The sequence below is a fragment of the Aphelocoma coerulescens genome, unplaced genomic scaffold (assembly GCF_041296385.1).
Source record: "Aphelocoma coerulescens isolate FSJ_1873_10779 unplaced genomic scaffold, UR_Acoe_1.0 HiC_scaffold_75, whole genome shotgun sequence".
NCBI classification, from domain to species: Eukaryota; Metazoa; Chordata; class Aves; order Passeriformes; family Corvidae; genus Aphelocoma; species Aphelocoma coerulescens.
The window spans coordinates 1,646,696-1,715,355 of record NW_027184061.1 but is presented as its reverse complement, the minus strand read 5'-3'; the positions used below and the strand labels follow the sequence as shown (position 1 = coordinate 1,715,355).

General features: G+C 55.4%; 3 protein-coding genes across 3 annotated transcripts; 2 read left to right on the top strand and 1 right to left on the bottom strand.

The window, feature by feature from the left end:
- Nucleotides 1–26,518: 26,518 nt before the first annotated feature.
- Nucleotides 26,519–37,280, bottom strand: LOC138102429 (serine/threonine-protein kinase PAK 3-like). Its single transcript, XM_069000140.1, has 10 exons — nt 37,221–37,280; nt 32,510–32,960; nt 32,107–32,170; nt 31,228–31,276; nt 30,096–30,205; nt 29,213–29,330; nt 28,723–28,822; nt 28,110–28,306; nt 27,059–27,196; nt 26,519–26,608 (listed from the first exon to the last, which is right to left on the bottom strand). The coding sequence occupies exons 1-10, from the start codon at nt 37,278–37,280 to the stop codon at nt 26,519–26,521; spliced, it is 1,377 nt and encodes a 458-aa protein (XP_068856241.1).
- Nucleotides 34,659–44,735, top strand: LOC138102443 (zinc finger protein 436-like). The gene is made up of 2 exons (XM_069000155.1): nt 34,659–34,778; nt 42,369–44,735. Exon 2 carries the CDS (start codon nt 42,487–42,489, stop codon nt 43,225–43,227), a length of 741 nt encoding a protein of 246 aa, XP_068856256.1. The 5' UTR covers nt 34,659–34,778; nt 42,369–42,486; the 3' UTR covers nt 43,228–44,735.
- Nucleotides 44,736–50,298: 5,563 nt separating this feature from the next.
- On the top strand, nt 50,299–63,739 carry LOC138102428 (serine/threonine-protein kinase PAK 3-like). Its single transcript, XM_069000139.1, has 11 exons — nt 50,299–50,339; nt 50,928–51,058; nt 57,287–57,887; nt 58,084–58,143; nt 58,974–59,022; nt 60,046–60,155; nt 60,921–61,038; nt 61,429–61,528; nt 61,950–62,146; nt 63,060–63,197; nt 63,650–63,739. The coding sequence occupies exons 1-11, from the start codon at nt 50,299–50,301 to the stop codon at nt 63,737–63,739; spliced, it is 1,635 nt and encodes a 544-aa protein (XP_068856240.1).
- Nucleotides 63,740–68,660: the final 4,921 nt, after the last annotated feature.

Below are 68,660 nucleotides of genomic sequence, written 5' to 3'. Positions count from 1 at the left end.
CAATTTCGATGATCGTCTCTCCCTTCTCAGACACCTCCGATGCCGTGTTCCCCCACACAATGATGTCATCAATGTACTGCAGATGTTCTGGAGCCTCACCCTCTTCCAGTGCAGCCTGGATCAGTCCATGGCAGATGGTGGGACTGCGCTTCCACCCCTGGGGCAGTCAGTTCCAGGTGTATTGCACGCCCCTCCAGGTGAAGGCAAACTGAGGCCTGCACTCTGCTGCCAGAGGAATGGAGAAAAAAGCATTGGCAATGTCAATAGTGGCATACCACTTCGCTGCTTTGGACTCCAGCTCGTACTGGAGCTCCAAAATGTCCGGCACAGCAGCGCTCAATGGTGGAGTCACTTCATTCAAGCCACGATAGTCCACAATCTCCATTCCCCATCAGACTTGCGCACAGGCCAGATGGGGCTGTTGAAGGGTGAGTGGGTCTTGCTGGCCACCCCTTGGCTCTCCAGCTCATGGATCATCTTGTGGATGGGAATCACAGCATCTCAATTTGTCCGATACTGCCGGCGGTGCACTGTCGAGGTGGCAATTGGCACTCGTTGCTCTTCCACTTTCAGGAGACGAACTGCAGAGGGATTTTCTGATAGTCCAGGCAGGGTGTTCAATTGCCTAATGCCCTCTGCCTCCACAGCAGCAATCCCAAATGCCCACCTGAGTCCTTTCGGGTCTTTGTAACAGCCATTCCAGAGGAAGTCTATGCTCAGAATACACGGGGCCTCTGGGCCAGTCACAATCGGATGCTTTTGCCACTCCTTCCCAGTCAGGCTCACCTCAGCTTCCAAAAGGGTCAACTGCTGTGATCCCCCGGTCACCCCAGCGATGGATACAGGTTCTGCCCCCACATGTCCCGATGGCATTAAAGTACACTGTGCTCCAGTATCAACCAATGCATCATATTTTTGTTGCTCTGATGTGCCAGGCCATGGGATCTACACCGTCCAGAAAACGCGGCTTTCCCGTACCTCCTCCTGGCTAGAGGCAGGGCCCCTCTAGCCCTGGTTATCATTCCTTTCCTGGGCATACATGCTAGAGGTCCCTTCAAGGGGATCCAACATATCATCCTCCCTTCTGTAGTTCCTGGCAGCTCGGTCACGGGAGGCTGTGGCTACTTTCACCTTAGCAGAATCCCCTCGGTTAGTGCCTCCCTCCTTGAGTTCACGCACCTGCACTGACAGGACAGAAGTGGGTTTCCCATCCCACTTTCTCATGTCTTCCCCATGCACGCAGAGAAAAAAACACAGCTCAGCTCGTGGGGTGTACCCTCTCTCTCTAGCAGGGGAACGACGGGCTCTGACTTGGGGGCCTGTGACTCACACTGGTGCCACACTGACCTTCCTCATCTCCTCCCTCATCTCCTCCCTCAATTCCTTAATCTCCTCTTTGAGGTCCTGGACCACAGCAGAGACATGAGCTTTCAGCGGACCATTGACCATACTGTCATAATTCCTGTGCTTGTTGGCGACAGAGCCCACTGTTTCTCAGTTATTGTCAGCATCAGTCGTTGCAATGAAGATGGTGTATTGCGGTGGCCCTAGCTTTGCCAGGTTCCACATCATCTGTCCTGTGCACCTGACCTTATCGGGGTCATTATCATGCTGACCATCCCTCCCACAGAGTACCTCTAATACTGCCCCCTCTCTTAGCTGCTGGATCCCTTCCTCGAGTGTCTTCCACTGCATTCTATGATGGTACTTCTGCATTCTTTCTTTGTGAATGAACCTTTCTCTCACACTCATTAAGAGCCACTCCCAGAGAGAAAGGGGTCCTGGCTCCCTCACAAATACCTGGTCCATGCCTGGGTCCTGGGTCAGCGATCCCAGATACCTTGCCTCACCACTATCCAGTTGCACACCTGTGCCCATAAGGTCCCAAACCCGAAGCAGCCAGGTTGTATAAGGCTCACGCCCCCTTTGCACAATGTCTTTTCGCATATTACAGAGACTATCGTATGACAGGGACTCATTGATGATTTCTGGCTCGGGCTCTCCTGCTGGTTGTGAGGGCCCTGGTTCCCCATCATCATTAACTGGTCGTACTGATTTGGTCTTCTACTTCCTCCTCTGCACAGGGGCGACTGCTGCTGGCTGTGATTGTCCTTGTGATTCAGCTGGAGCCTGGAGGAGGTGTATTCCGTTAGCATCTGGCATATTTCCTGGCACATCTCCTACATCCCCTTCACCAGTACCCTCACCCAGTTTGGGTAGTCCATTTCTGAGGTGGGCTATTGGGCAGTATGAGTCTGTGGGGCTGGGTCAGGCTCTGGGGCTGGATCTCTAGTGTCTGGGGCTGTGTCAGGTTCTGGGGCAGGATCAGTCCCTGGGGTAGGATCTCTAGTCTCTGAGGCCAGTGTCTGGGTAGTTATCCAAGCAAATCTCAACTTACCTCTGAGGGCTAAATAGAGTAGGCCTATCAGCACCAGTTGGTTAGTACCCAGAGGAAATCTAAACCCTTTGAAAATTGGTGGGGTGGGCCCAAAGAACTGGTTGAGGGGTTGGGGAAAAACTTCCCCCGGTGTCATTTCCTCACAGAAGGTACCATTTTTAACACAACCCCAAAAACATGCACTCAGTGTGTGATAGCCCTTTATCCATGTGCCCACATTCCGGAGGAAGTTAAAAGCCCATGAATCCCTCACCTTCTCAACCCTTAGGGCAAACTGGGTAACAGCAATGGTAGCCTTAGTCAGAGGACCCATGTTTAGGTAAGGAGCTGCAAAGGGGAAGAACGACCACCTGCCACCTGAACCAGGGTAAACTAGACCACATAGTGCTGCCTAACAAGGTTCCTATATCCAGCACACAAAATTAAGTTACCCAGGAACTGTTATTGCTTTTTCACCCCTTTCTCTTAATGCCCTCAGGCAGCATGTTGGATGCCAAGATCTGTTTCGGTTTGAAAGGCAGGTGTCTGCTAAGGAAGGCAGAAGCCTCCCTCGGAATGGCAGATGCAACCCCCTTCCCTCTGAGTTATTATAATTTGGAAATCAAGGGGCTTTCTGGCAAAGATGTGGGAAATAGGAATAATAGTTCTTTACTATTATATATCTATACGTGTGTATAACCAGTCAAACAAACAGCAATAACTATGGCAGTAACAGCAAACAATCCCAAACCCAGTCCCAGCCTTCTCGGCTGTCAGGCCCTTTCCCCTCGGGTGCAGTTCCGCTCGCAGCCGGCAGGGGCGCTGGCGGCTCCCGGTGAGCAGGGCAGGTGCGATGGTTCCCCCACGGCTGCAGGGGGCGCTCCGGAGCGAGCTCGGGGAGCACGCGGCACTGGTGGCCTGGGATCCCGGGAAGGGATGGAACAAAGATTTCAAAAACCCCCTGGACAGCCAATCCCGGTGTCTGGCTGGAGCCTCGGGAACAGCAGGCTGGAAAGGCAGGCTGGAATGGCAGGGATGAGCACAAATCCCGCATGGCAGACAAGATGTATCAAAATTCTGGAGCTGCGGTGGGAACCCCCAGAGGTCTCAGCAGGCAGGGAGAGCGGGCCTACAGGGTAGCAAAGGCTTGAAGCAATGGCAGGGGCAGGGTGGCCACAACTTGGCTCCCAGCGGGGCAGGGAAGGCGGGCTTGGGAATCCCGGGGTCTCTCCGGTAGAAGGAAAGCAGCCAGAGAAGCAGCCTCTCTCTCCGTCATCCAAAATGCCAGGGACTGACTGCCCACACAGCCAGGTGAAAAAAAGAGTAGCAAGATGCACCCCTCAGTCTATGGCCAGGTCTGTTGTTTTTCTTAAGCACCCAGTAATTTGTCCCCGTGGCAACATGTATGGGGAAAATTCCTTTAACAGAAAAAAACCCCAGGAGAACTCCTAAAACACCAACATTCTGTTACGAGCTTCCTGCAGATTGTTCCATCTCTGCTCACCATATGGAAAGATACAAAGATCCCTTTTGGTTCACACAGTTAAATGTCTGATGGGTCACACGGTGGTGCCTGTACAGATACACGTCTGGAGAGAAAGCCAAACATCCATCGCACTCTCTCAACACCCACAGAGCCTCAACCAAACTCTACAAGGCCACGCAGCTTTACACAGAAATTCATACATCGATAAAACTGTACAACGGGATGCAGGTTTACACAGAAACTGATACACAGGAAAACACAACAATCTGTGCTGTGTGAATACACTGACTTCTGTATAAAAATGGCTCCACACGGCGGGAACCGATCCAGAACTGTGCGATTACCAAAGGACCCATCGACACTTCCATACCCTTGGAACTAAAGACACAGGACTGTAGAGCTCTCCCACTCCGTACATTCCTGTCTGGGGGTGACTTTATGATGTGTATCCCCTATCGCTGCTCTCTGCCCAGAAATCAATCCTGTGCCTTTCTGTGCCTTTAAACTGAGCCCGACGGGGGAGAGAGAAAACACCGAGCGAACTTTTCAAAGCGGTTGTTCAAGGACACAGACACACACTCCTCTGCGTTCTGCTGCGGCAGCGAGAAGAGCGGAGGGAGCGCCCTGCTTGCTTTCCAGCGCGCTTTCGGCTCCTTTTCTCCGGAGGGAGACGGAGAGTTGAAGTTTGTTTTCCTGGGACTTGGGCTTTTTCCCTTCTTCTCTTCTGGACTGTTTCAACATCAGAACACACCGGGAGAATTTTCCACCAAGGCCCTGGAGGACACCAACCCAGCTCCAAGGAGGAGGAGAGAGAGCACACCTACAGAAGGACTCTGAAATCTTCCCAGGTTTCTCTCCACAGTGAGAGGTTTTAGTATTCAGCATTATTATCCTTTTGCTGTGTGTTTCTTAAATAAATAGGTTCTTTTTCACTTTCCTCAGAGGAAAATATTTTTTCCCAGACCTGGTGGGAGAGGGCTGGTTGTAACCTGCCTTCTGTCAGAGGATATTTTCCTCCAAATTTGTCCAAAGCAGCACACTAAAATAAGTCAGTATTTATTTTGAGGGAAAATGATTTCTAGTGGCATTTGAGGGTCAACAAATACAAAGATAATAATAAGGATAAATACAAAGAAATAAATACAAAGAAATACAAAGAAAATACAAAGAGGTGAAAGAGGACAGGAGCTCACTGGACTGGTCCTTGGCAGTGCCCGGGCAGACCCTGCATGAATTTGGCTGCCTGAATGCAGCTCTTGCCCGGGCCCCAGGGGTGGCCCCCTCTGGGTGTCTCTCCCAGCACCACAGGGATGCTCCTGCCCCTTCCCTGCGGCCCCAGGGTTCTGCAAGCGCCTTCTGGGGCCATTCAGACACCTCCCTGGGCCTCTGGAGGCCCCATGGCATGGTGCAGACAGGGACTGAATTGTGAGGAATGAGACAACTCTTAGTTAAAATTAAAATAATTTATTAAAAATGGAAAAATTGAAAAATTACAAAAATTAACAAAATATAAAAATTTGGGATCCTATGGCTCGGTAGATGGTATGCCCCAGGAGTGCAGGGATTTTAGATCTTCTAGCTGCAACAGCACTAGACCTCAGGTAGAGAAAAAGGGCTTGCCATGCTAGGCTGGCTTCTGGCTGGTCCAAAAGCCAAAACAAAATTACTAAAAGTTCCTTGATAGGAGTACACCTTCCCAGCACTCAACTCCACCTCAAGGCTGGAGAGAAGGGGCGTGCCTTTCTCTGGCTCCTTGTTTTATAGTGCCTTTGCTCTGCCCACAGCCCGCCCACAGCCCGCCCCTTCGGTTCAAGGTGATTGGTGTTTTCCCTTTGACAGATTATCTCTGTCCACCAATGGCTCATCCTTGTCAGAGGGGTGGTATTAGTTGAGATAAGGGTCATTAAAATTCAGGTTGCCATGGAGCTTATAGGGTAATGGCTATGGGGGCTGGGCTGTTTGTTGGAACTGGGGTTTTGAAATCTGCCTTGGAACCAAAGTACAAGTAAAAACATAAAAAAAATACATCCAACACATCTTAAAACACTTGTAAAAGCATACAGTAAACACAGGAAGGATAACTCTTATGGTGTATAAGTGATTAATGTTTGGAAAGGGATTTTAACTGGGGAACTTTTAACTGGGGATTTTTTACTGGGAAGGGTGCAAATGAACTGCTTTGAACAAGTGAAAACCATAATAATAAAACTTGATTTGTGTACCTGGGCTGATGGGTTAATTTTAACATTCAATTTAAAAATATTTAACTCAAAATTAATTAATTAAAACACTTAATATGGAAAGACCAAGCTAATTAGGGATTTCATGTATGACATGAATCAAAGCTTCCTTGGAAGATGGAGGCAGCAGAATATTGCCCACCATCTTCTTTCCAGCTGCCCCACACTCCTGCAAATCCTGCTGGGACACTCAGGCTCTCCATTCCAGGGCTCTGGAGGTCCCATACAAACCCATCCATCACTGTGTCCCCTCTTGCGTGGATATCAAGAAAATGACACAGCAATATCTAGAAAATGTGAACTTGATTAATTTGTCACTGCCGAGGGTGAAACCCCACGGGAGCACATGCCCTGTCTCTAGAAGCCACAGCCGAGCAAAGCACTGTGCTCTACAATCTTCCATCGGCAGGTTTCTGGTGTCTCCAGCATTGCTTTCAAAGCAAACAAGGGAGAAGGCAAACTGTGTGTAGCCAATGCTACTGGAGAGGGTCTGAGACTTGCTGAGTCCTGGGTCTTCGAGGTGAGATCAATTTGGAATGAGTGTGATGTGGAACTCGTGCAAGGCAGAAAAGGGGAGCACAGAAGGAAAGGAATGAATTGTGGCCGTGAACACCTTGGCTTGTTTCCATTTTCATTTCACTTCTGGGAAGCTGTTTTGCTTTTGCAAGAATCTTCTCCACAGTGCTGTTCGCTCTTTTCAAGAGCCTTTCCTGGAGAACTTTGTAGGAGATAAGAAGAAGAATGGTTTTTACCTTTGTTAAATATGTTAAAACTGTTCAATTCTGTTCCCAGAAAGGCACTCTGGGAAGGGCTCAGCTGCAGATGGGGCAGGCGGCTGAGTGTCAGTTGATAGTGAGGCAGTGACTGGCTGGGGAGATGCGAGGACCATGTGAACAGAAAGCTGATTGGAGGCAGGGGCGCGTGAGCAGCGAGCCTGCAGCTGCAGCACCCAGTGAGTGCTTTTCTCGGATAGGTTTCAGTTCAGTTCTGTTAAAGTTCGGTTCAGTCCTGTTGAGTTCAGAGTATAAAAAGACTCATTTTGCTACAATAGATTGATCTTCTCCAGAGGTATAAGGAGGTCCGTGTGCTTTGTTGCCCATTGCTACAGAACTGGCTCGAGCTCCTGTCACAGGATGTGTGGCCACTTGCAGCTTCTCTTGGCCTTGCACACTGCGTGCAGCTCAACTCTTGCAGCAAAGCAGGACCAAGGTTTTGAGACCTTGACCACTTGTCCTTTCTTCTCCTGGTGGATGAGAGAGTTGTGCCATGGCTGAGGTTTTCATTGCTGCTGCTCTACTCTAAGGAAACATGAGGGGCTACCAGGAATTGTTAGGGAATACAGGGCTGGGGGAATTCAGAGAAAGAATCTGCAGAGCCTGCAGCCAGAAGTGGAGAGTTGATTGCCAATCCTTCCAAGCTCTCGGTGGACATCTTGCAAGTGATGTGGAATGTGAAAATGGTCTGACAGAGGCAGTTGTTTTCTGAGTTCAGTGTAGATGATTGCACATCTGGTGCATTGGTGCGCAAATCGAGAGTACAGTCAGTTCCTTGGAAGCAGCAGAACAAGCTGGAGCTCTCCGAGCAGATGACTGAAAGAATCTGCAAAGGAGAAATGCAGGAAATGACTTGGTCAGCCTTGCCTGGAAGAAGGGTAATTTTCTCTAATAATTACTAATCCTTTCCCTTGGCTTTTGACTTTCTTCACAAGGCCATTTGCATCCCAGCTTCAGCATGATGTGAGAAGCCTGGGCTCACAGAACTGCGTGAAAGATTCCTCCGCAGCAACACTCGGGTGGAAAGGGGAGCGGGGCGCCCGAGCACCGTCTGGGGAAGCCTCCTGCCAGGTGGAATTTGTGCCGTGCCAGGAGAGGAGGAGGGGAGAAGGATGGGCGCTGTGTGGCAGCAGCAGGAAGTCTGGGCCGCAGGACATTCCCCCTGCGCCGCTGCCCCGCAATCGGCGGCCGTGTCCCCGGGGCTGCGGCCCTGGCACCGCGTCCGCTGAGCTGCCGTCGCTGCGGGAGCTCCCCGGGCTGGGCTCAGGTTCCCGCTGGCACCGGGCAGCAGGCTGTGCTCTCGCTGTGCTCAGCAGCAGCGGAAAATGCCTCTGGACACACACGTCTCCTGCTGCTGGGAAGAAGTGAGGAAGCGAGTCGAGAAGTTCTGGTTTCTCTTTGTCCTGGTGGACTTTTTAATTTCATTCCACGCTCCAGAGACAATTGCTGTGCTGGCCTCTGTCAGCTGGTTCTATTTCAAGAGCAGCAGCAACAGGACTGTGTTTGAGCGCTGGCAATGGGGCCTGTATGGCTTTCATTCTCCTCGCCTTCGTGCTCAGTGGGCATTCCAGTATCTGCTGATCCTTACGCCTGTGACAAAAAGACTGACTTCAGTGCCATGAAAGCACGGTGGGTAGCCCTGACTGAAAGAGGCAGTTGCAGTTTGGCTGAAGAACTTCAGGCGGCAGCCAGAAGGGCACAACAGCAGCCGTGATCTCCAAGTCACAAGGCAAAGGCAACAGCAGCATCCCGATGGCGCATCACGGTGAGTGAAACGGTGCGGAAACACGATCATTTCTTCCTCTGAAGTTTGGTGCAGGGCAGCCCAGGCAGGCTCTGAGGAATCAGGGGTGTTTGTGGGTGACTGCTGTTCTGCTGGAGAGATTCAATTAGAAAAAGAAGGTGTTCTGCCATCGGAGTCTTGACGTCAGTGCTTTGTCAGCAAGACCCAGCTGCTCCGTTCTGCGCTGGGTCCAGTGCAGGCAAAGGGCTGAGTGTGTGAAGTGAGTCGTGTGTTTCAGCCGTACAGCTGTGTCCTGTGCCACTCTCTGCTGACATGAAACGGGAGGGAGCAAGTTGACCTTTGGCTGGGTGGCAGGTGCCCACTAAGTGGCTCTATCAGTCCCTTTCCCAATGGCCCAGGGCAGAGAATAAGATGGAGAACAACGAGCAGGGTGAGATAAGGCAGTTTTATTACAGAGAAAGGGGAAGGGGAAGGGGAAGGGGAAGGGGAAGGGGAAGGGGAAGGGGAAGGGGAAGGGGAAGGGGAAGGGGAAGGGGAAGGGGAAGGGGAAGGGGAAGGGGAAGGGGAAGGGGAAGGGGAAGGGGAAGGGGAAGGGGAAGGGGAAGGGGAAGGGGAAGGGGAAGGGGAAGGGGAGGAGAGGAGAGGAGAGGAGAGGAGAGGAGAGGAGAGGAGAGGAGAGGAGAGGAGAGGAGAGGAGAGGAGAGGAGAGGAGAGGAGAGGAGAGGAGAGGAGAGGAGAGGAGAGGAGAGGAGAGGAGAGGAGAGGAGAGGAGAGGAGAGGAGAGGAGAGGAGAGGAGAGGAGAGGAGAGGAGAGGAGAGGAGAGGAGAGGAGAGGAGAGGAGAGGAGAGGAGAGGAGAGGAGAGGAGAGGAGAGGAGAGGAGAGGAGAGGAGAGGAGAGGAGAGGAGAGGAGAGGAGAGGAGAGGAGAGGAGAGGAGAGGAGAGGAGAGGAGAGGAGAGGAGAGGAGAGGAGAGGAGAGGAGAGGAGAGGAAAGGAGAGGAGAGGAAAGGAGAGGAGAGGAGAGGAAAGGAGAGGAGAGGAAAGGAGAGGAAAGGAGAGGAAAGGAGAGGAAAGGAGAGGAAAGGAGAGGAAAGGAGAAAGGAAAAAAGAAAAAAGAAAAAAGAAAAAAGAAAAGATGAGAAAAAGAAAAGATGAGAAAAAGAGAAAGAAAGAAGATCCTGCATGTGCACAGACTAAGGAAGAAAAGCCAAGCTCTATTTGCCATTAGCAGCAATGTTCGGACACTTCCCAGCAAGCTGGGCTTCTGCACATGGAATGGTTTCTCTGGAAGGAAAAAGTTGAGGAATCACAAAAGCTCCCCCTGCCCTTCCTCCTCTCTCCCTTTGCTTTATACATCTGATCTGGGTCATATGGTTGGAACATCCCCTTGGCTGATTTGGGTCCGCTGGCCTGGCTGTGTCCCCTGCCAGGATCCTGCCCACTCCCATCCCCTCTGATGGGGGAAGGAATGGCAGAGGGACAGCGCTGCTGGGCAGTAGCCAGAACACCGCTCTGTTACCAGCACCCGTCCAGCTACCAATGCAAAGCACAGCCCTGGAAGGCCCGTGAACTTTCCCTCAGGCAGACGCAACACACGGGACTTGAGCTGCCAGCGGCCCAGGTCACCCTCTGCCAGCCCCGCTCCTTGGACCTTGTGTCCCCACAAGCAGACACAAAGTGTTTCTGCTGCTGCCCCTCTTGCACAAATCCACAGAGAGCTGGGATTTTTCCAAGTCTCGTGTCTCCGTTGTACTGTATTCCCAAAGAAGCAGCAGCCCCTCCCGATGAACACGGCAAGTTGCACGGATGCTTGTCAGCTCCACTGCCTGCCTAGAAATCTGGAAACTGCTTCTAAATGCTGCTCCCTTCAGCTCTGGGGCACCGACTGACACAGAGCTGGGAAACAAATGCCCTGGCTGCTGGCTGACAAGGTGAGTTCCGCCAGAGTCAGAGCTCTGTGGGAAATCTCTATCCACGCCTCTCCTTTGAATAGATCCGCACACGGGGTGCGCAGGGACGTGTCCTGTATGGAAAGGAAGGAGTGTGCCAGCACCGGGACTGACACTTTCCCTCTCCATGTGCGTTCCACAGCCACGGGTACACAGACGTGATGGAAACCCTCGCACAGCCAGAGCCTTCTGTCCCTGCAGAACGGAGCCGGCGGGTGGGGACGGTTGGTGGGCAGCGAGTCCCGGACAGCGGGCGAGATCCGGCTCCACAGCTGCCAGGCCCCACTAAGGCTTAATGCCACCTCCTCGGCAACAGGAAAGGCCTTCAGCCTCGTCCCTGCCCAGAGGGGCAGCGCTGGCCTGGCTGCACAGCTCGTTTTCCCCACAGGTTGCAGGAGATGAGATCACAACGCTTGCAAACAGCGACTGCGAGCCACAGCGCTGGGTGCTCACCATGAACCTCAGCTCTGCCAGCGCTGTCTGCCCCAGGCTCCAGGGGATGCAGTGGGAGCCCGGCTGGGCTCTGCCCTGGGGCCATCCTCCAGGGACAGCTGCACACAGGGAGCATTTGGTTGCCACAAAGAGCCAGGCCATGGCTGCAGGGAGCTGCTCCAGGTGTGGCCTGCACTGCTGTGTGCTGCGCTCTGGGGCTGCTGCTCCCCTCAGAGGGGACTGCACTGGGGTGCCAGAGGAGACAGAGAAGCTCCAGCTTAAGCCTAACTGGGCTGGGTGGCTGGGCTGGGAAGAGTGGTGAGGGTCAAGGGCATTCACAGAGCTCATCCTGCTCTGTGAAGAATGAGGAAAAGGAAGTGGGAACCCAGCAGTGAGCAGAGCTGAGGCCTGGAGAGCAGCTCTGAATGACCCCCAAATCTCACCAGAGCTCTGAGACATTGCTGTTCTTCAGCCAGTGACAACATGAGTCCCTAAACCTGGGGCTCACTCGTGGCCAGGGGCATCAAGGAAGGCTACAGTGCAATGGGGACTGCGGTGAGCTGGGAACTCACTGGGGGAAAGAGGGAGCACTTGTGGAGCAAAAGGCAGGTGGGGGAGAGAACTGTTCAGAGAAAGGCTGAGCTTCAGCTTGAGCAAGCTGAAAAATGTCATTGGGGGTCATCCCAGACTGATTTCATTTCAGAAGTTACTGAACAAGTTTGTTATTGGGGGGGTGTCATATTTTCCCCTGGAGGTGCACGCTCTGCAAACTTGAGCTGCACTGCCGAGCTGCTCAAGCACGTCTCTGCTGCAGGTCACGGCGTTTCTTCTTTGGCTTCTCGTGGCCCCGGGGCTGAGCCGCAGCAGAGCCCTGGCGGAGCCCAGAGCAGCCTCAGCATCCACAGAGCCCGGCTGCAAGGAGAGAAAGCAGAAAGCGCCCGTCAGCTGAAGGCTCCCGTCCCCCTTGTCCCAGCCGCCCGCGGTGCCCAGGCCGTGCTGGCCGCGCTCAGAGCGCTGCCCAAAGCTGCCCAGCATTGCTGCCTCTGGCAGGAGAGCAGGAGGGCAGGACACGTGCCCAGCCTGCAGCCGGCCGTGGCACAGCCACCTCCTCAGCAGCTGCCCAGGGCGGGATGCTGCTGCGCTCGCTGCCGTCTCCCAAAAGCCCTTATCCCAGCCGTGCCAAGAGGACGGGCACCCACCTCACGCCTCCCGCTGCCAGAAGAAAAGCTGCTCCCAAACGGTGTCCTCAGCCCTTCTCCAAGGGCACGTCCCATCCACGCCACAGCTGCTCCCAAGCACTTCGCCATCCGGACCAGACAGCACCTAGAACGCTTCCTTTGGAAAAACAAACCATATATCAATGAAAAGAGATTACAGACAAAAACGGAAGACAAGGAAAAAGGTAAAAAATCTTCTCCCTGCTGGGCCTTGAGGAAGGCCCAAGCCCGCCATGCGAGGGAAAAACCCACCCACAGGCCAGGGCAGCCCACGCTTTCTGCCTTCCCCCTGCACTGCCCCCAAAAGTCATGCTGAGCCCAAAGCCAACAAGGGCAGTGGAGCAGCCCAAGCCCTTCCTTGCCTGCAGAGCAAAGCAGCCCATGCACAGCTTCTGGTGTCCAACCTCTGCTCCCACCATGGGGCTTTGTTTGTGTCGGGCTGGCTGCCCCAGCCCCAGCCCCAGGGCGGGCCACGGTGGGTGCTGGGGACTGTCAGCAGGGCCAGGAGCAGACTCCCATTTCAAAACCAGCCCAGCCCATCCCCCCAGCCCTGCCAAAAAGCAGCTTGGCAGCCGATTGAAGAATTGGTTGCATCTGCCCCAGCAAAGGGGGGAAACTTTGCTTCCCGGCCAGGCTGTGCAATGCACAAATCTGGGAGCATCCCCCTGCATGTGGACTCATCTGCAAATTCGCTGTGGAGCCTGGCTTTGGAGAAGGTGCCACAATTGAAGTCCATCATCTTCAGCTTGCCAGGTGGAGGAAGAGCTTGTCATCCTTGATGTCACCCTCCATGTCTCCAGCAGCAGCAGCCGCACCTGGCACAGCTTCTCCAGGGGCTCCTTCTTCCCTGGGGCTGGAGCAGGCTGTCAGTGCTCTGCCCAGGGCCCCGGCTGTCGCTGAAGCAGGACAAGCAAAAGCAGCTGGCGTGGGGGCCACCAGTGCTGGGAAGAGCAGCTCAGCTCCAGCAGCAGGGCTGCGCGTGCCCAGCTGAGGAGCCCTGCGCAGCGATTCAGGCAGGACAAAATCTCTGCCTTTCTTTGCTGCTTCCTGCCAAGGCGCGTGTGCAGCTGGAACTTACCGGCTCCCTGGGTCAAAGCGTGCGTGTGGCTCTCTCCCTTCTCCTATGGCACGCGAATATCCTGCATCCAAGGATCACAGGACAGGTCTTCTAATGAGGGCCTTTCCGAGGAGAGCACGGATAAACACCGTCGGATGAGATTCTGGCACTCTGCGGAGAGAAACCAGAAAGCACCAGTGAGTTGCAGAAGGCTCCTGTCCGCTTTGCCCCACTCTTGCCATGGCCAGGCCGTGCTGCGTGTGCTCAGGGCTGTGCCTAAACTTTGCCATCAATTCTTTCTTTTGCAGGAGAGCAGGAGAGCAGGACATTGCCACCTCCTCAGCAGCTGCCAGTGTGGGATGCTCCTGAGCCCGCTGCTGTCTCCCAGCACTGCTATTCCTCCCGTGCTGCAGAGACGAGGATCCACCTGGAGAGAGCCGTCGTGGGAGCGAGAGCCGGCCCCAGGTGCTGTTCCAGCCCCTCCTGAAAGGGTGCTCCCCGCAGACCATCTGGTGCAGCACGATGCCCAGGGACCAGACGGTCGCTGCCTCGCCGTAGTACCAGCCGAACTGGGTCCATTCCGGAGGGCTGTAGGATGGTGTTCCTATGGAATAGAGATGGAGTTCTTCAGGGGGACGCTGCCTGCTCCCAGAGCCTCGGCCCAGCATCCCTGGGCATGCGGGGCCCGCAGCAGCGGCAGGCGGCGTGACCCGCTGCCCTCTGGCCAGCACCTGGGACTTGTGTACAAACTGGGGGCTGGAAAAGAAGCCACTGGTGTCGCAAGAGGGCAGCGGAAGCCCTGGCAAGGCCCGAGCATTCCATGAAAAGGAAAACCCCACTTGGTGCTGGGGAAAAACCACGCTTTCATCCTCCCTGCCTGCACTGCCCCAGAAACCATTCTTAAGCCAAGGCAACCACGGGCAGCAGAGCAGTCCGAGCCCTGTCTCGCCTGCACACCAAACGGGCTGGAGCACAGGTTCTGGCCCCCCCTCTCTGCTACCCCCACCCACGGGTGTTTCTGTGGCGCTGGCTGCCCCAGCGCCAGTGCCAGTCCTGGGCAGAGTGGCTGGCGAAGGCTGCCAGCAGGGCTGGAAGATGGCCCCTCAGCCAGCGCCGCTCAAAAGCAGCTCAGCTGAAGACTCCGGCTGCCATGACTGGCAGCAAAATGGAGAATCCCCCCCTGACACAGCCAGCTTGGGCTGTGAGATGTTGGGCTGTGAGATGCTGGGCCATGAGATGTTGGGCTGTGAGATGTTGGGCTGTGAGATGTTGGGCCGTGAGATGTTGGGCTGTGAGATGCCGCTACCAGGAGCCTCCCCCTGCGTGGGCTCACCTGCAAAGCTGGTGTAGGCTGCGGCTTGCAGGTAGGTGCCACAGCCAAAGTCGATGAGTTTGGCCTGCCCGGTGGCCAGGTCAACCAGGATGTTCTCCGGTTTGATGTCCCGGTGCAGGACCCCGCAGCTGGTGCAGTGCCGCACGGCCTCCAGCACCTGGCGGAACAGGTGCCGCGCCACCTCCTCGCACAGGAAGCCCCGTGCCCGAATGAAGCGAAGGAGGTCCTGACACCGCTCCGGGCGCTCCAGCACCATCAGCACGTTGCTGGAGAGCTCCAGCCACTCGTGGAGCTGGGCGATGCCAGGGAAGCCAGCGGACACCTTGTCCAGCAGCACGATCTCCAGTGGTGCTCGGGTGCCGTCGGGCTGCGGGAGGAGCACGGTGCCGTCAGCGGGGCTGATGCCGTGCCGGGGCTCGGGAAGCCCTCAGCCAGCCGGGGACGCTCTGCGCGCTCCGCTGGCCCCACGGCCGCTCTCCCTCGAGGCGTTCTGGCGGCTTCCACCCTGCCGGGCCTCGGCTCATCCCCGCCCGTCGCGCCCCGGCTTCTCCCGCTGCCCCTCGCTCACTCACCAGCTCGCCCCAATGGCCGATGCGGTTCCGCGGCACCCGTTTGATGGCCACCTGCAAGGCAAGGGGAGCAGCGGGCTGAGCTCGCCGCCCGCCGTGCCCAGCCCCATGCTCCTTCTGCTCCTCCTTTGCCCCCCGCCTCCTGCGCCCGCCGCCGGCCCCGCCACTCACCGGGGCGCCGTCCGAGAGCCGCGTGGCCGCGAAGACGCTGCCGAAGCCGCCGCGCCCCAGCAGCGAACCCAGCCGGTAGCGCTCCTTCAGGCCCTGCTGCGCCTTCCGCGCCCGCGAGACGCGGCCGTCAGCGCTCGGCCCGGGGCCAGGAACGGCCCCCGAGCGCCGCTCAACCGCCCCGGGCCGGCCATCCCCACATGGGGGCTCTTTTGGAGGGGCCACCGGCGGCTCGGGGCCGGCGGCCGCGCTCAAGAGCGGCGGAGCTCGGAGCGGGGAAGACGCTGCGGAGGCGGCGGGAGCGGCCGCGCCGCCTGTGTCCCCGGCGGGCCCCGGGAGGAGCCGAGGCCGGGGCCGGGGCCGGGGTCGGGCCAGCCGGAGCCAGGGGCTGGCGATGGTGCCCAGGAGCCAGGCACTGATGCCCGCCCAGCAGCGCCACAGCCAGGACGGCGAGAGCCGGGCGGAGGCGGGACCGCGGCGGGACGCCCGGGGGCGGGGAGGGGGCAGCCCCGCCCGGGGCCGGGGGCGGGCCGGGGGCATGGCCCGGCCGGGCCTGGGGAGAGGGAGGCCGCGGGAGGGGGGGTTGGGGAACCAAAGGGAGAGCGGGAGAGGGTGCGAGACACTGGGAGAGGGAGACGAGGAGCAGGAGAAGGGACGCAGAGGGTTCGTAGACTCGCTGCTTTTGCGCTGCTGCCGCTGCTGCCGCTGCTGCCGCTGCTGCCGCTGCTGCCGCTGAAGCGCTGGGAGCGTTTGTCCGCGTGTCCGTGTGTCCGGTGCCCGTGTGTCCGTTCCCCCCCGCGCGCCCCACGGCCGAGCCCCGCGCGCCCCGGGGCAGCACGGGCCGCTCCGCTCCGGGGCCGAGGCGGAGTCCCGGAGCATCTCTTGCTCCCGCAGCCACACCAAACCCGCTCGGCCATTGGCAGCAGTTTTGCACACGTTTCCCTTTGAAGGGCTCCTCTCTACCCCCATTTCCAAGGAGTCTCCCTGCGGTTTTGGCACCTGCAGCGACAGGGCAGCGATTGGGCTTCAAACTTCAAGAAAGACATGGAGGGGCTGGAGCACGTCCAGAGATGGGAATGGAGCTGGGGAAGGCTCTGGAGGACTTCTGAGGGGCAGCTGAGGGATCTGAGGGCGCTGAGCCTGGAGGAAAGGAGGCTCAGGGGGGCCTGGCTCTCTCCAAGTCCCTGACAGGAGGGGGCAGCCAGCAGGGGTGGGGCTCTGCTGCCAAGGGAAAGCACGAGAGGAAATGGCCTCGGGGGAACTCTTGGGGTGGATGGTGGGGAAATTCTCATCCTCCGTGTCTCGACAAAGGGGGAGGGGGGCAGGGGTGGGGCACGACCTGGGGAGACGGGGTTGGTGACGCTGGGCTGGGGACACGGGAAAGGGCACGGGAAGCCAAAGCCCCGCTGAGCGCTGGCGCTGGGCTGGCACGGGGTGAGCCGGCAGCAGGGCCCCGCAGCCCTGAGGGACTCGCCCTGACGGCCGGGGAGTATTGATCCTGGTCTCTAAAACATGAGACTCAATAAAATATCATTAAAATATGCCTCCTTCTCCTTCTCCTCCTCTCCCATCCCTTCTCCTGCTCCCCCCGGGCCCAGCGCCCACCCTCGGCCCCCCGTTTTCCCAACGCGGCCGCATCCCGCGGGAGGAGCCGGGACGGAGCCGGGACAGGTCGGGCTGGGGCAGCGCTGGGCTCTGGGCCCGGCCTGGGCGCCCCCCACGCGCCCCCTCCTCAAATTCCCCTGGCGGGGGGCGCTGGGGGCGAGGGGGGGGCGCAGGTGGGGTCCGGGTGGGGAGCGCTGAGCGCTGCGGGTCTGCCTGGCAACTGGTGAGTCACCAGCGCCGCGCGCTCTGATTGGCTGAAGGTTGTTCAACGCCTGCTCTGATTATCTGATACTCGCGGGGGATTTTGGTTGGTCGTTGGGGGCTGTGGGGCGGCTTAGGGGGGGTCTCTGCACCTTTGGGGTTCCTGGAATCATCCTGGGGGTGACTGGACTCATACTGGGATCATGCTTAGAGCAACTGGGACCATGATGGGGGCAAAAGGCATCATAGAGGGACTGACTGGGAGTTGCTGGGTTCATACTGGAAGTGACTGGGGCTGTACCTGACTCCTACTGGGAGGGACTGAGAGTGAAAGGAACCATAACAGGGCATGCCTGGGAACAACTGGGACCATGCTGGGGGCAACTGGGATCTTATTGGGAATGACTGGGAACATAAAAGCTTGAGTGGAGTTTTTATCCCGTGGCATTCCTGGGGAGCAGCGGCAGCTCCGCGCCCCCAGCCCGGGGGGTGGGAGCAGGGGAACCACTGGCAGCACCTTCGGGGCACAGCCGAGGGCTGAGGGGCTCCTCCCCCACTTCATTTTCTCTGCCCAGTTCAAATCATCCCCTCCCATTCAAATCCCCTCCATTCACATTTTCTCCCCACCATTAAAGTTTCCTTGCCCCAATTCAACTTTTCTCCCCAATTAAGCCCTGAGGCCCCTCCCCGCCCCTGGCTCCTCCCAACAGGACCCGGCCGGGACCTTCTGGAAACAGCAGCGGGAAGAGTTCCAAAATTCCTCATTACTTCCTTTGATTTCCTTGGTTTCCGGGGCATTTTCCTGCGGCTGCTCCGGGCCATGGCTGAGGGGTCCCCTCGGGCTCCAGCCCCTTTCCAGCCCCTTTTGCCAGCTCTTTTCCTCAGCTGACCCAAAGCTGCGGATTTTGGGGGCGGGAAGAGTCGCTCTGCTCGGGGGTCCCCGCGGTGCCCCAGGGAGGCCCCGAGGCCGCAGAGCGGTTCCCTCCGGCCCCTTGGAGCGTTTGGAATCTCCAACTCTCAGCAATCGCTGTCCATGGCATTCAATCCCCCCTGCAGGGTTTTCCCCCAGACCGGCTTCCTTTCCAGAGGGTTTTGTGGTTTCGCTTCGAGCCGGGGCCTGAGGGCACCGGAGCGGCCGCGGGTGCCGGGGCAGGAAGGGCTGAGGGACAGCAGCGCCCCACAAACCTCCGGGACGGGGACAAGGGCTGGAGGGGGCAAAGAGAGAATAAACACGAGATTTTAGAGAAAGCATACCTCTAAGGAAATTCGGCTTGGCTTCCAGCGTGCAGGACACGTCTCAGCGTGCAGATCACGTTTGCATGCACCAAATATTACCGCAGGCCTAGGCCCTAGGGTGTATCACCGTGTCCCTCAGCCATAGGGAGGAGGAGGAGAGAAGATCCAGCAGGCAGGAATTGTGCAGCAAGATTGATTTATTTAATTATTTTACACACTCTTTTACAGACTTTTTTCTTCATAGTCTAATTGGACAAAGGATCAGCCTCCCCTTGGGGTGATTGGCTGAAATCCTAAAACATCCATTGTCAAAAGATTTTTCTACTATACTATAAACAAAACTTTTCAAGGTTGCAGGTGGCTTGGTTGTTTACATACCCTGCTACCTCTTCTGTGAGAGAGAAACGTCTCTCATGGACTTACAAAATAGCAAGAAAATCCTTGCTAGCAGCACTTTTGTATCTACAATGAGTGAGTGGGGTGTGGATCACATCACTGGCATCCCTCACTCGCCCACAGGCCAAGCCATTGTAGAGAGGAAACATCAGACACTAAAAAGACTGCTAGAACAACAAAAAGGTGGCAATGAGATCTCTGCCCCCATCACAAGACTGTCCAAAGCGTTGTTCACTTTGAACTTTTTAAACTGTTCCTATGAGGAACCTGATTCTCCCATCATGAGGCACTTCACAAACTCTGCCAAACATAAACTGACTGAGAGACCGGAGGTCCTAATAAAAGACCCTGACACTTTACAAATACGTGGCCTGTACCCTCTAGTCACCCGGGGTAGAGGCTACAGGTGTGTTTCCACCCCAGAGGGTCCAAGATGGATCCCTGGGAAGTGGATCAAACCCTTTTTGAGACCACCTGTGGATGCCAAACAAAGGAAAGAAGCTGCCACAGCCTGGAAAAGAAGAAAAACCAAGCCACCTGGAAAAAAGACTCGTCCTCCAGGCCTGAAAAACAAATCCTCCACCTCCCAGTCTCCTTAAAATGTGTCTCCCTTCCCAAAATGACCCCTCATTTTGTTTTGAAAGAGGGGCAGTCCAAGGGAGCCATTGTTATTTAAGTTAATTGTATTTGTATTAATTTTATTTGTCTTACACTGTTCCTAAAGTTACCTCCCTTGACAGCGTGATGACATCCTACCTGCTGCTGTCCCACCTGCTGCTGCAGCTCCTCCTCTGCACCGGGATCTCCAGCAGGAGGATTCCTTCCATTATCAAGGACATTGTATGGGGTTTCTTGATGGAGTTGTTAATTTTAGTAGCCATTCCCATTCTTAAGTGTTTGGTTTTGAAATCCCTTCAGCCTTCCCCCTCATTTCAAAGTAATAAAGAAGGGGGAGATGTTGGTGTGACCCAGCCCACTGCAGGGCTGGGGCTGTGTAATGCCAATCAATCCCAGCCCCTCCCCTGGATCGAGTTCCCCAAAGAGGCCGACTCAGAGGTCGATGGGCGGCTCAGAAGCCTAAGCTGCACCCCCTGGGCGGTGCCCGGGTCCAAGCCACCTCCCTTGGTTCGGGAAAATTCTCGGTTACTCAGTCGTTCATTGGTTCTGTTATAACTCCCGCCTCTCGGTTTCCCCCCCAGTGGTTCTTGTGACATTGTGTCCTCCCCCTGGCTTGTAACTCATTGGTTGTTTCCCCTTTCACCAGGGTTTTCAAATTCCCTATAAAACTGAGGGAAAAGCCTCAGTAGCCGATCCCACCAATCCCATCACATACCAACACATGGGATTCCAGCCTTCCGAGCTCGTTTGGGTAGCGAAACTGCTAACAATAAACCTGTTACAAGTCAAACCTGAACAGCCTCTCTCTTCCTTTGTCTCCGAGCTAACGTGAGCCGATCCCATCGGCTCCTGCCATGTTCCCTCTGCCGAGAAGCCGGCTAGCTAGCCCAGCAAGCAGCTCTTTTCCTGATCCTGAAGTCGGTTCTGTGACGCACAGAAGTAACGCAGCTGGACTGTCTCTGACCTGGGGCACGCCAGAGCTCGTGCTTCGAGCACCAAACGCCGCGTTAAGCCTGACTGGGAAAGAGTGGCAAAAGCATCCGATTGTGACTGGCCCAGAGGCCCCGTGTATTCTGGGCATAGACTTCCTTCGGAATGGCTATTACAAAGACCCGAAAGGACTCAGGTGGATATTTGGGATTGCTGCTGTGGAGGCAGAGGGCATTAGGCAATTGAACACCCTGCCTGGACTATCAGAGTGATGCCTTTTCCTGGTCTTAAAATCAAGAGTCATACACGGTTAGAAGGGGAAAAGGGATTTTACCTTGGTATTTATTTTAAGGATCTTTAGGTGCACATGTCCAGGTCATATGCATCGAGATGCACTCTGCTGAGTCTCTCTCTGTCTCTCTCCCCCCAAATTGGGTATATCATTATAGGTTTTACTAATTAGCATATCTATCAAAGATTCCCCAATGAGAGGCTCAAGTGAGCCCCCCTCCCCAAGGAACCTTCCCCTGGATGGTTCTATCTTGGTTTACAGAATGTGTTCTGGAGAGGACCTTGGGGTCTGGGGCACACTGATCTCTAGCTACGAAGCTTCTAAAATGTTTAGTCTCTTAGCTTAACAAACAAGTCCAAGAATGCAGGGAAAAAGCACTAGGAACACAGAAGTTGTAAAAAGGTATAACAGGGGTATAAAAGAAAAGGCAAAAAGCTTCATGGCATCGAGAGGATCCTTCTGCAGTTGGGCTCCTGAAAGTGGAAGAGCAACGAGTGCCAATTGCCACCTCGACAGTGCACCGCCGGCAGTATCGGACAAATCGAGATGCTGTGATTCCCATCCACAAGATGATCTGCAAGCTGGAGAGCCAAGGGGTGGTCAGCAAGACCCACTCACCCTTCAACAGCCCCATCTGGCCTGTGCACAAGTCTGACGGGGAATGGAGATTGTGGACTATCGTGCCTTGAATGAAGTGACTCCATCGTTGAGCACTGCTGTGCCCGACACGTTGGAGCTCCAGTACGAGCTGGAGTCCAAAGCAGCGAAGTGGTACGCCACTATTGACATTGCTAATGCTTTTTTCTCCATTCCTCTGGCAGCAGAGTGCAGGCCTCAGTTTGCCTTCACCTGGAGGGGCGTGCAGTACACCTGGAACCGACTGCCCCAGGGGTGGAAGCACAGTCCCACCATCTGCCATGGACTGATCGAGGCTGCACTGGAAGAGGGTGAGGCCCCAGAACATCTGCAGTACATTGATGACATCATTGTGTGGGGGAACATGGCATCGGAGGTATTTGAGAAAGGAGAGAGAATCATCCAAATTCTCCTGGAAGCTGGTTTCGTCATCAAGAAGAGCAAAGTCAATGGACCTGCCCGAGAGATCCAGTTCCTGGGAGTAAAGTGGCAAGATGGATGACATCAGATTCCCACCAAGGTCATCAATAAGATCACAGCAGTGTCTCCACTGACCAACAAGAAGGAAACACAAGCTTTCCTAGGTGCCATAGGCTTTTGGAGAATGCACATTCCTGAGTACAGATCGTGAGCCCTCTCTACCTGGTTACCCGAAAGAAGAACGATTTCCACTGGGGCCCTGAACAGCAGCAAGCCTTCGCCCAGATCAAGCAGGAAATTGCTCATGCCGTAGCCCTTGGCCCAGTCAGGACAGGACCAGACGTGAAGAACGTGCTCTACTCTGCAGCCAGGAGCAATGGTCTGTCCTGGAGCCTCTGACAGAAGGTGCCTGGTGAGACTTGGGGCTGACCACTGGGATTCTGGAGCTGAAGCTACAGAGGGTCCAAAGCCAACTACACTCCCACAGAGAAAGAGATCTTGGCAGCTTATGAAGGAGTCCAAGCTGCCTCAGAAGTAATCGGCACAGAAGCACAGCTCCTCCTGGCACCCCGACTACTGGTGCTGGGGTGGATGTTCCAAGGAAAGGTTCCTTCCATGCATCACGCCACCAACACTACTTGGAGCAAATGGATTGCCCTCATCATGCAGCGCACCTGAATTGGAAACCCAAGTCGCCCTGGCATCTTGGAAATAATTACGAACTGGCCGGAAAGTGTGACTTTTGGATTATCTTCTGAAGAAGAAGAGGAGCAAGTGACACATGCCCAAGAAGCCCCACCATATAACGAGCTACCAGAGAGTGAAAGACAATACGCCCTCTTCACTGATGGTTCCTGCCGAATTGTAGGCGCTGGCTGGAAATGGAAAGCCGCCGTATGGACCCCACAGGACAAGTTGCACACGCTACTGAAGGAGAAGGTGGATTGAGTCAATTTGCTGAATTCAAAGCTGTCCAATTAGGTCTTGACATTGCTGAAAGAGAGAAGTGGCCAAAGCTCTACCTCTACACTGATTCATGGATGGTAGCCAATGCTCTGTGGGGTTGGCTGGAAAGGTGGAAGAAGGCAAACTGGCAGCACAGTGGAAAACCAATCTGGGCTGCTGAGGAGTGGAAAGGCATTGCCACTCGGGTAGAGAAGCTACCCGTGAATGTCTGTCATGTAGATGCTCACGTCCCCAAGATCCGGGCTGATGAAGAACATCGTAACAACAAACAGGTAGATCAGGCTGCGAAAATAGAGGTGTCCCAGATAGACTTGGATTGGCAACATAAAGGGGAGTTGTTCCTAGCTCGATGGGCCCATGATGCCTCAGGCCATCAGGGCAGACATGCCACCTATAGGTGGGCACGAGATCGAGGGGTGGATCTAACCATGGACAGTATCTCCCAGGTGATCCATGACTGTGAGACATGCGCTGCGGTCAAGCAGGCCAAGCGGGTGAAGCCCCTGTGGTATGGTGGGCAATGGTCCAAATACAAGTATGGGGAGGCCCGGCAGACTGATTACATCACACTGCCTCAAACCTGCCAAGGCAAGCGCTATGTGCTCACAATGGTAGAAGCCACCACTGGATGGCTGGAGACCTACCCTGTGCCTCATGCTACTGCCCGGAACACCATCCTGGGCCTTGAAAAGCAAGTCCTTTGGAGGCATGGTACCCCTGAGAGAATTGAGTCCGATAATGGGACTCATTTCAAGAACTGCCTTATAAACATCTGGGCTAGGGAACATGGCATTGAGTGGGTGTACCACATCCCTTACCATGCACCAGCAGCTGGGAAGGTTGAGCGGTGTAATGGACTGCTTAAAACCACCTTGAAGGCACTGGGTGGGGGGACTTTCAAAAACTGGGAGGTGCATTTAGCAAGAGTCACCAAGTTAGTTAACACCCGAAGATCCACCAGCCGAGAAGGCCCTGCCCAATCCAAACCCCTACAAACAACAGACGGGGATAAGGTTCCAGTGGTGCACATGAGAGGTATGCTTGGAAAAACTGTTTGGGTTAATTCTGCTTCGAGCAAAGACAAACCCATCCATGGGGTTGCCTTCGCTCAGGGACCAGGTTGCACCTGGTGGGTGATGCAAAAGGATGGAGAGACCCGATGCATACCTCAAGGGGACCTTGTTTTAGGGTGAACTACCCATGGCTCTGTACTTGAATCAGTATCAGCATGTATATACGTATATAATTCGGGTGATGCATGTATTTATATGGTTAAAAGGGTTCCGTTTCATGTAACATGTTAGTATGGGAAAAATTTGGGGTGGATAATGTTGGGGTTTTAGGAGTTCTCCTCCTATTTCTTTTTCTCTTAAAGGAATTTTCCCCATAGATGTTGGCAGGGGGACAAATTACTGGATGCTTAAGGAAAACAAAGGAGCTGGTTATAGCGGCAGGGGTGCATCACTTTCACCTGGGTTTGCGGGCAGTCAGTTCCCAGTGTTTGGATGGAGAGAGAGGCTTCTTCTTTGGCTGCTTTCCTTCTACCGGAGAGACCCGGGGATCCCAAGCTCGCCTTCCCTGCCCCACTGGGAGCCAGGCTGTGGCCGCCCGCCCCTGCCGTTGCTTTGAGCCTTCGCTACTCTGTAGCCCCGCTCTCCCTGCCTGCCGAGACCTCCGCGGGTTCCCACCGCAGCTCCGGAGTTTGATACATCTCGTCTGAAACCCGGGATTTGTGCTCGTCCCTGCCATTCCAGCCTGCTGTTCCCGAGAGTCCAGCTGGACACCAGGATCGGCTGTCCAGGGGGTTTTTGAAATCTTTGTTCCATCCCTTCCCGGGATCCCAGGCCACCAGTGCCGCGTGCTCCCCGAGCTCGCTCCGGAGCGCCCCCTGCAGCCGCGGGGGAACCATCACACCTGCCCTGCTCACCGGGAGCCACCAGCGCCCCTGCCGGCTGCGAGCGGAACTGCACCCAAGGGGAAAGGGCCTGACAGCCGAGAAGGCTGGGACTGGGTTTGGGATTGTTTGCTGTTACTGCCATAGTTATTGCTGTTTGTTTGACTGGTTATACACATACAGATATATATTAGTATAAATTATATATTATATATTATAGTATATATATTAGTATATATTACCCTGTTATTCCTGTTCCTCATATCTTTGCCTATAAAGGTCCTTAATTTCAAAATTATAATAATTCAGAGGGAAGGGGGTTGTAATTTCTTTTTCTTCCATTTCAGGAGAGACTCCTGCCTTCCTTGGCAGACACCTGTCTTTCAAACCAAGACACTGGGAGCAACTGGGACCACAGTGGGTGCAAATACAATCATACAGGGAGTGAGTGGGTTCATACTGGAAATGACTGGAGCCACACTGGACTCTTACTGAGAGTGAAAGCAACCATCCTGTGTGACTGGGAGCCACTGGGACCACGCTGCGGGCAACTGGGATCTAATTGGGAATGACTGGGACCATACTGAAAACAGTGGGAGTGACTGTAAGCGACCGGGATGATGCTGGGAGTGACTGGGATCATAATGGGGGTGACTGGGAACCACCGCTGAGGCGGCGGCGGAGCTCGGAGGCGGCCCCAGCGCAGGTGGGAGCCGCGCTCGGTTCTGGCGGGGCTCGGCGCTGGCTGCGGGCGGAGGGGGCGGCAGGGGGCTGGGGCGGGTTCGTTGTGCCGTGTGGGCGCCGTGTTCGCCCTGGCATGAGGGCACTGCGGGAGCGGCTGCCCGCGCTCTCCTTGCCGCTGATGCCTCGGCAGGAGCCAGTGCCGGAGCAGCGCTGGCTCGTCCCGGCTGCTGTGGGTAGGACAGAGGTGGCTGCTCTGTCCCCGGGACTGTTTCTTGGAAGGTTCAGACTTCCCGATCTGCTCTCCAATATGCACACACCCGTTTTGTTTGTTTTAGTAAAACAAAGCAGTATTAATAACTCCATTGAGTCTTTGTTCTTCTTCTTTAAGTTCAGGAATTTGACATGGCCTTGGCTGAGCAGCAGTCCATGGCAATCAGTAACATTTTCTGGAAGTGATAGTTTCTTTCACTCCTTCCTACCTACAGCTCCCTGGCCCTATCTAAAGCACATTCACGGGCTTGGCTTGTTTAAGTCACATTCACCTTATTCCTTTCCCCCGTCACTGCCGGCGCCCCTCCCCTGCTTGCGCTCGCAGGTGCCACCGAATGCGTGTCCCGGGATCGCATCTCCCCGCCCGCAGCCTCCAGCTCCCGCCCTGTCCCGGGCTGGCCCTGGGCTGGCAGCAGCGAACCCGACAGAAACCAATGCCCACGGGGCCACCGGCACCGGGGCTCAGAGCCGTGCAAGGGACGCTTTGGTTTGCAGGGGTGGAAGGGCCTGGGCTCCTCCCCTGCCCCGTTTGACTCGGTTTAGGATTCAGTGTTTTGGCCGGCGTGGGAGGGGAAAAAGGCGTGGTTTTTCTCCAGCACTGGGCGGGTTTTGTCCCTCGCATTTGGGCCTTCCCCGGGCCCCCTCTGCCCTCTTGCAGAACCAGTGGCATTTCCCACCCCACGCGGTTTGTAAACAAGAGTCGGCTGCAGTCGAGAAGGCTCCAGGCGCCTCCTTCCAGGCTGACTCTGCCGATGCTGCGGCTGCTCTGGGCTCTGCCGGGGCTCTGCTGGGGCTCAGCTCTGGGCAAGGCTGGGCCCACTCTCCCCTCGCATTGCTCCGGGCAGCTGAGTCACGGGGGAACAAGGAAGGGACACGTCAAGGGACTTGAGGTTTAACAGAGCTTTTATTCAATAAACTGCCATAACTACCAGGCTGCCCTAACCACCATAACTCACTAGCAGTGCTAACTACCGTAACTATCCACTTGTCCTAACTACTATAACAAAAAGCTGGCCCCAGGGGCTTCACGTCCTTCGCTGCTCCTTCAATTGCTTTGCTGCAGCGATCAGAGGGCTCGGGCTGGAGAGAGGCTTGGCTGATGATAAAAATGGGTGCTGCCCAAAGGATGAAAAAGAAAGAAATCAACTGTTACTTTCCCAAGTCAAGTTCCTCACAGGCTCTGTTGCAACAGGACAGAGGGGAATGTTTGAAACTCAGGAGAGGGAAGCAGGCTCAGATTAGATCTGAGGCAGAATTTTTTTATCAGAAGAGTGGGGAAACACTGGCAGAGGGTGCCCAGAGATGTGGGAGGTGCCTCCTCCCTGGAAACATCCAGGCTCAGGTCAGGCAGGGCTCTGAGCCACCTGATCTGCTTGAAGATGTCCCTGCTCCTTGCGGGGCACCTGGTCCAGATGACCTGCAAAGGACCCTGCCAAGCCAAACCAGGCGAGGATTCTGCTGGCTTTGCATGTGAAAAGCAGCGAGACTGGACACTATTGGAGGGGGCCCCACGAGAAAACCCCTCCCTCGCGCTGCTGTTTCCCCTGCAGCCGCTTCGCATCCACCTGCAGCAGCTCCTGGGCAGACCAGCGCCGCTCCTCGTCCGGCTCCAGGCTGCACTCCAGGAAGTCCCGCAGCAGAGCCGACAGGCGCCTGGGCTCCTGCAGCTGCGGGGTCCCGTTCTGCCGGATCAGACAGCGAGCCTGCGCGGAAAGCAAACACTTCTGAAAAAGCTCTGCCAGCTTCCTTCACACCCACGAGGGCTCACAGCGACCCCGGTTTCTCAGCCCCAGTCTCCAGGGACACTTTCCTCCCTGGCAGAGATGCTGCTCAGAGCCCATTCTTCTATGCCAACCAAAAAAGCCAAACGCTGCTGCAGCCACAGCCATTCCAACATCCACATGATCTTGCCTTGAGAGCCAAGGTCATTGGCTGACTTTGTTAGTTGGAACCTCCATCAGAAATAGCCCATTTTGCTTCTCCAAATACGGACACCAGCTTTACAGGCCATTTGCAAGAGTCACTGTGGTCTGCCTGTGGTATTTCCAAGGATTCTTACATCAAATGCATCCCTGCAGTGCCACTGACACTCAAGTAAATGCATTCAAGATGTTCCATCCCAGAAACTGCCAGGCAAGGAACCCGAGGTTTGGATTGCTGAAGGCTCAGCCTTGGTGACATGGAGAAAGTAGCTTGGGCTAGGAAAGAAATATGTTAGACTATGGGGATGTTAAACAATCATCTTCATGTTTTAGACAAGTTTCCCAGTGAGAAGAGTCAGGGGGAGTTCATCTCGCAGAACCTCTTTCAGAAACTCCTTCAGAAAACTTGTTGGGTTTGGGTGTGGGGTTTGGGGTTGGTCTGGGGTTTTCTGCAAGGTAAGATTAGAGCTGATGCTCTGGCTTCATGTTTTCAGGTCATCCTCACAGACAGAAGAGCTGCAACAACTTAAAACCCAAAGCAAATTCTGGAGACTGCAGAATATTTGTCTGTGCTCAGGCTCGAATCCTCTGGGAATTCCCTTCCCGATGGGCAGAGCCCTCCGGCTGCTCCTCCCAGGGCAGGGTCCCTCTGTGCTCACAGGCCTCTGCAAACTCTGGGAAATTTGCCTCTTACCATGGCCGCCGTGTGCTCGAAGTAAGGAGGTTCTCCTTCCACCATCTCGATGGTCACAATGCCCAAGGACCAGATGTCCACCTTGGGGCCATAAGGAGAACTGGTCACAACCTCTGGGGCCATCCAGTGAGCAGTGCCCACCATGGAGCTGCACTGCTCCTGCTCAGGGCTCAGCTGAGCGCAGAGGCCAAAATCAGCTGAGGACAGAAACAAACACTGTCAAAGGCAGCTGGAATGAGGAAACCAAGCACAAAGATTGCCCACTCTCAGTCTGAGAATGCAGGGCTGAATCCAGCTGGAAAAGTCCGCAGGGCTGTAGCCAAGGCAAGATGGAAGTGGACCCTTAAAGGAACCCTCAGCTTTCATGCAGCTTTTACTGATTCCCTTGAAGCTTCAGATTCCAACTCCCACCCCTCTGCAAGGGTCACACCCAGAGCAAAGCCACTGCTGACACCCTGCTCCTCTCCTGAGCCCTCTGCATGGGACAGCCGCTCTCAGCTGGCAGCAGGGGCCGGGCACCGCCACCAGCAGCACTTGTGGGGCTCTGGCCGTCACTGGGAAGCAGCCCCACACCCGCAGCCCGGGAGCGCCGTGCCTGACCAGGAACACCCACCCAGCTTGACAGAGCCGTCCGTTGCCAGAAGGATGTTGGAGCTCTTCAGATCTCTGTGGATCACCCGGTTTGAGTGGAGGAAATCCAGGCCCTGCAGACACTGAGAGAGAGCAAGAAACACGAGGGTGGAAATCCATGGCCGGAATACACAATCCCACAAGAAAGGACAGTTTAGAATTCTGCCAGCAGCAGCTTTGCTGTGACAGGCCAGGAGTGCAGTGCAGACAAGCTCCAGGCAAATGGTTCAAGGCAAAGCCGAGAACAGCAAATCAAATCAAAAAAGACAGAGAGTCCCACAACAGCAGGAAAGAGGACAAGAGCAGAGTGGAAGTGCAGTGACACTGGCAGGCCGTTCACTTCAGAGGCTCTTTCTTCTGCATCTCATAAAAACAACACAGAAACAAAGCTCTGAGCATGGAGCCACTCCTCTTCTCAGGCCCTGCTTGGAAGGAGCATTGTGTCCATGGGAAGCACGAGCAGGATCCCTCACCTCCCGACTGACAGCTGCCATCTCTCCTTCAGCCATGCGTGTCTGTCTGACAACGTCCTGCAAAGTTCCTCCATCCATGTATTCCATCACCAGCCAGAGATCTTCATCAACAAGGAAGCTGGAAGAGGCAAACAATGGCATGGAGATGAACGTGCACTGCTCAATTCCCTGATGGAAAAGCCTCGAGTGGAGTTTTGTTTCCAGGTCACTTGTAAATGAGGACAGAATCCGATGCAGAGACATTCCTGCCAGGCTGCACAGTCCTTGGGATCTGCACAGTCTAAAGGAGAAGGAGACGCCTGTGGGAAAGGAGAGGCCTTAGATGGCAAGCAGGTGAAAAATGCAGTTTAGCAACAGCCCAGATCAATGTGGAACCACAACACTTGCCCCCAGCTGGTTCAGCATCTGAACTCAGCAGTTCCACCGTTCCCTCCAGAACAAGGCAACACAACTTCCAGAGTTATCCAGGGCAGGGGGCGGTGCTGCACTTAGGACAAAAGTGGTCAAGTGTTTGGAAAACCTTGCAGCAAGTGCCTTCAGAAACAGGCAGGGCCAATGCAAAATGGGCAAATGAGGCATTTCTGGAAACAAGAACCTGGTCTTCCTGGCATCTGCAGCAATGGAAAAGAGTTGGGAAGGAGAAGCCAAGGGAAATAATGTCTGCCAGGGTCTATCAGCACTTGTTGTAAGACCCAGAAAACTGGGTCAGCTTGAAGGAAAAACCAAACCAAAGCAACAAAAGCACACGGAGGGAGTGAACTGACAGGCTGTTGTTTTGGGAAGCTACGGCCGGGTGAGGCTTTTTTAAAACAGGCTACAGACTGCGGATGCCAGGAGAGATTAACGCAGGGCCCGTGCACGGGATAAGAGCTGAAGCACTCACCTGTCCAAAGAGCTGACAATGTTGGGGTTCTTCTTGTCCTTCAGGACCAGGATCTCATTCACAGCTCGTTCCCCGTTCTGCCCTCTGAGACTCATTTTCTTTATGGCCACCTGAAAGGACATTGCAGCCCTTGAACTGCAGGAGTCTGGGGCAGGAGGCCGCAGCAAACACGGAGCGAGTCTTTGTGGAGCGACGGAGCCGGGCTGTGCCAAACTGCCTTGGGATGGGACACCCGGGCTCAGCAAGTGACATTCCCACAGCCCATTTCTCTGCTCGCTGTGGGGCCGCTTACAGGACACAGGGCCAGAGACATTTGGCCTTGGAAGCTCTGCAGAAATGGGCCCTCAGCTCTCAGCCTCAAAGCTCTCACAACATTCTCTGCACCTGCAGTCTTCTCAAACCGCCTTAGTTTACCACCACTCTCATTATCATTCAAACACATTTTGCAAGCAGGAAGTAATTCTGCTTCTGTGAAAACAGAGCAAAACAGCCGGGAACCCTTTAGCAATCCTGGGGGATTTGGTCATGATTTCAAACGCAACTGCTCTGTTTGGGATTGCACAACAGAGCAAACACGCACAAACATTGCTCAGATGATCCCTGTCACGGGCTGTCACTGACACCAGACCCAAACACAGCTGCAGGGTTTAGGAGAGAGCTTTGCTCTGCACATCCATCTTCTCATTCCTCTCCCTCTCTCTGGGAACAGCTGCAGTAGGACTAAAACCCCAAACTGATCCCAAGAAGGATCTCTCCTTAATTAGGTCTTGAGGTACTCTTGGAAGATGAAACGCAGGATGGAAAAACTGCTAAACAGTGTTCCTGTCCGAGGCTGGGATGAAGATAAATTAGGCCTCAGCCTCCACCAGCTGATGCACTGATGTTTTCAGATATGAAGACCAAGCCAGCGTGTCCTGCTCTGACAGACACCGCTGCCCTCCTTGCATTCTTTGGGCACTTCAGAAGGCTCAAGTCTGTCCCAGCCGTGCTCTGCAGGCTGACACTGCTGTGCCTTCAGTGGAACAGCCTGTGCAGGAAAGCTCTGCTGGCCCCCCAAAGCTGCAGCCACAGCTCCCAGCAGAGGGGAAAGCCCTCGAGAGCTGCCCGACGCGCTGGGCGTGGTGACACTGACCTCTCCTCCAGTGGCCCTGTCGAGTCCTTTATAAACGGTTCCGAAAGCCCTGGAGACAGAACAGCAGAGAAGAAAGAAGCAGCGCTTTAGGCCCTGGGAGTGAAAGCCAGCCCAGACAGGAGATCTCTGCTGCCTGCAGCGTTTACAAAACACCTGGGTGCATCGACCCTTCAAACAGCAGCGCAGCAGCCACCAGCCCTGTGCCTCGCAAGGTGTGCGAGAGAAAACTGAGGCCCAACACGAAGGAAAAGGGCTGGAGCAAATCCCAAATGTCCACACTGAATTACTTTAGTCCAAAACCTAGGGTGGGAGCAGGTGTCTAAAGAACTGGAGAAGAATGTATTTCATCCTTTTCCATTTCCTGCCTACGAGCTGAAGGATCCACAAGGGCCCTGCCATCAGGCAGCTGATGCATTTTCCCCTCCAGTGCAGCAGCTCTGTGTCTGTTACTGAATGTACAGGGCTTACTACCTGTGCTAAAAAGAGCACTTATTAGTTCATCTCTGGTTTCTGTTTCTAAACTGTTATGTTGATAATCCTGACCGGTGGATATTTTTGGAAGCAAACTATTTGAAAGGAATCTTCTTGAGAACTGTTTTCTGACAGTCACCAGATGGTGAGCTGCTCTTTCAGGCAATCACATTCCAGGGACAGAAGATCTTCCAGGTCCTGCTCCTTGCTGCAGGCAGGACACTGCCGGCCTCAGGGGCCTCTGACGATGCCTTCTGACCACAGTTACCAATTCTGATCAGGACTGAGAGACAGCAGGATCGTGCCCCAGTGTCTGAAGCTGTTTGCAGCTTGCCTGGCTTCTCACTTGATCCTGCAGCAGCAAATACCTGGCCCCTGCTTGTGCAGAAGTAACTGCCGTGCACTTACCCTTGGCCAACCTGCTCCAGTTCCAGGTATTTCTCGGCAGGCTCCCCCACGCTCACGGTGCTCCCTGAAAGAAACCACATGGAAGATGCTCCCTCCCAGATGGAGACCCCGCCTTGCAGCAGGGCCAAAATGCAGCCCCACTCCCTGGGCCGGGAGCCCCTTGCTCTCAGCTGGGCAAGGACAATAAATGACTCTGTGACATTCAGCCGCAGAGCAAGCCTGGGTGCAGCTGATGCTGAGACACACACGCAGCACCCTGCTCTGGCACACAGCAGCACAGCAGACGTACTCAGCTGCATCAGGCACCACTCCTCTCTGCCCTCTGGCTGCAGGGCTGTGCTGCTGTCAGAATGTTCAGCCCAGGATCCCGCAGCAGAGGGAGGTTCAGTGTCCTCTTCCCAACCAGAGGGAGGATCCCCGTCCTCTTCCCAAAATGCAGCAGGTTCCTGGTCTTCTTTCCAAGCCACGGCACGTTTGCCGTCCTCTTCCCATGCCGGGAGAATTGCACCCTCCTCTTCCCAAGTCTCACGATGTCCTCTGTTCTCATCCCACACTGGGAGATGTCCGTCGTCCTTGTCCCATGCCACTGGAGCCTCACTGTCCTCGTCCCACACCGAGTGATGTCCACCATCCTCGTCCCACACCACAGGAGCTTCACTGTTGTATTCCCAAACTGTGGGATGTTTGCCCTCATCTCCCGGGACAGAGGGAGGTTCACTGTGGTCTCCCGGGACGGAGGGAAGTTCACCATCATCCCCCAGAACAGGGGGAAGTTCACTGCTGTCTTCCTCCTCTTTGGCCTCCTCTTTGGAAGCACAGGGAGCCAGAGGAGGAGCTGATGCTGCTTTTGTGCCCTGTGGACAGATGGTAGCGTGAGGGATAGGAAGTTCTCTCTCAGTTATCGCCTTATTTATCCTCAGCTACACATCCAGCTGCACTAAGCAGAAATGGGATTCAGAGCTGTTCAGACTAGGAATGGGCTAAAGTCGACATTGCCACTTATTGCTGGGCATTCCATATTCCACCGTGGCTAAAGCCAGCAAGCAATCTTCTGCCTGCAAAACCAGACCTGCAGCTCTTCAAAAGCTCTTCAGCAGAGAAGGAGAAAAGTGCCAGGGATCCCTTTGCTGCTGCTGCTGCTGCTGCAAAGACACTGGCAGGAACTTTCCTTCAGCCTCCCAGGCTGGCGCTCGACTGCCACACGCCAAGCTCACAAGTCTCTGCACAATTCCAACCACCAAAGGTTCCTTTCCCACTCACCAAAGGAGGAGCTGCTCGGGATCCACGCGTGAGGTGCCCTGCAACGGGACAGGCAACACGAACCAGATGCTGTTAGGAAAAACCTGTCCGTGGTGGGAACTCCCACGGAGCAAGGACACCCCGAGAGAGCATTTTGCTTCCACAACATCCCTCCAGGAGCCACAGTCCCTTCGCACAGCAAGCAAGAGAACAGCACAGAATCCTGGGCTGTGTCAGCCCTTGGCTGGAGCAGCCAACGCAGGGAGTTCCAGGCTCCGCTGGCACAGACTCTGCGCTTGAGGGAACAGAACCCCCCCGGCTCCATTGCAAATGCTGTGCACGCCCCGCTGGCTGCAGACACCCCCTTTTTCAGCTGCAGCTGCTGGCAGGAGCTCTCCCAAACCAACGGTGTCTTAATGGCAATTTGGTTACAAAGGCAGCTCAGTTCCAGTGGGAGAACAGAAAGCACACAGCAAGCCCGAAGGCACCGACGCTGCAGCCAGGGAAAACCTCGACTTACGTGCCAAGTGGGCTAAAAAATACCCCGAATAAGCCACAGAGTACAGAGTGCAAACTGCAGCAACCGCTTGCTGGATCATTTTGGCCGTGCTGCACACGTGGCAGACTGTACCCCTGCAAGCACAGAAGGACACCCGGCAGGGGCTGGGCTGGCTGCTGAGAATGCCTCGGGCAGGAGGATCCTCCGGCAACCAGCGGGCGCCCAGAGCCGCTCTGGACACTGAGGGCTCCGTGCCCACAGCAACGGGAACACGGCGAGGACGCGGCAGCGTTCCCGTGACATCACAGCAGCAGCTCCCGCAAGAACCGCCTGGAAGGTTCTCCTCTGTCACAAAGGAGCACAAAGGATCCTCCCGGGGCACAGCCTGTTGCTCAAAGCATCCAAGAGGAACCCAGAAAATGCAGCAGACAAGGACAGCCCAGAGCCGAGCCTGAACAACGAAATCAAAGCCATGCACTGATGCTCCGAATTAGGGGCGGGAGTCGGGAGGCTGCAGGGCTTCCCAAGGAGCCGGAGGCAGCCAACACGCAGGGCTGGGCAAGTCGGGCCGGGAGCAGCGGAGAGCTTTGTTTCCCTTCCCAGCTGAATGGCGGCTCGGGCCGGGCCCGTTCCAGGGCTGTTCCTCAGCTGCGGCTTTCCCCTCACGCAGCCCGGGGGGCGCTGGGAGCGCGGGGCGAGGCTGGGCCGTGTGCAGAGCCCGCCCCTCGCTGCGATTGGGCGGTGCTGCCGTCAGTCGTGGTTCTGGCGCGCTGATTGGTCGGAGCGGGGAGCAGCCCGGGCCCGGAGCCGCCGGCAGGGCGGCCGTGGCGCAGCAGAGGCGCCATTGGCGGAGCGTCTGTGCGGGCCCGGGAGCGGCGGCGGCGGCCGGAGCCCGGTGAGGCGGCGGCGGAGCTCGGAGGCGGCCCCAGCGCAGGTGGGAGCCGCGCTCGGTTCTGGCGGGGCTCGGCGCTGGCTGCGGGCGGAGGGGGCGGCAGCGGGCTGGGGCGGGTTCGTTGTGCCGTGTGGGCGCCGTGTTCGCCCTGGCGTGAGGGCGCTGCGGGAGCGGCTGCCCGCGCTCTCCTTGCCGCTGCTGCCTCGGCAGGAGCCGGTGCCGGAGCAGCGCTGGCTCGTCCCGGCTGCTGTGGGTAGGACAGAGGTGGCTGCCCCGTCGGCGGGAGTGTGCGGGAAAGTTCCCGTGGCCAGAGGTTTGTGTCCCCAGAGGAGCCGGAGGAGTCCTGTAAAAGGAACTTTATTCCTGGAGCAAGGGAGAGGCCACGGGGCATTTCCCGTGGGGTCTGTCCAAGTGTTGGAGGACGCAGCCTCCTTTTTATGCCGATTTCCCCGGCCGCATCTCCGTGTCCCTTTTCCCCCTGGCTGAGGTCCTTGGAAGGTACAGACTTCCCGATGCGCCTGCTGCATGTGCCCCTTAATGTGCACCCCCACTTTGTAGAACATCCAATATTCATGGCTCTGTTAAGTTTTATTTCCTTTCTTTTCTGTTTCACCACTTTTCCTTGGCCATCTCTTTGCCAAGAGCAGTTTGAGTCCTTTAATTTTCCACAACCTCCTGGTCCTTCTGCTGAAAGAGGATCTGATGCCATCCCAGGGTGAAATGTGGCGTTGCTCATGGGAGTGGATTGGTGGGTGAGAAGGTCAGGAGCTGGAGCTGTGTGCTTGGTTATGATTTGGAGGACAGCTTGTAATCTAATGATGTATTGAAATGATCACTGGGTTCTCTGGCACCTGGTATGAATTCGTTTGGGTTCCCAGGGGCTGCTCCATGGTGTTGTAGGATTTGTTCTGGTGGCCGTTCATCTTTTCCCCATTTTTGGGTGCTCCCAGAAATGCCAGGGATGCATCAATTGACCTCTTTTCTCTGATTAAATCATCACATCCTTGGATTCCCAAGCGATTTCGCTGACCTTGTGGCAGCAAAAGCAGCGCAGTGGTCAAACCCACCCTGTATAACCCAGACAGTGCCAGCAGATGTTGGAGTGGGGAGAGGGATGATTCCCCCCCGCTTTTGTGAGTGAAGTTCTCCCAACATTCTCCGTTTGCTGTTTTCCTTTGCAGCTTCAGGGATTTCTGTTGCAGAGTCCGAGATGCTCAGTGTGGGCTCTGCCTTTAGCGATGCAAATTCCGTCTGTGCAGGGAGGCAGAGCTTGGGGTGAGGGGCAGAGGGAATCAGCCCAATTCCTCTGGCAGGCAAGGAGAGCCTGGGACATTGTGCACCTTTCCCCCAGCAGAGTTAATTTGCATTTCTAAAGCTCCTCTGCTGGCTGTCTGGAAGGAAGCTTCTCCTCCAGGGCAACCATCAGGTGGCTCACCTATGGGCCCCCCCAAAAGCGGCTTTTTTTTCCCCCTTTTTTAAAAAATATTTTTAAACTGTTTATGAGGAAAAGGGTCAGTTTTAATGCTCTTCCAGTTTTGCAAAATGCAGCCTACAGGTGAACATTGAAAAACCCATTCCAAAATTCTGCCATCACTAACAGACACGCACACACATACACAAAAATGCCCCAAAGCAATAAAGATTTTTGGTTCTTCTCCTCAGACTAAAAATTGACTCTCACATCTTTGGCCCAAACCCAACTGACAATATCAAAGTAGGATTATTAAGAAAAAACATTCTAATGGTGTAATCCTGTCACAGAAACTGCAGGAAGAACAACTCTCCAACGACCTTTTTAGTGTTAGAGGATCAAGGCATTATTTATTGTGGCCAGGATGTGCAACAGAAATAATTTCATCCACACATAGCCCGGGTGTGCAGAGAAAATCATTCCATGGCACACGAGTTTTACTCTATTTTTCCTCAACTTTATGCAGTCTAAACCCATAGAAATCCGTAGGTTTAAAGTTCATTGGTTCCAAGTTGGGTAGTTCTTAGTATTTGGTTTCCTATTGGCCCCGGGTTGCTTGGCCTCTGATGTTCATTAGGTCCACACTCCTTGATTTCCTTCGGAGCCTTTTCCAGAGCAGGGGTCTCCAGCTGTGCCGGGGGCAGTGTCTGGGGTAGCTGTTCCTTGATGTTTGCTGATGGGCGTTGATGTTCTGTTGATGGGCGTTATCTTTTGGGTATCTTTTGCGCTCTTCCTAGTCTGTTGAGATGTTAAGCTCATCTCTGTTGAGTGGTGTAACTTCCCTCAAAGTCCCCAGGCAGGGTCTGTGCCAGCCGAGCTTCCTGTGGAAGAGATTTCACAAGAGACAGGATTCTGGCCACAGACTGCTTGAAACAGACATCCCTGATCTCCACCCCCACTAAGTCGAGAATGAGCAGGGTGAGGAATTGAAACATCAGTTCCAGGGGAGATAATTGAATATCTGGCCTGGGTCTGGCTCTTCTTCTTGCCAAAGCCAATGGCAGCAGCCGTACCTGGGGCATCTTGGTTTCTCTCAGCAGCTTCAGGAGGTGTTTCTTTATTTCCCCATTCATTCTTTCCACCCGACCCGAACTCTGGGGGTGCCAGGGCGTTGGGAGGTCCCACTGTGTTCCTAAAGCAGCCAGAACAGCCTGAAGGATCTTTCCTGTAAAATGAGTTCCCCTGTCAGTGTCTATTGCTTCCACAATCCCGTATCTTGGAATTGTTTGTTCCAAACATGCCTTAAGAACTGATGCAGGGATTGCTGAAGCAGTCGGAAATGCTTCTGTCCCGCTGTGAGCTGCCATGCTGTTAGCAGAAGATATTGAAGCCTTCCTGCTCAGGGCATTTCAGTGCCAGGCTCTTCCAGGCACCCCCAGCTCGGCCCTTTGAGCTGAGCATGCGGGCGCTGAGCTGCGCTTTGTCTCCTTCCGTTTCCTTAAGAGCAGCGTGTCTTGTCACTCTTTTCCCTTCTGCTGCCCTTGCAGCCCCATCCCTAAACACCTTTTCTCCCTCAGGCCAGGGAATGTCTGGTCAATCTCTCCTAGGCCGGCTCTGGAGCTCTGTCACTTGACTGCAGCCATGGGTTTCTTGCCAGCCCCGTGTCCAGGGCCGTTCAAACAGGAGGCTGGGTTCAACCCTTGCCCTGTCCTCAACTCTGAATCCTCCTGTTCCATCCAACAAGTTTCATTCTGTAAGAACCCAGCGCTGCTCATCCATTTAGAGGCTCCTTTGGTTAACAAAGCTTTACCTTGATGCCAGGCTTGAACAATGAGAGATTCTGCTGCTGTCAGTTTTCAGGCCTCAGTTCCCATTAAAGCCAGGGCTGCACAATTCTGCAGACAATGAGGCCACTCTCTGGCCACTGGGTGAAACATTTGAGCCCAGGAATTCCTTTGGCATGGCCCTGATTAACATCCACATGCAATTCAAATGGTTTTTCCCTGTCTGGGAGGGCCAGGGCAGGAGGCTCAGTTAATTTGCTTTTGAAGCCTTGACAATTGTGCTTTCCTTCTGGTGTCCATGATGGGGTTTCTTGCCTGGCAGGAGAGGAGAGTTGTAGGGAGAGATGCCTGGCTCCAGAAGCGCTGCCTTTAGCAGGGACTCAGTAAGAGGCTGTAACCCCTTCCTTGCCTCCCTTGGAACAGGGTATTGCTTTTAGACACCACTTGTCCTGGATGCTTCAGAGGAATTTGGAGAGGCTCCATATCTGATTTTCCCTATTTCCCTGGGGCTGCCCACACTTCTGGGTTCCCTTCAGCAGAGGCCTTCGCACACATTTGACACAAAGGTCCAGCAGCATTAGCCTCTGTATCTCCTTTGACAATATGAATTTTTATTCCCACTTCAGCCACCAAGTGCCTTCCCAGTAAATTATAATCACAATTAGGAACAAACAGAAATTGATGCATTTCAAACCCATCCCCCACATCTACTGATAGTGGTTGAATAAAACACACCTGCTTATCTTTCCCACTTATTGCCTGAATAATCAAAGAACTTCTTGACCATTTCCCCCCTTAGGTGTCAGATTCAGAGTGGATAGAGAGGCCCCTGTGTCCATCAGGAGCGGCCTCGTCTCGATCCAGATGTGCCCTGAATGTTCTCAAGGGCTCTGGTGTGGTGGGTCCCTGGTCTGCTGGGAGCTCTGCCAGCCCTGACAATCCATGTCCATGTGGGGTGGACTTGCTGGTGCTGAGGGTGCTGCTGTCTGTGCTTGCAGTGTCCTTCTGGCCTGCAGATGGACCCCTGATTCCTTGCCAGGGGCTGTTTGGGTGGGCTCTGCCGTGCCGAGGAGGGCAATGCCTGTGCCAGGTGCTTGTGGCCGCCGCCGTCCCCTGGGTGCTGGGGCCCCCTTGGGCCCTGCGGTTCATCCCTGGGGGGCTGTAGAAACTCTGCCATGGCCTTTGCCTTCACCTTGGCCTTTTGCTCATCCCTTCTTGCATTGCCCTGCTGAGCCTTTCTGGCCAAGTGCTGCAGGGGCTTCTTGTGCCTCTCCTGCAGCCCCCTCAGTGCCCATGGGTGCTCATCCTCTGACAGCTGCTGAGCTTTCTGCAAAATCATTCGTTTCTCCAGTGACCCAAACAAGATCATTGAAAGAAAATCCTGATCCTTCCACATCCTGCAGCCTCCTGGGGGCCGGGGGCCACTGCCGGCCCTGCCCGGGGGGTGTTGGGGTCAGGCAGTGCCTGGCGCTGAGCCCCGGCTGCCCCACAGCCCCGGCCCGGCCCCACAGCTCCCCACAGGCCCCCAGCCTGTGCTGCCCTGTCCTGCTGCTCCCCACCACAGAGCAACCCCCTCAAATCCTGAACTTCTTTGTTTCCCTGTCCTGGAACGCGGGGTACAAAAGATCTGGATCAGCTGGCAAATGTTGAGGATAAGATGGTGCTGAAAAGCACCCCACTCCTCACTTTTTTCTCTTCCTCCTCTTTTCCATCTTCCTTTTCCTTTCTTACCTCTTCCAGTTTTGCAAAATGCAGCTTACAGGTGAACATTGAAAAACCCATTCTAAAATTCTCCCATCACTAACAGCCACGCACACACATACACAGAAAAACGCCTAAACCAATAAAGATTTTTGCTACTTTTTCCCCTAAGAATAAAAATTGACTCTCACACCCCTGGCCCAAACCCAGCTGACAATGTCAGAGTAGGATTATTAAGAAAAAAAATTCTAGTGATATAATCTTGTCAACAAAACTCCTGGAAGATCAAAAACTCTCCAACGACCTTTTTAGTGTTAGAGGATCAAGGCATTACTTTATTCTGGCCAGGATGTGCAACAGAAATCATTTCATGCACACATAGCCCAGGTGTGCAGAGAAAATCATCCCATGGCACACGAGTTTTACTCAATTTTTCCTCAACTTGATGCAGTCTAAACCCATCGAAATCCGTAGGTTTCATGTTCATTGGTTCCAAGTTGGGCAGTTCTTAGTATTTGGTTTCCTGTTGGCCCCGGATTGCTTGGCCTCTGATGTTCATTAGGTCCACACTCCTTGATTTCCTTCTCAGCCTTTTCCAGAGCAGGGGTCTCCAGCTGTGCTGGGGGCAGTGTCTGGGGTAGCTGTTCCTTGATGTTTGCTGATGGGCGTTGATGTTCTGTTGATGGGCGTTATCTTTTTGGGTATCTTTTGGGCTGTTCCCAGTCTGTTGAGATGTTAAGCTCATCTCCCTTGAGTGGTGTAACATCCCTTAAAGTCCCCAGGCAGGGTCTGTGCCAGCCGAGCTTCCTGTGGAAGAGATTTCACAAGAGACAGGATTCTGGCCACAGACTGCTAGAAACAGACATCCCTTATCTCCACCCCGCACTAGGTCGGGAATTCGCAGGGTGAGGAATTGCAAACCTCAATTCCAGGGAGATAATTGAATATCTGGCCTGGGTCTGGCTCTTCTTCTTGCCAAAGCCAATGGCAGCAGCCGTACCCGTGGCATCTCACTGCCCGTGGGTGCTCATCCTCTGACAGCAGCTGAGCTTTCTGCAAAATCATTCGTTTCTCCAGTGACCCAAACAAGATCGATAAAAGTAAATCCTGATCCTTCCACATCCCGTAGCCTCCTGGGGGCCGGGGGCCACTGCCGGCCCTGCCCGGGGGGTGTTGGGGTCAGGCAGTGCCCGGCGCTGAGCCCTGGCTGCCCCACAGCCCCAGCCCGGCCCCGCAGCTCCCCACAGGCCTCCAGCCCGTGCTGCCCTGTCCTGCTGCTCCCCACCACAGAGGAACACCCTAAAATCCTGAACTTCTTTTTCTGTCCTGTCCTGGAACGCGGGGATACAAAAGATCTGGATCAGCTGGCAAATGTTGAGGATAAGATGGTGCTGAAAAGCATCCCAGTCCTCACTTTTTTCTCTTCCTCCTCTTTTCCATCTTCCTTTTCCTTTCTTACCACATAGATTCCTCCTGCTGCTGTTTGCCTTAACCATATTCCTGCACACTCCCTTCAACCAATCCCTTCCCAGCACACCAACACCATCCGTCCCCTGTTGCTGAGACCCCTTCTCGACTTCCCTTTTTACCCGTGCTGGGTGTCCATGTCCTTAATTAGCTCTGGGAGAATGTGCAAACTGCCTCAGCATTGTCCCCTTTTGATTAGGAAACGACGTCCATGGTTCTGTTCCGGCTTTGTTGTTGTTCTGGAAGTTGAGGAATTGAGCAGGAGCTTGGCTGAGCAGCAGTGTGTGTCAGTCAGTGCCATTTTGTGGAGCTGCTGGTTTGTGCTGTCACTTGCTTGTGTGCAAGTGCGTGTGGCTGTGTCCGAGCAGATTCAGAGCATGTGTTTGTAAGGAGGCGTTGGTGTTGTTGGTTCGCTGGGGGTGCCCGGTTTTCGGGACATCCCCCCTGGAGCAGGGTGTCCCCCCTTGGTGCAGGCGCGGCCCTCAGGCAGCGCTCAGCCAATCAGAAGGCGCGGCGCTGGTGACTCAGCAGTTGCCAGGCAGAGCCGCAGCGCCCGGCGCTCCCCAGCTGGAGCCCACGTGTGGCCCGGCCTTGGCGCCCCCCGCCAGGGGAATTTGGGGAGGTGGGAGGGGGGGAGCGCCAAGGCCGGGCCGGGCCGTGCTGTGCTGGCAGAAGTGGCTGCGGCGGGGGCCGAGTGCGGGCAGGAGCGGCCGAGAGCCCAGCGCTGCCCCAGCCCGAGCTGCCGCAGCTGCATCGCTGCTCGTGCTGTGCGATCCGAGAGCTCTGGGGGGCAGAGCGAGCCAGGGCTGGGTGCTGGGCCTGGGGGGAGCAGGAGAAAGGCTGGAGGAGCAGGGCTGGAGACCAGAATGGTGAAACGATGGCCGTGGGAGCAGCAGGTGGGATTCTGCAGGAGAAGGAGTAGTGTGAGGAAGAGGAGTGTGAGGAAGAGTAGGGACACAGGAGGAGGAGCAGGAAGAGGAGGCGCCGCAAGGTTCCAGCACTCGCTGTATCTGCAGCCTCCCCCCAGCCCCAGGAGCGTTGCCCCCCCCATCCAGCAGGTGATCAGGGAGGGGGATCCACGATTTTCCCGTGGGTGAATCTTGGTGTTTCTGAGGTTTCTTGGACTCCATGTTGGTGCTTTGGGTTTTTTTCAGGGGCTGAATGTTTATATTTTGGATGAGGGTTTAGCTGAATCTTGATGTTTTGGGTGTTTTGTGTCTATGTCTTGATGTTTGTGGGACTTTTGGTCTGAATCTTGGTGTTTTGTAGGTTTTTACAGACACAAAATACTTGGTGATGGACTTGGGCAGAAGGAATCCGCAGCCTGAGGCGCTCACCTCTTGTTTTTCCCCTCAACCCAGAATTTGTCATTCCGAAGGTGTGGACGATGGAGGAGGAGGAAAAGCCCCGGAGATGCTGCACGAGGAGGGGCTGCAAACGCAGCCCAGAGAGATCCAAGGAGGAAAGAGCCCCCCTGTGCCGGGAAGGCGGCCGGAGATTCAGGGGGAGGTCGGAGCTGGGGGAGAAACCTCAGGGTGGGGAGAAGCCCCACAAGTGCTTGGAATGTGGGAAGGGCTTCAGGTGGAGCTCCAGCCTGAGACACCACCAGCGCATCCACACCGGGGAGAGGCCCTATGAATGTGGGGAATGCGGGAAGAGCTTCAGCCGGAGCTCCAGCATGATGCAGCACCGAAGGATCCACACTGGGGAGAGGCCCTACAAGTGTGGGGAATGTGGGAAGGGCTTCATCAACAGCTCCCAGCTGATCCAGCACCAGGTGATCCACACCGGGGAGCAGCCCTATGAGTGCTTGGATTGTGGGAAGAGATTCTGGTGGAGCTCCAGCCTGAGGGCCCACCAGCGCACCCACACTGGGGAGAGGCCCTACGAGTGTTCTGAGTGTGGGAAGAGGTTTCCGAGGAGCTCCCAGCTTCTCCTACATCAGCGCATTCACACGGATGAGAGGCCCTTCCGCTGCCCCAACTGTGGGAAGGGCTTCAATCAAAACTCCCACCTCACCCTCCACCGGCGCATCCACACTGGGGAGAGGCCCTACGAGTGTCCCCAGTGCGGGAAGAGCTTCTCCAGGAGCTCTCACTTGACCCAACACCAACGGAGGCACCGCTAAGGGAAGCCCTGCGAGTGCCCCGAGTGCAGGAAGAGCTTCGTGCGCTGCTCCAGCTCCATCCCCCGTGGGAGGATCGGCGTTGGATGATCCCCAGTGACCCCCGTGGGGCAGAGCCCTGGTGACCCCCGTTCCGGGTGATCCGCGCTGGGTGGGGGGAAGGTGTTGGAGAGATTTCTTTGCCTTCTCCTTGTGCTGCTGGGATTTGGTTGGGAATAAATTCCCTCCCTGTGCCCAGGCTGGCTCTGTTGTGCCCGTGCCGGTGCTCGGGGCGGGATCTCTCCTGGTCCTTTTCTCTCAGCTCCTGGGCCTTTCCTTGTATTTCCTGTTGAAACATAGAGGAAACAAAGATTTTAGTCATAGGCTTGGGATTTCAGTTGGAGGCTTGGGCCCAGTGAGGGTTAATCAAAATAGTTAGGAGAGCTGGACTTGAAACAGAGTTTTAGATGTTAGTAACTGATTACCAAATAATTGATGATCTGTCATTTGCATGTTTGTTTAGCTGTGCCTAGAATAAGGAGCAGAAACATTGATAAGTTGGTGTATAGAATAAAAACAATCACCAATTTCTTCCCTTTGTGGGAGCCCATCCAAAAATCATGCAAGAGGAAACTTACAGGTCACTAAAGTAATTAGAATAGTTAAAACTCAGAGAAGCAAAAAGGTCAAAATGAGGAAGATGAGTTACTTCATCTTTGGGACCACTGACCCAATTCAAGACCACCGACTCAATTCAGGACACACACTACGCATGCTTAATGACATTTAAGCTCATTTCCATACGAAGCGGAGAATGGGAGGTGTTAATGTTATGAATATACATTTGTATTTTGGATATTCATAATATTTGGAAATAAAAGGTATCATGTTTGCTTGTACTGGGGCCTGCATCTTAGGGAGCTATGCCACGCAGTGCCTGGCGCCACATAAAACATAAACTTTCTAACTTTAAACTGTTAGAGAGTTTTTGTCCGTCTCAGGTGGATATTGATATTAGATCAATATTCATATTTTGGTAAATCACCGTCCCTGTGCAGTAGTTAGGTGTTTCCCAGCATCCAGGCAGGGGCAGCCCAGCCCCGGGGGTTGTGAGGGGCTTGTGGGGGTCCCCCGTTTTCGGGACATCCCAGCTGGAGGAGGGTGTCCCCCTTACTGCAGCCCCAGCCCTCAGGCAGCGCTCAGCCAAGCAGAGAACGCCCTCAGCTGGGGCCTCGTTTTTGGGCACAGCTGAGCCCCTGGACATCTCCATCCCCATTTTGGGGTGCAGCTGAGCTCCTGGATACCTGGCTTCCCAGTTTTGGGGCTCTACTGGGCTTGCACAGCCTGGTTTTGGTAGCGGGGTTGGTTCAGAGGTGATGTAGGGGATTGATCCTGAGTTGATGGACAGTCTTTTAGACTAATGACGCTTCTCACAATTTACACATTTAAACCACACGGAAACGCGGGAATTCCTTTCGTTCCAGCTCTCCTGCCGGAAGGTGCGGGGACCTTGGAGCCTCCGGGCCCCGCCGGGTCAGGGCCCCTGCACCCCCTCCTTTCCCAACGCCGCAGCACAGACCCTGTGTCACTGCTGGGGGGGAACTGTCCCAGAGCCGCAGGCAGCTAAAGCCAGCCATGGAGTGCCACACAGCTAAACCCATCCGGCGCGGCTCCCTGGCACCGGCGGGTCCCTCTCCTCTCCACGCGGGGCCGGCGGAGCCAGCGGGAGCCGGCGGAGCCTCCTGTCTGCAGCCAGCACACTCCGCGCTGAACTGAAGAGGACACCACGCAGCCAGCAGCACAAAGGGAGCCAGGCTTTCTCCACCGTAGAGCCCGAACAAGAACACTCTTCAACGTGGCGGCTTCGGAGTCAGAGAGAAGAGAAAGTGAGTCCTGTGGGACGGAGCTGGAAATGGCGACGGGAGAAAAGAGGGCGGTGCCGCGATTCTCGCGCGCAGCTTAAAAAACTTCCTGCAGGCCGTGGTAAGAAACTGTAATATCACAAACTGTCTCTTTGATCCATTTGGAGTACATGGAGGGATGGAAAGTTCACCCGTGACCCATGAAATTTAGGAAAAGTGCCTATGCCAGGCTATATAGAAGTATTGAGAGGCTTTTAGAGACCTCCTGTCACAAAAAAAAAAAACAACCAACCCTTTGTGTTCAGGCCAAAGTAATTCATCCTTACAAAGACTAATAACCCCATGTGATGGCCCCTGTCTGGCAGTGTGAAGGAACTGTGAGATGTTTCAGGGCAGAGATGTTTTACACCACAGCAGATTGTTTCTTCCCGGGCGGGTCTGCTGTTGGTGGCACTTTGGGAACCACGTGATGCAGAAGAAAACCCTTTTTTCCTTAAGCATAACAAAGAGACTCTTCAAGAACTGCAACACTGACTAAAATCCCATGTTCTGCTTCCTTTCTGCGAGTTGGGTAAAAGGAGGGAAGTGCTGGAAGAGAGGGGAGGTTTGCTTTAATTTCTTGTTATTTCTTTTTACTTTTAATTCTGTTGGTGATAAACTTTTTCTTTGTACAGCAACTGTTTAAGTTTGAACCTGTTCTGCTTCACAGCTCTCTAGTTTTCCTCAATATTTTCTTATTTCCCCTTATGAAAAAAAGGAGATTTCGTGTGCTTGACGCTCAGCTGCGTCAAACCACGACAGGCAGAGCCCTGGTGCCCCCCGTCTGAGTGATCCATGTTTGGATCCAGTGTCCTGGGTTTGCATGGCCAGGCTTTGGAAATAGGGGGCCTCCAGGGGTGGCTTCCGTCAGCAGCTTCCAGAAGCTTCCCCCGTGTCCGGCTCCTGTTCCGCCCCGCCCCTGAAGGCGAGGGTAACCCAGGGTCTGGTTCATGGCTCCCCTGGGGCAGATGAGAGTGAAACAACAGTGAAAGATCTGTGTTTATAAATATATCTCTGTAGGGTTTATTTCAGAACAGTTTGGTTGCTGTGTGAAGGGGGTTTGAAGCCCTTTTGGTTACCACCTCCAGTAATATTAAAAGCATAAAAGTAACACTTAGGAAATGTATAACGGCAAAGAAAGTAGGAGAGTAGAAGGATACACAGTCAGCAGCCCTGGATCAGGAACAAAACTTTTGGATTTGGTTGTTCCAATGTCGCTGTCCTTGGTGTAAGTGATGGTCCCAGGCTGGATCCCGTGGGGGCTGGGGAAGCCCCGGAAACTCCAAGTTCGGTGGGTTAATACAGGTTCAGGTTTGGGTGAACACCCAGGTACCTCCCCCGGGGGAGTTTTGCAGTGTCCGATGTCACACTGTGGATCCCGGGGCACTTTGGGGGCTCTGATGGTTTATGGCCCCTTCTAAGACATGGCCCTGCCCCTCCCGGCAGCGCAGCTGAGCCAGGCATGGCCCATGCGAAGGGATGGCAACCTCCAGGCCTCTGTGTGCATGTCCCGGGCCTGCCCCGGGCGGGTTCCCAGAGCTGGGCCAGTTGTGTAAGGGAGGGCGCTGCCCTGCTCCAAAGCCCTGTCCCACCTGGCCGGATCTGCTTCCCATCAGCCTCTGCCCTTCCCTGGCTCCAGGCCCGGCTCGGCCCCTCCGGGCTGGGTGTTCCCCCCCTGTGCCCCCGGGCGCTCCCTGTGCCCACGGCCAGCAAAGGCCCCGCTGCTGCTGCCGGTGGCCAATGGTTTGAGCCACTAACCCGGAACATTTCAGTCCCTCACAGCTCTGCACCCCAAAAGCCGAGAGGGATCGAAGGCACCTCACAGCGACTCCATCCCACTGCAAAGGGCTCAATTCCACCTCAAAGCAACTCCATCCCACCTCCAAATTTTGGGGTATCCCCTGTGCCCAAACTGCTCCCAGTTGTAGATGTTCCTGTCCATGAACTTCACCCAGTTGTTGTCATCAAGGAAGTGCCAGTGGGCTTTTCCCCAGGAATGGAACACACCTGTGTGGGAGACAGGTCAGGGGGTGCCCCCCTCCAGCAGCCCCCAGCACCCCTCAGCAGGTTGGGAGCTCAAGGGACCCCCCTGGACACCCCTTTCCCACCCCTCTCTGCCCCACGGCCGCCTCAGCACCAGCTGCTGGGTGGGGAGGAACCCCCCATGAGACCCCCAGGGAGGGACAGGGGTTTGGGGACCACCCCAGTGAGGTTCTGCCCCCCCGAGAGCCCCAGGGAACAGCTGAAGAGATCAAGTGATGGGGACACGAAGGGACTCTCATGGGAAGTCCTTTCCCACTGTCCCCCGGCCCTCATCCCCCTCTCAGACACCTTTCCCATCGTCCCTGCACCCCTCCCCACTCACCCAAGCGCTCCTCGCCCGCAGCCGGGGGCTCCCAGCACCCAGAGTGGGGTGACACGGGGGGGACACACGGGGGCCCCATTCCCGATCCATCCCAGTGCCGGTTTTGCCCCCTCCAATCTCGGCCCCTCCGCGGGGTTCCCCAGAGTCCATCCCCAGTGCCCCCCAATAAACGGGATCAGCCCGAACTGGGAAGCTTTACTGGGAACACTGGGAGCAGCCAGGTGGGGGCAGAGTGACAGCGGGGCTGGGGGGGACACACGACCCCCCCAAAATCAGCGCGGGGACGGAGCGGGGGGTCCCGGCCAGGCCCGAGGCCACGGGGAGGGGCTGCGGCCGCCGGCGGCTCAGGAGCTCTGTGGGCAGAGCAAAGGGGGTGACACCGGGCTGGGGGGCCCCGGGGGGGCACACACGCTCTGGGGGAGGGGGATGCGATCCCCGGGACCCCCCGTCACCTTCTCGAGCAAGTGAAAGCCGAGCCCCAGCGCCAGGAAGATGAAGCCCAACACGAAGTCCCCGATCCCTGTCAGAATCTTGCTGCGGGCAGTGTCCGCTGGCATCTGTCGGGGGTCCACAGGGGTCAGGACCTCTCAAAAAACGCCCCAGAGAGCCATCAGGACCCCCTAACCCCTCTTTTTTTCATCCCCAGTCTGTCCAGAATGCTGTTAAACCTTCTAGCACATGCCAAACCCACTCTCATCTCCTCCAGGACTCCACAAACCCCATCCCAGTTGCTCCCTGCCCTGCGAGGATCCCCCAAACCCTCTCCCAGTCCCTTTGCCAAGGTTAAAAAGAAGGGTGGCTCTTGATGGAACACCCAACACTGAAAAATAGGACAAGAGATCGGCCTAGAAGCATATACAGCTTCGGGTTGGGGTGTTCTGAGAGAAGTGAGCTGCCCTCGTGAGAGGGGAGTGGACTGAGAGCACTGGGGAGGCACTGGGAGGGCACTGGGAGCGACTGGGAATGGAGCGCGCGGCACTGGGAGGCCGAGTCCAGCACGGGGCACTCGGCGCTGCGGGTCTGCCTGGCAACTGATGAGTCATCAGAGAGACGCGCTCTGATTGGCTGAGGGGCGTCAGCGCCACGCAGGGCTGGGATGGACACGCGCGGGGGCACTGGGAGAGACTGGGATGGACTGGGATGGACTGGGAGGGACTGGGACACCTCAGGGGAAGCTGGAAGGACAAGAGGCCCCGGGGATGGGCACCAGGGGGGCTGAGGGGCTCCAGGCTCATCCCCAGGGCAGGGCCCGAGGGGACTCGCTCTGCCCGACGTTCTGCACCTCTGCGGGCCGCGAGCAACGGGGCAACGATGTCGCGGTGGTACCGGCAGAGCCTGTCCGCCAGAGCCCGTTTGTACCCCAGTCTGGCTGGATGGCTGTTCCAGCACTGCGCCTGTTTCTCCCCACACGGGCTGTCCCCCACAAACAGCCCCACATCGCTGGCGAGTGCAGTTGCTGCTCCCGCTGTCAGATGCTCCTCTGCACCAACCTCACCCGCTCGGTGCCCTTAATGAAGTGACACTCGGACTTCATCATCCCCTGGAACACCCCTGTGTGTGCGGGACACAGCTCAGGGGGTGCCCCCCTGCAGCCCCCAGCACGCCCAGAGCTCCGGGAGCCACCCCGGATCCCCGCTCCGCACCCCCTGTGCCCCACGGCCGCCACGGGACCCTCCTGCCCGTGCTCGGACTTCCTCTTTTCCACTCTTCTCCCTATTTCACATCCCCTCTCCCACCATTTCCAGCCGCTCCCCAGAGGAGTTTTGGACTCCCATTCCCCCCTTTTCACCCTTTCCACCCTTTTCCCCCACCATCCCCCAATCCCCAGCCCACTCCCGCTCCGTTTTTGGGTCCCATCCTCCACTTTTCCCCACTTTCCCAGCCCCTCCCACCCGTTTCTCCCCCACTCTTCAGCCCCCTCCTGCTCTTCCTTTGAGGGTCCCCTCCAGCTCTCACTCATTTTAGGGGTCCCATCACCCCTTTTTCCCCTTCTCCCCCCCTTTCCCATCACGTCACGCCACCCCCGGCTCACCTGAGAGCTCCACGCCCGCAGCCGGGGGGGCTCCCAGCACCACCAGTGCCACCAGTACGGCCCCAGCTGCCACCACTCACCCCATGGCCAGCGCTGGCCACGATTTTGATTGGCTATGGGGCTTTAGGGATGCTGCAGCCCCGCGGTGGAATTTTTTGGGAGGGGGAACCTCGGGGTGCGGGGCAGGTGGGAGCTCAGCTGTGCCCAGAAATGTGTCCCCAGGGACGCGGGATCTCAGGGGTGCCCATGGCCTGGGGTGACGCTGGCCCGGTGCCAGGCACCCACCAAAGCCACTCTGTCCCTGCCCCCCGCAGCCACACAGGGGAGAGAAAATGGAACCGAGGGTTCCTGGCTGGGGATAAGGACTGGGAGAGATCCCTCAGCAAACACCGGAACAGGCACAACAGGCTCTAATTAGAGATATTAATTAAATTGATGACACTGAAAAAATAACATCAGGAGAAAGAGAAGGAAAAGAAGACCCTTAAAAACACCCTCCTCCTCCTCCCTCCTTCCCAGGGGTTGTGGGGGCATCTCTGCATCCGGCACCTCCAACTTTGGAGCCACCAGGGATTGGCTCTGCCAGACATGGAGGAAGCTTCCAGATCCAACAGACCCAGCCTGGGCACAGGGAGGGAATTTATTACCAACCAAATCCCAGCAGCACAAGGAGAAGGCAAAGAAATCTCTCCAACACCTTCCCCCCACCCAGCGCGGATCACCCGGAACGGGGGTCACCAGGGCTCTGCCCCACGGGGGTCACTGGGGATCACCCAACGCCGATCCTCCCACGGGGGATGGAGGTGGAGCAGCACACGAAGCTCTTCCCGCACTCGGGGCACTCGCAGGGCTTCCCTTAGCGGTGCATCTGTTGGTGTTGGATCAAGTTTGAGCTGTGTGAGAAGCTCTTCCCACATTCAGGACACTCGTAGGGCCTCTCCCCAGTGTGGATGCGCCGGTGGGTGATGAGGGTGGAGCTGTGTTTGAAGCCCTTCCCGCAGTCGGGGCAGCGGAAGGGCCTCTCATCCGTGTGAATGCGCTGATGTTGGAGGAGGTGGGAGCTCCTCTGAAACCTCTTCCCACACTCAGAACACTCGTAGGGCCTCTCCCCGGTGTGGATGCGCTGGTGTGCCCTCAGGGTGGAGCTCCACCCGAAGCTCTTCCCACACTGCAAGCACTCATAGGGCCGTTCCCCGGTGTGGACCACCTGGTGCTGGAACAGCTCGGAGCTGCTGGTGAAGCCCTTCCCACATTCCCCACACTCATAGGGCCTCTCCCCAGTGTGAATCTTCTGGTGCCGGATAAGGCTGGAGTTCCGTCTGAAGCCCTTCCCACATTCCAAGCACTTGTGGGGCTTCTCCTCACCCTGAGGGTTCTCCCCCAGCTCCGAGCTCCCCCTGGATCTCCGGCCGCCTTCCCGGCACAGGGGGGCTCTTTCCTACTTGGATCTCTCTGGGCTGCGTTTGCAGCCCCTCCTCGTGCGGCATCTCCGGGGCTTTTCCTCCTCCTCCATCCGGCCACGCCTTGGGAATGACAAATCCTGGATTGGGGAAGAAACATGGGGTGAGCGCCTCGGGCTGGGGGTTCCTCCTGCCCAGGTCCATCACCGGGCATCTTGTGTCTGTAAAAATCTCAAAAACACAGAGACTCAGCCCAAAAGTCCCCCAGACATTAAGACACAGACCCAAAACTACCAAAACATCAAGATTCAGAGAAAGCTCCCTCCAAAATATAAACATTCAGCCCCCACAAAAAAAACCCAAAGCACCAACAGGGAAACCAAGAAACCTCAGAAACACCAAGATTCATCCCCTGGAAAATCGTGGATCCCCCTCCCTGATCACCTGCTGGATGGGGGGGGCAACACTCCTGGGGCTGGAGGGAGGCTGCAGATACAGCGAGTGCTGGAACCTTGGGGTGCCTCCTCGTCCTGATCCTCCTCCTCCTGAATCCCTACTCTTCCTCACACTCCTCTTCCTCACACTACTCCTTCTCCTGCAGAATCCCACTTGCTGCTCCCACGGCCATCGTTTCACCATTCTGGTCTCCAGCCCTGCTCCTCCAGCCTTTCTCCTGCTCCCCCCAGGCCCAGCACCCAGCCCTGGCTCGCTCTGCCCCCCAGAGCTCTCGGATCGCACAGCACGAGCAGCGATGCAGCTGCGGCAGCTCGGGCTGGAGCAGCGATGCAGCTGCGGCAGCTCGGGCTGGGGCAGCGCTGGGCTCTCGGCCGCTCCTGCCCGCACTCGGCCCCCGCCGCAGCCACTTCTGCCAGCACAGCACGGCCCGGCCCGGCCTTGGCGCTCCCCCCCTCCCACCTCCCCAAATTCCCCTGGCGGGGGGCGCCAAGGCCGGGCCACACGTGGGCTCCAGCTGGGGAGCGCCGGGCGCTGCGGCTCTGCCTGGCAACTGCTGAGTCACCAGCGCCGCGCCTTCTGATTGGCTGAGCGCTGCCTGAGGGCCGCGCCTGCACCAAGGGGGGACACCCTGCTCCAGGGGGGATGTCCCGAAAACCGGGCACCCCCAGCGAACCAACAACACCAACGCCTCCTTACAAACACATGCTCTGAATCTGCTCGGACACAGCCACACGCACTTGCACACAAGCAAGTGACAGCACAAACCAGCAGCTCCTCAAAATGGCACTGACTGACACACACTGCTGCTCAGCCAAGCTCCTGCTCAATTCCTCAACTTCCAGAACAACAACAAAGCCGGAACAGAACCATGGACATCGTTTCCTATACAAAAGGGGACAATATTGAGGCAGTTTGCACATTCTCCCAGAGCTAATTAAGGACATGGACACCCAGCACGGGTAAAAAGGGAAGTCGAGAAGGGGTCTCAGCAACAGGGGACGGATGGTGTTGGTGTGCTGGGAAGGGATTGGTTGAAGGGAGTGTGCAGGAATATGGTTAAGGCAAACAGCAGCAGGAGGAATCTATGTGGTAAGAAAGGAAAAGGAAGATGGAAAAGAGGAGGAAGAGAAAAAAGTGAGGAGTGGGGTGCTTTTCAGCACCATCTTATCCTCAACATTTGCCAGCTGATCCAGATCTTTTGTATCCCCGCGTTCCAGGACAGGACAGAAAAAGAAGTTCAGGATTTTAGGGTGTTCCTCTGTGGTGGGGAGCAGCAGGACAGGGCAGCACGGGCTGGGGGCCTGTGGGGAGCTGCGGGGCCGGGCCGGGGCTGTGGGGCAGCCGGGGCTCAGCGCCGGGCACTGCCTGACCCCAACACCCCCCGGGCAGGGCCGGCAGTGGCCCCCGGCCCCCAGGAGGCTACGGGATGTGGAAGGATCAGGATTTACTTTTATCGATCTTGTTTGGGTCACTGGAGAAACGAATGATTTTGCAGAAAGCTCAGCTGCTGTCAGAGGATGAGCACCCACGGGCAGTGAGATGCCACGGGTACGGCTGCTGCCATTGGCTTTGGCAAGAAGAAGAGCCAGATCCAGGGCAGATATTCAATTATCTCCCTGGAATTGAGGTTTGCAATTCCTCACCCTGCGAATTCCCGACCTAGTGCGGGGTGGAGATAAGGGATGTCTGTTTCTAGCAGTCTGTGGCCAGAATCCTGTCTCTTGTGAAATCTCTTCCACAGGAAGCTCGGCTGGCACAGACCCTGCCTGGGGACTTTAAGGGATGTTACACCACTCAAGGGAGATGAGCTTAACATCTCAACAGACTGGGAACAGCCCAAAAGATACCCAAAAAGATAACGCCCATCAACAGAACATCAACGCCCATCAGCAAACATCAAGGAACAGCTACCCCAGACACTGCCCCCAGCACAGCTGGAGACCCCTGCTCTGGAAAAGGCTGAGAAGGAAATCAAGGAGTGTGAACCTAATGAACATCAGAGGCCAAGCAATCCGGGGCCAACAGGAAACCAAATACTAAGAACTGCCCAACTTGGAACCAATGAACATGAAACCTACGGATTTCGATGGGTTTAGACTGCATCAAGTTGAGGAAAAATTGAGTAAAACTCGTGTGCCATGGGATGATTTTCTCTGCACACCTGGGCTATGTGTGCATGAAATGATTTCTGTTGCACATCCTGGCCAGAATAAAGTAATGCCTTGATCCTCTAACACTAAAAAGGTCGTTGGAGAGTTTTTGATCTTCCAGGAGTTTTGTTGACAAGATTATATCACTAGAATTTTTTTTCTTAATAATCCTACTCTGACATTGTCAGCTGGGTTTGGGCCAGGGGTGTGAGAGTCAATTTTTAGTCTTAGGGGAAGAAGTAGAAAAATCTTTATTGGTTTTGGGGTTTTCTGTGTATGTGTGTGCGTGGCTGTTAGTGATGGGAGAATTTTAGAATGGGTTTTTCAATGTTCACCTGTAAGCTGCATTTTGCAAAACTGGAAGAGGTATAAAGATGACCCTTTAACTCATAAAGAGCTAAAAAAACATAAGAAAAAGAAAAAGAAAAAGAAAAAGAGAAAAAAAAAGAAAAAGAAAAAGAAAAAGAAAAAGAAAAAGAAAAAGAAAAAGAAAAAGAAAAAGAAAAAGAAAAAGAAAAAGAAAAAGAAAAAGAAAAAGAAAAAGAAAAAGAAAGCAGCTGGGGGGGAGGGCACTTGTGAGTCACCTGATGGTTGCCCTGGAGGAGAAGTTTCCTTCCAAGCAGCAAGCAGAGGAGCTTTAGAAATGCAAATTATCTCTGCTGGGGGAAGTGTGCACAATGTCCCAGGCTCTCCTTGCCTGCCAGAGGAATTGGCCTGATTCCTTCTGCCCCTCACCCCAAGCTCTGCCTCCCTGCACAGACGGAATTTGCGTCGCTAAAGGCAGAGCCCACACTGAGCATCTCGGACTCTGCAACAGAAATCCCTGAAGCTGCAAAGGAAAACAGCAAACGGAGAATGTTGGGAGAACTTCACTCACAAAAGCGGGGGGGAATCATCCCTCTTCCCACTCCAACATCTGCTGGCACTGTCTGGGTTATACAGGGTGGGCTTGACCACTGGGCTGCTTTTGCTGCTTCAAGGTCAGCGAAATCACTTGGGAATCCAAGGATGTGATGATTTAATCAGAGAAAAGAGGTCAATTGATGCATCCCTGGCATTTTTGGGAGCGCCCAAAAATGGGGAAAAGATGAACGGCCACCAGAACAAATCCTACAACACCATGGAGCAGCCCCTGGGAACCCAAACAAATTCATACCAGGTGCCAGAGAACCCAGTGATCATTTCAATGCATCATTAGATTACAAGCTGTCCTCCAAATCAGAACCAAGCACACAGCTCCAGCTCCTGACCTTCTCACCCACCAATCCACTCCCATGAGCAACGCCACATTTCACCCTGGGATGGCATCAGATCCTCTTTCAGCAGAAGGACCAGGAGGTTGTGGAAAATTAAATGACTCAAACTGCTCTTGGCAAAGAGATGGCCAAGGAAAAGTGGTGAAACAGAGAACAAAGGAAACAAAGACTTAACAGAGCCATGAATATCGGATGTTATACAAAGTGGGGGTGCACATTAAGGGGCACATGCAGCAGGCGCATCGGGAAGTCTGTACCTTCCAAGGACCTCAGCCACTGCGGAAAGGGACACGGAGATGCGGCCGGGGAAATCGGCATAAAAAGGAGGCTGCGTCCTCCAACACTTGGACAGACCCCACGGGAAATGCCCCGTGGCCTCTCCCTTGCTCCAGGAATAAAGTTCCTTTTACAGGACTCCTCCGGCTCCTCTGGGGACACAAACCTCTGGCCACGGGAACTTTCCCGCACACTCCCGCCGACGGGGCAGCCACCTCTGTCCTACCCACAGCAGCCGGGACGAGCCAGCGCTGCTCCGGCACCGGCTCCTGCCGAGGCATCAGCGGCAAGGAGAGCGCGGGCAGCCGCTCCCGCAGCGCCCTCACGCCAGGGCGAACACGGCGCCCACACGGCACAACGAACCCGCCCCAGCCCCCTGCCGCCCCCTCCGCCCGCAGCCAGCGCCGAGCCCCGCCAGAACCGAGCGCGGCTCCCACCTGCGCTGGGGCCGCCTCCGAGCTCCGCCGCCGCCTCACCGGGCTCCGGCCGCCGCCGCCGCTCCCGGGCCCGCACAGACGCTCCGCCAATGGCGCCTCTGCTGCGCCACGGCCGCCCTGCCGGCGGCTCCGGGCCCGGGCTGCTCCCCGCTCCGACCAATCAGCGCGCCAGAACCACGACTGACGGCAGCACCGGCCAATCGCAGCGAGGGGCGGGCTCTGCACACGGCCCAGCCTCGCCCCGCGCTCCCAGCGCCCCCCGGGCTGCGTGAGGGGAAAGCCGCAGCTGAGGAACAGCCCTGGAACGGGCCCGGCCCGAGCCGCCATTCAGCTGGGAAGGGAAACAAAGCTCTCCGCTGCTCCCGGCCCGACTTGCCCAGCCCTGCGTGTTGGCTGCCTCCGGCTCCTTGGGAAGCCCTGCAGCCTCCCGACTCCCGCCCCTAATTCGGAGCATCAGTGCATGGCTTTGATTTCGTTGTTCAGGCTTGGCTATGGACTGTCCTGGTCTGCTGCATTTTCTGGGTTCCTCTTGGATGCTTTGAGCAACAGGCTGTGCCCCGGGAGGATCCTTTGTGCTCCTTTGTGACAGAGGAGAACCTTCCAGGCGGTTCTTGCGGGAGCTGCTGCTGTGATGTCACGGGAACGCTGCCGCGTCCTCGCCGTGTTCCCGTTGCTGTGGGCGCGGAGCCCTCAGTGTCCAGAGCGGCTCTGGGCGCCCGCTGGTTGCCGGAGGATCCTCCTGCCCGAGGCATTCTCAGCAGCCAGCCCAGCCCCTGCCGGGTGTCCTTCTGTGCTTGCAGGGGTACAGTCTGCCACGTGTGCAGCACGGCCAAAATGATCCAGCAAGCGGTTGCTGCAGTTTGCACTCTGTACTCTGTGGCTTATTCGGGGTATTTTTTAGCCCACTTGGCACGTAAGTCGAGGTTTTCCCTGGCTGCAGCGTCGGTGCCTTCGGGCTTGCTGTGTGCTTTCTGTTCTCCCACTGCAACTGAGCTGCCTTTGTAACCAAATTGCCATTAAGACACCGCTGGTTTGGGAGAGCTCCTGCCAGCAGCTGCAGCTGAAAAAGGGGGTGTCTGCAGCCAGCGGGGCGTGCACAGCATTTGCAATGGAGCCGGGGGGGTTCTGTTCCCTCAAGCGCAGAGTCTGTGCCAGCGGAGCCTGGAACTCCCTGCGTTGGCTGCTGCAGCCAAGGGCTGACACAGCCCAGGATTCTGTGCTGTTCTCTTGCTTGCTGTGCGAAGGGACTGTGGCTCCTGGAGGGATGTTGTGGAAGCAAAATGCTCTCTCGGGGTGTCCTTGCTCCGTGGGAGTTCCCACCACGGGCAGGTTTTTCCTAACAGCATCTGGTTCGTGTTGCCTGTCCCGTTGCAGGGCACCTCACGCGTGGATCCCGAGCAGCTCCTCCTTCGGTGAGTGGGAAAGGAACCCTTGGTGGTCGGAATTGTGCAGAGACTTGTGAGCTAGGCGTGTGGCAGTCGAGCGCCAGCCTGGGAGGCTGAAGGAAAGTTCCTGCCAGTGTCTTTGCAGCAGCAGCAGCAAAGGGATCCCTGGCACTTTTCTCCTTCTCTGCTGAAGAGCTTTTGAAGAGCTGCAGGTCTGGTTTTGCAGGCAGAAGATTGCTTGCTGGCTTTAGCCACGGTGGAATATGGAATGCCCAGCAATAAGTGGCAATGTCGACTTCAGCCCATTCCTAGTTTGAACAGCTCCGAATCCCATTTCTGCTTAGTGCAGCTGGATGTGTAGCTGAGGATAAATAAGGCGATAACTGAGATAGAACTTCCCGTCCCTCACGCTACCATCTGTCCACAGGGCACAAAAGCAGCATCAGCTCCTCCTCTGTCTCCCTGTGCTTCCAAAGAGGAGGCCAAAGAGGAGGAAGACAGCAGTGAACTTCCCCCTGTTCTGGGGGATGATGGTGAACTTCCCTCTGTCCCGGGAGACCACAGTGAACTTCCCTCTGTCCCGGGAGATGAGGGCAAACATCCCATGGTTCGGGAATACAACAGTGAAGCTCCTGTGGTGTGGGGCGAGGATGGTGGACATCACCCGGTGTGGGACGAGCACAGTGAGGCTCCAGTGGCATGGGAGAAGGACGACGGACATCTCCCAGCGTGGGACGAGGACAGAGGACATCCTGTGATTTGGGAAGAGGAGGCTGCAATTCTCCCAGCATGGGAAGAGGACAGGAAACATGCCGTGGCTTGGAAAGAAGACCAGGAACCTGCTGAATTTTGGGAAGAGGATGGGGAACCTCCCTCTGCTTGGGAAGAGGACACTGAACCTCCCTCTGCTGCGGGATCCTGGGCTGAACATTCTGACAGCAGCACAGCCCTGCAGCCAGAGGGCAGAGAGGAGTGGTGCCTGATGCAGCTGAGTACGTCTGCTGTGCTGCTGTGTGCCAGAGCAGGGTGCTGCGTGTGTGTCTCAGCATCAGCTGCACCCAGGCTTGCTGTGCAGCTGAATGTCACAGAGTCATTTATTGTCCTTGCCCAGCTGAGACCAAGGGGCTCCCGGCCCCAGGGAGTGGGGCTGCATTTTGGCCCTGCTGCAAGGCGGGGTCTCCATCTGGGAGGGAGCATCGTCCATGTGGTTTCTTTCAGGGAGTACCGTGAGCGTGGGGGAGCCTGCCGAGAAATACCTGGAACTGGAGCAGGTTGGCCAAGGGTAAGTGCACGGCAGTTACTTCTGCACAAGCAGGGGCCAGGTATTTGCTGGTGCAGGATCAAGTGAGAAGCCAGGCAAGCTGCAAACAGCTTCAGACACTGGGGCACGATCCTGCTGTCTCTCAGTCCTGATCAGAATTGGTAACTGTGCTCAGAAGGCACCGTCAGAGGCCCCTGAGGCCGGCAGTGTCCTGCCTGCAGCAAGGAGCAGGACCTGGAAGATCTTCTGTCCCTGGAATGTGATTGCCTGAAAGAGCAGCTCACCATCTGGTGACTGTCAGAAAACAGTTCTCAAGAAGATTCCTTTCAAATATTTTGCTTCCAAAAATATCCACCGGTCAGGATTATCAACATAACAGTTTAGAAACAGAAACCAGAGATGAACTAATAAGTGCCTTTTTCAGCACAGGTAGTAAGCCCCGTACATTCAGTAACAGACACAGAGCTGCTGCACTCGAGGGGAAAATGCATCAGCTGCCTGATGGCAGGGCCCTTGTGGATCCTGCAGCTCATAGGCAGGAAATGGAAAAGGATGAAATACATTCTTTTCCAGTTCTTTAGACACCAGCTCCCACCCTAGGTTTTGGACTAAAGTAATTCAGTGTGGACATTTGGGATTTGCTCCAGCCCTTTTCCTTCGTGTTGGGCCTCAGTTTTCTCTCGCACACCTTGTGTGGCACAGGGCTGGTGGCTGCTGCGCTGCTGTTTGAAGGGTCGATGCACCCAGGTGTTTTGTAAACGCTGCAGGCAGCAGAGATCTCCTGTCTGGGCTGGCTTTCACTCCCAGGGCCTAAAGCGCTGCTTCTTTCTTCTCTGCTGTTCTGTCTCCAGGGCTTTCGGAACCGTTTATAAAGGACTCGACAGGGCCACTGGAGGAGAGGTCAGTGTCACCACGCCCAGCGCGTCGGGCAGCTCTCGAGGGCTTTCCCCTCTTCTGGGAGCTGTGGCTGCAGCTTTGGGGGGCCAGCAGAGCTTTCCTGCACAGGCTGTTCCACTGAGGGCACAGCAGTGTCAGCCTGCAGAGCACGGCTGGGACAGACTGGAGCCTTCTGAAGTGCCCAAAGGAATGCAAGGAGGGCAGCGGTGTCTGTCAGAGCAGGACACGCTGGCTTGGTCTTCATATCTGAAAACATCAGCGCATCAGCTGGTGGAGGCTGAGGCCTAATTTATCTTCATCCCAGCCTCGGACAGGAACACTGTTTAGCAGTTTTTCCATCCTGCGTTTCATCTTCAAAGGATACCTCAAGACCTAACTAAGGAGCGATCCTGCTTGGGATCAGTTTGGGGTTTTAGTCCTACTGCAGCTGTTCCCAGAGAGAGGGAGAGGAATGAGAAGATGGATGTGCAGAGCAAAGCTCTCCCCTAAACCCTGCAGCTGTGTTTGGGTCTGGTGTCAGTGACAGCCCGTGACAGGGATCATCTGAGCAATGTTTGTGCGTGTTTGCTCTGTTGTGCAATCCCAAACAGAGCAGTTGCGTTTGAAATCATGACCAAATCCCCCAGGATTGCTAAAGGGTTCCCGGCTGTTTTGCTCTGTTTTCACAGAACCAGAATTACTTCCTGCTTGCAAAATGTGTTTGAATGATAATGAGAGTGGTGGTAAACGAAGGTGGTTTGAGAAGACTGCAGGTGCAGAGAATGCTGTGAGAGCTTTGAGGCTGAGAGCTGAGGGCCCATTTCTGCAGAGCTTCCAAGGCCAAATGTCTCTGGCCCTGTGTCCTGTAAGCGGCCCCGCAGCGAGCAGAGAAATGGGCTGTGGGAATGTCACTTGCTGAGCCTGGGTGTCCCATCCCAAGGCAGTTTGGCACAGCCCGGCTCCGTCGCTCCGCAAAGACTCGCTCCGTGTTTGCTGCGGCCTCCTGCCCCAGACTCCTGCAGTTCAAGGGCTGCAATGTCCTTTCAGGTGGCCATAAAGAAAATGAGTCTCAGAGGGCAGAACAGGGAACGAGCTGTGAATGAGATCCTGGTCCTGAAGGACAAGAAGAACCCCAACATTGTCAGCTCTTTGGACAGGTGAGTGCTTCAGCTCTTATCCCGTGCACGGGCCCTGCGTTAATCTCTCCTGGCATCCGCAGTCTGTAGCCTGTTTTGAAAAAGCCTCACCCGGCCGTAGCTTCCCAAAACAACAGCCTGTCAGTTCACTCCCTCCGTGTGCTTTTGTTGCTTTGGTTTGGTTTTTCCTTCAAGCTGACCCAGTTTTCTGGGTCTTATGACAAGTGCTGATAAACCCTGGCAGAAATTATTTCCCTTGGCTTCTCCTTCCCAACTCTTTTCCATTGCTGCAGATGCCAGGAAGACCAGGTTCTTGTTTCCAGAAACGCCTCATGTGCCCATTTTGCAATGGCCTTGCCTGTTTCTGAAGGGACTTTCTGCAAGGTTTTCCAAACACTTGACCACTTTTGTCCTAAGTGCTGCACGGCCCCCTGCCCTGGATAACTCTGGAAGTTGTGTTGCCTTGTTCTGGAGGGAATGGTGAAACTGCTGAGTTCAGATGCTGAACCAGCTGGGGGCAAGTGTTGTGGTTCCACATTGATCTGGGCTGCTGCTAAACTGCATTTTTCACCTGCTTGCCATCTAAGGCCTCTCCTTTCCCACAGGCGTCTCCTTCTCCTTTAGACTGTGCAGATCCCAAGGACTGTGCAGCCTGGCAGGAATGTCTCTGCATCGGATTCTGTCCTCATTTACAAGTGACCTGGAAACAAAATTCCACTCGAGGCTTTTCCATCAGGGAATTGAGCAGTGCATGTTCATCTCCATGCCATTGTTTGCCTCTTCCAGCTTCCTTGTTGATGAAGATCTCTGGCTGGTGATGGAATACATGGATGGAGGAACTTTGCAGGACGTTGTCAGACAGACACGCATGGCTGAAGGAGAGATGGCAGCTGTCAGTCGGGAGGTGAGGGATCCTGCTCGTGCTTCCCATGGACACAATGCTCCTTCCAAGCAGGGCCTGAGAACAGGAGTGGCTCCATGCTCAGAGCTTTGTTTCTGTGTTATTTTTATGAGATGCAGAAGAAAGAGCCTCTGAAGTGAATGGCCTGCCAGTGTCACTGCACTTCCACTCTGCTCTTGTCCTCTTTCCTGCTGTTGTGGGACTCTCTGTCTTTTTTGATTTGATTTGCTGTTCTCGGCTTTGCCTTGAACCATTTGCCCGGAGCTTGTCTGCACTGCACTCCTGGCCTGGCACAGCAAAGCTGCTGCTGGCAGAATTCTAAACTGTCCTTTCTTGTGGGATTGTGTATTCCGGCCATTGATTTCCACCCTTGTGTTTCTTGCTCTCTCTCAGTGTCTGCAGGGCCTGGATTTCCTCCACTCAAACCGGGTGATCCACAGAGATCTGAAGAGCTCCAACATCCTTCTGGCAATGGACGGCTCTGTCAAGCTGGGTGGGTGTTCCTGGTCAGGCACGGCGCTCCTGGGCTGCGGCTGTGGGGCTGCTTCCCAGTGACGGCCAGAGCCCCACAAGTGCTGCTGGTGGCGGTGCCCGGCCCCTGCTGCCAGCTGAGAGCGGCTGTCCCATGCAGAGAGCTCAGGAGAGGAGCAGGGTGTCAGCAGTGGCTTTGCTCTGGGTGTGGCCCTTGCAGAGGGGCGGGAGAGTTGGAATCTGAAGCTTCAAGGGAATCACTAAAAGCCACTGCATGAAAGCTGAGGGTTCCTTTAAGGGTCCACTTCCATCTTGCCTTGGCTACAGCCCTGAGGACTTTTCCAACTGGATTCAGCACAGCATTCTCAGACTGAAAGTGGGCAATCTTTGTGCTTGGTTTCCTCATTCCAGCTGCCTTTGACAGTGTTTGTTTCTGTCCTCAGCGGATTTTGGCCTCTGCGCTCAGCTCAGCCCTGAGCAGGAGCAGTGCAGCTCCATGGTGGGCACTGCTCACTGGATGGCCCCAGAGGTTGTGACCAGTTCTCCTTATGGCCCCAAGGTGGACATCTGGTCCTTGGGCATTGTGACCATCGAGATGGTGGAAGGAGAACCTCCTTACTTCGAGCACACGGCGGCCATGGTAAGAGGCAAATTTCCCAGAGTTTGCAGAGGCCTGTGAGCACAGAGGGACCCTGCCCTGGGAGGAGCAGCCGGAGGGCTCTGCCCATCGGGAAGGGAATTCCCAGAGGACTCCAGCCTGAGCACAGACAAATATTCTGCAGTCTCCAGAATTTGCTTTGGGTTTTAAGTTGTTGCAGCTCTTCTGTCTGCAAGGATGACCTGAAAACATGAAGCCAGAGCATCAGCTCTAACCTTATCTTGCAGAAAACCCCAGACCAACCCCAAACCCCACACCCAAACCCAACAAGTTTTCTGAAGGAGTTTCTGAAAGAGGTTCTGTGAGATGAACTCCCCCTGACTCTTCTCACTGGGAAACTTGTCTAAAACATGGAGATGATTGTTTAACATCCCCATAGTCTAACATATTTCTTTCCTCGCCCAAGCTACTTTCTCCATGTCACCAAGGCTGAGCTTTCAGCAACCCAAACCTCGGGTTCCTTGCCTGGCAGTTTCTGGGATGGAACATCTTGAATGCATTTACTTGAGTGTCAGTAGCACTGCAGGGATGCATTTGATGTAAGAATCCTTGGAAATACCACAGGCAGGCCACAGTGACTCTTGCAAATGGCCTGTAAAGCTGGTGTCCGTATTTGGAGAAGCAAAATGGGTTATTTCTGATGGAGGTTCCAACTAACAAAGTCAGCCAATGACATTGGCTCTCAAGGCAAGATCATCTGGATGTTGGAATGGCTGTGGCTGCAGCAGCGTTTGGCTTTTTTGGTTGGCATAGAAAAATGAGCTCTGATCAGCATCTCTGCCAGGGAGGAAAGTGTCCCTGGAGACTGGGGCTGAGAAACCGGGGTCGCTGTGAGCCCTCGTGGGTGTGAAGGAAGCTGGCAGAGCTTTTTCACAAGTGTTTGCTTTCCGCGCAGGCTCGCTGTCTGATCCGGCAGAACGGGACCCCGCAGCTGCAGGAGCCCAGGCGCCTGTCGGCTCTGCTGCGGGACTTCCTGGAGTGCAGCCTGGAGCCGGACGAGGAGCGGCGCTGGTCTGCCCAGGAGCTGCTGCAGGTGGATGCGAAGCGGCTGCAGGGGAAACAGCAGCGCGAGGGAGGGGTTTTCTCGTGGGGCCCCCCTCCAATAGTCTCCAGTCTCGCTGCTTTTCACATGCAAAGCCAGCAGAATCCTCGCCTGGTTTGGCTTGGCAGGGTGCTTTGCAGGTCATCTGGACCAGGTGCCCCGCAAGGAGCAGGGACATCTTCAAGCAGATCAGGCGGCTCAGAGCCCTGCCTGACCTGAGCCTGGATGTTTCCAGGGAGGAGGCACCTCCCACATCTCTGGGCACCCTCTGCCAGTGTTTCCCCACTCTTCTGATAAAAAAATTCTGCCTCAGATCTAATCTGAGCCTGCTTCCCTCTCCTGAGTTTCAAACCATTCCCCTTTGTCCTGATGCAACAGAGCCTGTGAGGAGCTTGACTTGGGAAAGTAACAGTTGATTTCTTTCTTTTTCATCCTTTGGGCAGCACCCATTTTTATCATCAGCCAAGCCTCTCTCCAGCCTGAGCCCTCTGATCGCTGCAGCAAAGCAATTGAAGGAGCAGCGGAGGATGTGAATCACCTGGGGACAGCTTTTCGTTATAGTAGTTAGGACAAGTGGTTAGTTACGGTAGTTAGCACTGCTAGTTAGTTATGGTGGTTAGGACAGCCTGGTAGTTATGGCAGTTTTTTGAATAAAAGCTCTGTTAAACCTCAAGTCCCTTGATGTGTCCCTTCCTTGTCCCCCCGTGACTCAGCTGCCCGGAGCAATGCGAGGGGAGAGTGGGCCCAGCCTTGCCCAGAGCTGAGCCCCAGCAGAGCCCCGGCAGAGCCCAGAGCAGCCTCAGCATCGGCAGAGTCAGCCTGGAAGGAGGCGCCTGGAGCCTTCTCGACTGCAGCCGACTCTTGTTTACAAACTGCGTGGGGTGGGAAATGCCACTGGTTCTGCAAGGGGGCAGAGGGGGCCCAGGGAAGGCCCAAATGCGAGGGACAAAACCCGCCCAGTGCTGGAGAAAAACCACGCCTTTTTCCCCTCCCACGTCGGCCAAAATATTGAATCCTAAACCGAGTCAAAAGGGGCAGGGGAGGAGCCCAGGCCCTTCCATCCCTGCAAACCAAAGCGTCCCTTGCACGGCTCTGAGCCCCGGTGGCCCCGCGGGCGTTGGTTTCTGTCGGGCTCGCTGCCGCCAGCCCAGGGCCAGCCCGGGACTGAAGCCGACTAGCAAAAGCTCGTATACAATTAATCACCTTACAGTACCACAAAATTCAAATAATCCTGTTATTCTGAATCATTTTCTCTCACTGCAGTCTTCAGGCGAGACACAACTGCCCTGGGCAAAAGTCTGGGTGCGGAATTTACTCACTAACCAGTGGGAAGGCTGCATGAGCTTATGGTTTGGAGTCGTGGGTATGCTTGCGTTTCCACAGATACTGGGGTACGGTGGCTACCTGCAAAATGTGTTCGCCCTGACCTACGGCACCAGAGGCAGAACAGGCAACCTCCAAATGATGACCAGAACGCCAACCATCCAAATGGCCACCAGAATGTAGATCATCAGCCTAATGACTCTTCTGATGATGACCAGGATGTCAACCATCAGGCAGATGGTCCTTCTACAAGCAGAGACTGGGATGGTCCTCCCACAAGCAGAGACTGAACTTTAAATTTCTTGTTATGGAGTCAGATCGTTAAAGCCTTAAGGACATATTTAGAATTAATAACTGATGTAAATTTCTATTTAGGATTAATAGTAGAGTTGTTCTCCTATCAAACAAAAAGGGGGAATTGTAGATACAAAAATGCTGCTAGCAAGGATTTTCTTGCTATTTTCTAAGTCCGTGAGAGACGTTTCTCTCTCACAGAAGAGGTGGCAGGGAATGCAAACAACCAAACTACCTGCAACCTTGAAAAGTCTTGTTTATGGTACAGTAGAAAAATATTTTGACAATGGATGTTTTAGGATTTTAGCCAATCCCCAAGAGGAGGCTGATCCTTTGTCCAATTAGACTCTGAAGAAAAAAGTCTATAAAAGAGTTTGTAAAATAATTAAATAAATCAATCTTGCTGCACAATTCCTGCCTGCTGGACCTTTTCTCCTCCTCTTCCCTATGGCTGCGGGACACGGTGATACACCCTAGGGCCTAGGCCTGTGGTAATAGCTTTCTGTTCAAGTTACAAAGCATTTTAAACCTTTCTTTGCAGAGTATCTTAATACATATCAACCAATAAGCACCATACACAATACTTTTACATTTGGCTATAGCCAAATAGCTACTACCATTACCATATTATAGTCATTATTATCCAATCACAAGAGTAAGCAAGTTACAATTAAAGCTTACAATGGAAAGTTCTCAGACCTTTCTTCCACCTGCCACATCGACATTTGTTTGCCGGTGATAGCTCTCTCTTTTTGGTAAAAACATGTTTTCTATTTACTTATGCTCTTCTTGAGACTTATTTACTTGATGAAAAACACGTCTTTGTTTGTTGTCACATACCTGTGTTCTAATCATAAAAATCTCCTTCCAGCTCATCTCCAACCTTTGCCTTCTCAGTTATTCAATGATCACTGGTTCAGCAAAACACCTTTTCTCTACATCAAAACTTGCTTTCATTTCTATCTCACCCTCAGTTTCTACATTCAGAGATCTTTCTGCCAAGCCTACATATCTGTGAAACTTTCTTACCAAACTTTCATCCTCTCCAACACGGGACTGAATGCCACGGACAGCGATTGCTGAGAGTTGGAGATTCCAAACGCTCCAAGGGGCCCGAGGGAACCGCGCTGCGGCCTCGGGGCCTCCCTGGGGCACCACGGGGACCCCCCGAGCAGAGCGACTCTTCCCGCCCCCCAAAGTCCACAGGTTTGGGTCAGCTGAGGAAAAGAGCTGGAAAAAGGGGCTGGAAAGGGGCTGGAGCCCGAGGGGACCTCTCAGCCATGGCCTGGAGCAGCGGCAGGAAAATGCCCCAGAAACCAAGGAAATCGATGGAAGTAATGAGGAATTTTGGAACTCTTCCCGCTGCTGTTTCCAGAAGGTCCCGGCCGGGTCCTGCCGGGAGGAGCCAGGGGTGGGGAGGGGCCTCAGGGCTTAACTGGGGAGAAAAGTTGAATTGGGGCAAGGAAACTTTAATGGTGGGGAGAAAATGTGAACGGAGGGGATTTGAATGGGAGGGGATGGTTTGAACTGGGCAGAGAAAATGAAGTGGGGGAGGAGCCCCCCAGCCCTCGGCTGTGCCCCGAAGGTGCTGCCAGCGGTTCCCCTGCTCCCACCCCCCGGGCTGGGGGCGCGGAGCTGCTGCTGCTCCCCGGGAATGCCACGCGATAAAAACTCCACTCAAGCTTTTATGTTCCCAGTCATTCCCAATAAGGTCCCAGTTGCCCCCAACATGGTCCCAGTTGTTCCCAGTCATGCCCTATATGGTTCCTTTCACTCTCAGTCCCTCCCAGTAGAGTAAGGTAGGGCCCCAGTCACTTCCAGTATGAACCCAGCCTCTCCCAGTCAGTCCCTGTGATGCCTTTTGCCCCCATCATGGTCCCAGTTGCTCTAAGCATGATCCCAGTATGAGTCCAGTCACCCCCAGTATGATTCCAGGTAACTTCCCAGTATGAGTCTGGTTTGATTCCTGTCACCCCCAGTATGATTCCAGTCACTCCCAGATACTCCCAGAACTATGCCAGTCACTCCAATATGACCCTGTCACTCCCGGTATGATCCCAGTATGACCCCAGTATGGGCCAGCTGCTCCCAGGATGATCCCAGTTGCCCCCTGCATTTTTCCAACTGCACCCTTTCACCACCACTGTGGTTCCAGTCACTCCCAGAATGATTCCAGTCAGTCTCAGTATGATGCAAATCACTCCCAGTATATCCCAGCAGCACCCATTGGGCCTCAGCATGTTCCCAGTAGCCCTCAGTGTGGTCCCAATATATCCCAGTATAATCCCTGGTGCTCCAAATCTGCTCCTGCCCAGTCCCGGTCCTGGTCCCAGTGTATCCTGGTGTCCCATTCTGTCCCAGTTCATCCCAGCCTGTCCCAGTCCATTCTGGTTCCTTTCCGGCAGCCGCTGCCGTTTCCTGACTTCGTCTTCCCCTTCCCCCCCCCATCAAAGCTGCCCCCCCACCCCCCAAGATGCTGATGGGGATCGGGGGCTTCGTGTTGGGCTTCGTCTTCCTGGCGCTGGGGCTCGGCTTCTACCTGCGCAAGCAGGTGATGGGAGGGGCCTGGGGGTCGTGTCCCCCCTCCCCCGGAGCTCTGTGCTCCCCCGGGGCCCCCCAGCCCGGTGTCACCCCCTTTGCTCTGCCCACAGAGCTCCTGAGCCGCCGGTGGCCGCAGCCCCTCCCCGTGGCCTCGGGCCCGACCGGGACCCCCCGCTCCGTCCCCGCGCTGATTTTGGGGGGTCGTGTGTCCCCCCAGCCCCGCTGTCACTCTGCCCCTGCCCGGCTGCTCCCAGTGTTCCCAATAAAGCTTCCCAGTTTGGGCTGGTCCCGTTTATTGAGGGGCACTGGGGAGAGACTTGGAGGAAACTGAGGGGGAGCCGAGAGTGGAGGGGGCAGAACCGACCCTGGGATGGATCGGGAATGGGGACCCCCCTGTGTCCCCACCGTGTCACCCCGCTCTGGGGGGCCCTTGGGAAGCACCTGAACGCCAACACAGCCCCCAGAGAACAGCAAAACGTGCCGGGACGCCCCTAAATCCCACAGCCTCCAACGACCCCCAAATCCCACAGAAAAAGTCCCCCCAAAAGAGCCCCGAAGAAAGGCGCCAATCAGAGACACCGCACGACAACCTTCAGCCAATCAGAGCGCGCGGCGCTGGTGACTCACCAGTTGCCAGGCAGACCCGCAGCGCTCAGCGCTCCCCACCCGGACCCCACCTGCGCCCCCCCCTCGCCCCCAGCGCCCCCCGCCAGGGGAATTTGGGGAGGGGGCGCGTGGGGGGCGCCCAGGCCGGGCCCAGAGCCCAGCGCTGCCCCAGCCCGACCTGTCCCGGCTCCGTCCCGGCTCCTCCCGCGGGATGCGGCCGCGCTGGGAAAACGGGGGGCCAAGGGTGGGCGCTGGGCCCGGGGGGAGCAGGAGAAGGGATGGGAGAGGAGGAGAAGGAGAAGGAGGCATATTTTAATGATATTTTATTGAGTCTCGTTTTTTAGAGACCAGGATCAATACTCCCCGGCCGTCAGGGCGAGTCCCTCAGGGCTGCGGGGCCCTGCTGCCGGCTCACCCCGTGCCAGCCCAGCGCCAGCGCTCAGCGGGGCTTTGGCTTCCCGTGCCCTTTCCCGTGTCCCCAGCCCAGCGTCAGCAACCCCGTCTCCCCAGGTCGTGCCCGACCCCACCCCCCCTCCCCCCCTTCCCCTTTGTCGAGACACGGAGGATGAGAATTTCCTCACCATCCAGCCCAAGAGTTCCCCCGAGCCCATTTCCTCTCGTGCTTTCCCTCGGGAGCAGAGCCCCACCCCTCCTGGCTGCCCCCTCCTGTCAGGGACTTGGAGAGAGCCA

What these genes read in the sequence shown, in the direction of transcription:
- LOC138102429 (XM_069000140.1), bottom strand. Translation starts at nt 37,280, where the DNA reads ATGAATGGGGAAATAAAGAAACACCTCCTGAAGCTGCTGAGAGAAACC. An exon ending in TCGAGCACACGGCGGCCATG is followed by an intron (nt 27,197 to 28,109) that starts GTAAGAGGCAAA and finishes CTTTCCGCGCAG; the next exon opens with GCTCGCTGTCTGATCCGGCA. An exon ending in CTGCCCAGGAGCTGCTGCAG is followed by an intron (nt 26,609 to 27,058) that starts GTGGATGCGAAG and finishes TCCTTTGGGCAG; the next exon opens with CACCCATTTTTATCATCAGC.
- LOC138102443 (XM_069000155.1), top strand. Translation starts at nt 42,487, where the DNA reads ATGGAGGAGGAGGAAAAGCCCCGGAGATGCTGCACGAGGAGGGGCTGC.
- LOC138102428 (XM_069000139.1), top strand. Translation starts at nt 50,299, where the DNA reads ATGGAGGTGGAGCAGCACACGAAGCTCTTCCCGCACTCGGG. An exon ending in ATCCTGGATTGGGGAAGAAA is followed by an intron (nt 51,059 to 57,286) that starts CATGGGGTGAGC and finishes CCATCTGTCCAC; the next exon opens with AGGGCACAAAAGCAGCATCA. An exon ending in TCGAGCACACGGCGGCCATG is followed by an intron (nt 62,147 to 63,059) that starts GTAAGAGGCAAA and finishes CTTTCCGCGCAG; the next exon opens with GCTCGCTGTCTGATCCGGCA.